Source organism: Nicotiana tomentosiformis, chromosome 7 (genome assembly GCF_000390325.3).
Source record: "Nicotiana tomentosiformis chromosome 7, ASM39032v3, whole genome shotgun sequence".
Lineage (NCBI taxonomy): Eukaryota > Viridiplantae > Streptophyta > Magnoliopsida > Solanales > Solanaceae > Nicotiana > Nicotiana tomentosiformis.
This window is the reverse complement of record NC_090818.1, coordinates 110,708,722-110,780,810: the sequence shown is the minus strand read 5'-3', so window position 1 is coordinate 110,780,810 and position 72,089 is coordinate 110,708,722. Positions and strand designations below refer to the sequence as shown.

General features: G+C 38.6%; 4 protein-coding genes and 1 long non-coding RNA gene across 7 annotated transcripts; 1 reads left to right on the top strand and 4 right to left on the bottom strand.

Annotated features, from left to right (window-relative positions):
* The first annotated feature begins 22,033 nt into the window (after positions 1-22,033).
* Positions 22,034-26,707, top strand: LOC138896563 (uncharacterized). Its single transcript, XR_011409922.1, has 2 exons — positions 22,034-22,473; positions 23,849-26,707. It is a non-coding gene; the product is annotated as an uncharacterized lncRNA (long non-coding RNA).
* A 996-nt stretch (positions 26,708-27,703) lies between these two features.
* LOC138896562 (uncharacterized) lies at positions 27,704-29,728 on the bottom strand. 2 transcript variants are annotated; one of them, XM_070181834.1, is made up of 3 exons: positions 28,387-29,728; positions 28,201-28,281; positions 27,704-28,078 (listed from the first exon to the last, which is right to left on the bottom strand). In XM_070181834.1, exons 1-3 carry the CDS (start codon positions 28,868-28,870, stop codon positions 28,044-28,046), a joined length of 600 nt encoding a protein of 199 aa, XP_070037935.1. In that variant the 5' UTR covers positions 28,871-29,728; the 3' UTR covers positions 27,704-28,043. The 2 variants fall into 2 exon arrangements, with proteins under 2 accessions (XP_070037935.1, XP_070037936.1); XM_070181835.1 differs by having other exon boundaries at positions 28,201-28,278.
* On the bottom strand, positions 28,889-29,365 carry LOC138896202 (uncharacterized). The gene has a single exon (XM_070180989.1). The coding sequence runs from the start codon at positions 29,363-29,365 to the stop codon at positions 28,889-28,891; it is 477 nt and encodes a 158-aa protein (XP_070037090.1).
* A 5,324-nt stretch (positions 29,729-35,052) lies between the features above and the next one.
* On the bottom strand, positions 35,053-50,530 carry LOC104114880 (ribonuclease II, chloroplastic/mitochondrial). The gene is made up of 14 exons (XM_009625423.4): positions 50,169-50,530; positions 49,308-49,467; positions 48,939-49,052; positions 48,742-48,819; positions 48,541-48,672; positions 46,954-47,175; positions 46,558-46,740; positions 44,875-44,937; positions 44,643-44,749; positions 44,413-44,562; positions 43,889-44,048; positions 42,936-43,331; positions 42,315-42,539; positions 35,053-35,835 (listed from the first exon to the last, which is right to left on the bottom strand). The coding sequence occupies exons 1-14, from the start codon at positions 50,429-50,431 to the stop codon at positions 35,710-35,712; spliced, it is 2,379 nt and encodes a 792-aa protein (XP_009623718.1). The 5' UTR covers positions 50,432-50,530; the 3' UTR covers positions 35,053-35,709.
* A 12,251-nt stretch (positions 50,531-62,781) lies between these two features.
* Positions 62,782-69,351, bottom strand: LOC104117468 (RHOMBOID-like protein 1). Of its 2 annotated transcripts, none has more exons than XM_009628528.4 (6): positions 68,810-69,351; positions 66,757-66,920; positions 64,405-64,568; positions 64,020-64,279; positions 63,221-63,347; positions 62,782-63,071 (listed from the first exon to the last, which is right to left on the bottom strand). In XM_009628528.4, the coding sequence occupies exons 1-6, from the start codon at positions 69,121-69,123 to the stop codon at positions 62,949-62,951; spliced, it is 1,152 nt and encodes a 383-aa protein (XP_009626823.1). In that variant the 5' UTR covers positions 69,124-69,351; the 3' UTR covers positions 62,782-62,948. The 2 variants fall into 2 exon arrangements, with proteins under 2 accessions (XP_009626823.1, XP_070037934.1); XM_070181833.1 differs by having other exon boundaries at positions 62,989-63,124; positions 68,810-69,318.
* Positions 69,352-72,089: the final 2,738 nt, after the last annotated feature.

Genomic DNA, 72,089 nt, shown 5'->3' with positions numbered 1-72,089 from the left:
CAAGATTCCCCCGACCTGAGCAGCAAAATTTTCGGGCACCCTACAATGTTCGTCCTAGGCAGTATTATGGTCGGGAGTAGAGGCCGGTGGAAAATTTTACTCCATTGGCTGAATCATACTCTAGTCTGTTCCAGAAGTTGAAGCAGATGGGCGTGATTGGACCCATCGCTCCCCACTATATGCATCCTGATTCACACGGATTTCAAGCAAATGCTAGATGTGAATACCATTCAGGTGCTCCAGGGCATAGCACTGATGACTGTTGGACCCTGAAAAGAGCCATAGAAAGACTCATTGTTGAAAAATTGATTGTAGTCACGAACGGCGAGGACCCTCCTAAAGTGACCAATAACCCGTTGCCAGTACACAATGATGTTCATTTTGTGGGAATGATTGGCTGAGATCATGAATACAAGCCGGTTGGTCGAGCAAAAATGACAGTGGTAACGATTAAAGAGGGAACCAAACTGGAAGTAAGTCCAAGCCTAGATGCACCGTTGATTGTGAAAGGCGCCCAGAGCTCAGAGAGGGCAACTTTATTTGTTCCAAAAATCTTGAGATTGGAAGTTTGCTCCAATGTACCAAACCCAAAGTTATACGTCCTTGGAGGTCACCCCATCACAAAGCAGAATCAGGGCGATACGACGGGTATAATAGAACCGATCATAATCAAGCCTGCCACACAACCCCGTGTAACAAATACGAAAACCATCCCTTGGAACTACAACAAAATTGTAGTAACCTACAAAGGCAAGGAAATCATAGAAGAAGTGGGGGAAACTGGAGGTTTGACTCGATCAGGGAGGTGTTACTCTCCAGAAGAGTTGAGGAAGGCTAAGCAAATCAGAGAAGGCCAAATGCCAATAAAGAAACCGGTCACTGAAGAAGAGGCGGAGGAGTTTTTGAAAAGGATGAAAGTTCAGGATTACTCAATCATTGACCAGCTGAGAAAGACTCCTGCCCAAATCTCTCTGTTATCTCTGCTCATACACTCAGGAGAGCATGCCCGTGTACTAATCAAAATCCTGAACGAGGAACATGTCTCAGAGAATACCACCGTGAATCAGTTAGAGAAGATGGACAATAGATTTTTTGAGGTGAACAAAATTTCCTTTACTGATGATGAACTTCCTGAGGAGGGGTCCGGTCACAATAGGGCTTTGCACTTGATTGTCAAATGCGAGGGGCATTATGTGAAGCGAGTCATGGTTGATGGAGGCTCAAGTGTAGATGTATGCCCCCTGTCTACCTTGCAAAGTATGAAAATCAATACAAATAGGATCCGACCCAGCAATGTTTGCATCCGGGCTTTTGATGGCTCAGCGAGAGATACCATTGGGGAGATCAACCTCACCATGACGATTGGGCCTGTTGATTTTGAAATTGTCTTCCAAGTAGTGGACATGGAAACTTCTTATAACTTTCTTCTTGGAAGGCCATGGATCCATACAGCCCGAGTTGTGCCATCCACCTTACATCAGATGCTCAAATTCGAGCACGACATGCAAGAAATTATTGTTCACGGAGAAGACGAGTCATCCATTTATAAAGACCCGTTAATCCCATGTATTGAGGCCAAGGAAGGATATGAGTCTATTGTCTATCAGGCTTACGAAGTGGTTGCTGTGGACCATGTTGAGGAAGGAAAACCCATTCTACATCCGCGTCTCTCCGCCACATCTGTAATGGTGGCTGCACTTATGATGAGACAAGGTTATGAGCCAGGAAAAGGTTTGGGGGCATCATTGCAAGGAATTTCAGAACCCATTTCTCTGTTCAGTAACAGGGGTACTTTTGGTTTAGGATTCAGGCCAACACAAGCAGACGAAGACAAAGCCAAGCATCGCAAAAAGCACGGTTGGGTCTTGGGTCTTGCAGCAACCTATCCCTCACATTTTCTACACTTTTGTCGAGCCACGATTAAAACATGGTCAAAATTCCTCGGCGCATGCAAACATTGATGAAATTTGCCATGGCCTCAGCCAGATATTTTCTGAAGTGAATATGATCCAGGCTGGTGAAGGCACTAGTCGTGCCGATATGCAACTAATTGGTCCAGAAACCATGCTCAATAACTGGGAAGCAACTCCTCTCCCCACAAGGAAGGAGTCTTGGTAGTTGACTTTTGCAGCTTATTTCTTTTGTACTTTGGGTCACTTTCAGGGTTGTAATCCAGATATCTTAGTATGATTGTTTTATTTTGACGTTAACCCTCCTATCCTTTCAAATTCAATGAAATGCAGTTCGCTTTCGTATTTTATACCTTTTCCTTTTTCTTTTCCTAATTCCTTCCATTTTATTTCCATTTCAGTTTTGTTAACGCCGGCTTTAATAACATGACATGCATGCGGAATTCACGCCCAGATCTCAAAAAGCTGTCTAATTTCGAAATAATGCATCAAGAGGTCGAGTATGATGAAGATAAGGTTTCTGATGAAATAAAAAGAGAGTTGGAACAATTTGAAAACAAGCCTAGGCCCAAACTCAATGAAACTGAGCCAATTAATATCGGAGGTCATGAAGAAGTCAGAGAAACAAAGATAAGCATTCACACTAAACAAAAAACCAGAGATGCCTTGATTCAGCTTTATTTGAGTATAGAGATGTGTTTGCCTGATCTTATGATGACATGCCTGGTTTAAGAGTCAATTTAGTGGTTCATAAGCTTCCCACGTATCCTGATTTTCCACCAGTCCAATAGAAGCAGCGAAAATTTAAAACGGACATGAGTGATAAAACAAAGAGGAAATAATGAAGCAATTGAGCGCCAATGTTGTTAGAGCCGTATGATATACCACCTGGGTGGAAAATGTTGTGCCCGTGCCAAAGAAAGATGGAAAAACTAGAGTCTGTGTTGACTACAGAGACCTGAACAAAGCAAGTCCGAAGGATAATTTTCCTTTGCCGAAAATCCATATTCTTGTAGATAATTGCGCAAAGCATGAGATACAATCGTTCGTGGATTGCATTCTAATGGATGAGGGCGATGCAGAAAAGACCGCTTTCACCACTCCGTGGGGTACCTATTGTTACAGCGTCATGCCATTCGGTTTAAAGAATACAGGGGCAACTTACATGAGGGCCATGACCACCATTTTCACGACATGATGCACAAAGAGATTGAAGTATATGTCGATGATGTCATCATAAAATCAAAGACACAGGCTGACCACGTGATTGATTTGAAAAAGTTCTTCGAACGGCTTCGAAGGTATGACCTTAAGCTCAATCCAGCCAAATGTGCATTTGGGCTTCCATCTGGGAAACTCCTCGGTTTTATAGTCAGTCGGAGAGGCATCGAATTGGATCCATCTAAGATAAAGTCCATTCGAGATCTGCCACCCCCGAAGAACAAAAAGGAGGTCATGAGTTTGCTCGGAAGTTTGAACTACATCAGTAGGTTCATTGCTCAGCTCACAACCACATGCGAGCCTATCTTTAAGTTGCTGAAAAAGGATACTGCAATCAAGTGGACAAACGATTGCCAAAATGCTTTTGATAGGATCAAAGATTATCTATCAAAACCCCTTGTACTGGTCCCACCTGAACCTGGTAGGCCTTTGTTTTTATATCTATCGGTGATGGATAATTCCTTTGGATGCGTTCTGGGGCAACATGATGCGACATGCAAAAAGGAACAAGCAATATATTATTTGAGCAAGAAGTTCACCAATTATGAGGTTAAGTACACCCTTTTAGAAAGGACATGTTGTGCTTTTACTTGGGTCGCTCAGAAGTTGAGACATTATCTTTTGGCCTATACTACTTACCTCATATCCAGAATGGATCCTCTGAAGTATATTTTCCAAAAGCCAAGGCCCACCGGCAGGCTCGCAAAAGCCAATATTTTCCTGTAGAAACAGTTCCAAAAGTTATAATTCAGTTCAAGGTTCCTTTTGCCTTTTCCTGTTAAGAACTTCTGATCGATCTTTGAAAATACTTGAAGTCCCCATGCCAGGGGTATTGTCCAACCTTCCGCGTGTCGTATCTTAAAAAAAAGTAAAGAAGAAATGAGAGTCTTATCGGTGAAAACTCGTATGGGCACTGTAAGGCGACAGTGATTAGAGAAATGAGAGAGGTCAGTTAGCGAAAACCCGAAAAGGGCGCTACTAGCCGAATGAGGGTCTTCGATGCTCCGGCATGAGCATAAGTAAGACAGTTTCAAGATGAACATTTGCGACGTATTTTGAGAATTAGACGGCTCAGACAGATCAGGCATCCAGTCCAAAATACATGTCATGATTCATTAAAGTCGGCACATATCCCAAGATAAGTCTCCTTATTTCTCTCCCCGAAAGGGACACCTTTTATTTCCAATTGGTCTTCTATTCTTTTCCATAATTTTTCTTAGATTCTCTTTCGGTCTAATCTTGCATCAAAAGCAAAGCAAAAATGGCTGCAAAACTGTCTACAGTTTTCCCGTAATACCGAGCACAATTTGGAGCATATACGGCATTGACGAAGGCAGGAATCCATCTGCGATCTCTTTTGATAAGGCGGACAAAGTGTCTCAAAGAAGCTGAAAAGGTCGCCTAAGCAAGACTTGCTTCATTGAAAAAGTTGATAAGTACTACATACACAAATTGGTTCTGAGTGCAAGATAACTAAGTTTGATTTTAAAGAAAAATTGTTTTGCCTTAGATATAAGGGTTAACGGTACCGTGGACATCCGGGTATAAAACAGTCAGGGGAGATGTCAGAATGACAAAGTCTCCAGAAAACGATACAAAGTATTCGATCATCTTGGTACCACTCTGATAGAATCAGTTCTTCGACAACGGGGTGTCCGTGAACTCAAACTCCTCAGTACATCAAGGTCACAAACCGACCACCACTTTAAAAACTCATAAATTTTCTTATTTTGAAGCAGGAACAAAGCAGTGCAAAATGGCGGTTCTCAAAGGACGAATGTCACCAAATGTAAGCTCCTTAAAATCTTCAGCATGCATCACTACTGTCCTCACTTCTCATTTTCGTATCTTAACCCATGTAGAACCTTTCCGCCTAGGGGGATCCAGCTCATAGTTCTGGGTAGAAGTACTTTTCGCTCAGGTTGTTTTACGTAGCTTAACCCAGGTAGATCTTTTCGCATTGGGGGATCCAGCTCATAGTTTCGGGTAGAAGTACTCTTCGCCCAGGTTGTTTTTTTGTAGCTTAACCCAGGTAGAACCTTTTCGCCTAGGGGATCCAGCTCATGGTTCCGGGTAGAACTACTCTTCGCTCAAGTTGTTTTACATAGCTTAACCCAGGTAGAACTTTTTCGCCTAGGGGGATCCAGCTCATAGGTCCGGGTAGAAGTACTCTTCGCTCAGAATGTTTTACGTAGCTTAACCCAGGTAGAACCTTTTCGCCTAGGGGGATCCAGCTCACAGTTCCGGGTAGAAGTACTCTTCGCTCAAGATGTTTTATATAGCTTAACCTAGGTAGAACCTTTTCGCCTAAGGGGATCCAGCTTATATTTCCGGGTAGAAGTACTCTTTGCCCAGGCTTGCTTTTCGTCGCTTAACCCAGGTAGAACTTTTTCGCCTAGGGGGATCCAGCACATAGTTCCGGGTAGAAGTACTCTTCGCTCAGGCTAGTTTTTGTAGCTTAACCCAGGTAGAACATTTTCGCTTAGGGGGATCCAGCTCATATTTTCGGGTAGAAGTACTCTTCGCCTAAGCTTGCTTTTCATAGCTTAACCCAGGTAGAACTTTTTTCGCCTAGGGGGATCCAGCTCATAGTTCCGAATAGAAGTACTATTCGCTCAGGTTGCTTTTCGTAGCTTAACCTAGGTAGAACCTTTTCGCCTAAGGGGATCCAGCTTATATTTCCAGGTAGAAGTACTTTTTGCCTAGGCTTGCTTTTCGTCGCTTAACCCAGGTAGAACCTTTTCGCCTAGGGGGATCCAACTCATAGTTCCGGGTAAAAGTACTATTCGCTAAGAATGTTTTACGTAGCTTAACTCAGGTAGAATTGTTTCGCCTAGGGGGATCCAGCTCATATTTCCGGGTGGAAGTACTCTTTGTCCAGTTTTGTTTTTCATAGTTTAACCCAGGTAGAACCTTTTCACCAAGGGGATTCAACATTCTTTTTCCCAGTAATACAGGGCACCAACCCCTGGTTACATTTCCTTTTCAGTAATACATGGAACCAACCCCTGGTTACTTTTCCTTTTCAGTATAGCGTACACCAATCCTCGATCTCCTTACCAGTATAGGTTACACCAATCCCTAGTTGTGTTCTCCAATATAGGATACTTCATTCCCTAGTTGATTTGAGTTTAAATGCATGGTACACCACTCCCTGATATCATTGCCAATATAGGGTATCCCATTACCTTGCCACATTTTCCCAACATAAGGTACAACAATACTTAGTTGAGACATTCTTTTGGGATCATGACCTTTTCAGGATACACCATTCCCGTTTTTTTTTTCTTTTATTGCTTTCGATAAACAAGTAGTTTAGAATTTTGTTCTTTTATTTTATTTTTCTTCATCTTTTGAGTAACGATATGGTCAAAATTTAGTCACACGGCTCACTTTATCTTTGCCTGAAAACTTTTAATATTTCCAAGCAAAGAGGGGCATGCTGTGAGCACCTAATTCTTTACCGTACTTGAATATTTCCCGCTCCCATCTTCCCAGGCGTGTCCCCACTCCACTTTCATTTGTCCCCCATGCTTGTCCCCCTCACACTTTGCTCCCTACTCCACTCTCCATTGTTCTCCACTCCTTGTCCCCCATGCTTGTCTCCTATCACAAACCCCATACCCCATTTTCAGCTATAAAACACACACATAACACACAAAAAAAGAGGAGGAGGGGATCATCTCTCCCTTTACAAAAAAAAAACTGGCTGTTGCCCCTCTTTTCTTTTCTCTCATTCATATACACTCTTTTGACCCCATTCTCACGGATACTCGTTCACAAATCCGATGCTCACACACATACAAAACTGAGAAGAAAAGTTTGAAAAAGAATATTCTAAGATTTTAACATAAAAGCTTTCCGGAAATCTACCCGGACTGCGCACAAATCGAGGAGGGTGAAAATGAGATTTTAAAGGCTTAAGAGCGCGGATTCGAGTTCTAAAATATAAGATGACCTTTTTGGGTCATCACATTCTTCACATCTAACACAATCGTTCATCCTCGAATGGACACAGAAAAGTACATGTGCTGGTGAAAAGGTGGGGATATCTACTCCGCATATCGGACTCGAACTCCCAAGTAGCTTCTTCAATAGGATGACCTCTGCACTTCACTCGAACTGAAGGGTAACTCTTTGATCTCAACTGGAGAACTTCCCGGGATAGAATTGCCACCGGCTCCTCCTCGTAAGTCAAATCCTTGTCCAACTGGACAGAGCTGAAATCTAACACATGGGACTGATCGCTGTGATACTTTCAAACCATGGACACATGGAATACCGAAAGAACAGCTGCTAAACTAGGTGGCAACGCAAGCCTGTAAGCTACCTCCCCCACTCTCTCGAGGATCTCAAATGGCCCGATATACCTAGGGCTCAACTTGCCCTTCTTCCCAAATCTCATAACACCCTTCATGGGCGATACCCAGAGTAATACCCTCTCCCCGACCATGAATGCCACATCACGAACTCTACAGTCGGCATAACTCTTTTGCCTGGACTGAGCTATATGAAGTCGATCCTGCATAATCTTGACCTTGTCCAAGGCCTCCTCAACTAAATCTGTACCCAATAGCCGAGCCTCCCCCGGCTCAAACCACTCAACTTGTGACCTGCACCGTCTACCATATAAGGCCTCATAGGGAGCCATCTGAATGCTCGACTGGTAGCTGTTATTGTAGGCGAACTCTGCGAGGGGCAAGAACTGATCCCACGATCCTCCGAAATCTATAACACAAGCGCGAAGCATATCTTCTAATATCTGAATAGTATGCTCGGACTACCCATCCGTATGAGGATGGAATGCTGTGCTCAACTCAACCCGTATACCCAACTCACATTGTACTGCCCTCCAGAAGTGCGAGGTAAACTACGTACCTCGGTCAGAAATGATAGACACGGGCACACCATGAAGATGGATGATCTCACAAATATAAATCTCTGCTAACCGCTTCGAGGAATAGGTTACTGCCACAGGAATGAAGTGCGCTGATTTAGTCAGCCTATCCACAATAACCTATATGGCGTCGAACTTCCTCTGAGTCTGTGGGAGTCCAACAACAAAGTCCATAGTGATACGCTCCCACTTCCACTCAGGAATCTCCATCTGCTGAAGCAAACCACCGGGTCTTTGATGCTCATATTTTACCTGCTGACAATTTAGGCACCGAGATACGTAAGCAACTATATCTTTCTTCATCCTCCTCCACCAATAATGTTGTCGCAGGTCCTGGTACATCTTGGCAACGCCTGAGTGACTAGAATATCGAGAATTGTGAGCCTCCTCAAGGATCAACTCACGAAGTCCATCCACATTAGGCACACAAATACGACCCTGCATCCTCAAAACTCCGTCATCTCTAACAGTAACCTGCTTGGCAACACCGTGCCGCACTGTGTCTCTAAGGACAAGTAAATGAGGATCGTCATCCTGCCGATCTCTGATGCGCTCAAACAAAGAAGACCGAGCAACTGTACAAGCTAGAACTCGGTTAGGCTCAGAAACATCTAACCTCACGAACTGGATGGCCAAGGCCTAAACATCTAATGCAAGCGGTCTCTCACCAACCGGAATATATGCAAGGCTAGCCATACTGACTGACTTTCTACTCAAAGCATCGGCCACTACATTGGCCTTCCCGGGATGATATAATATGGTGATATCATAGTCTTTCAATAGCTCCATCCACCTCCTCTGCCTCAAATTGAGTTCCTTCTGCTTGAACAAATACTGCAAGCTTCGATGATCAGTGAATACCTCACATGGAACGCCGTAAAGATAGTGCCTCCAAATCTTCAGCGCGTGAACAATGGCTGCCAGCTCTAGATCATGAACATGGTAATTCTTCTCGTGAACCTTCAGCTGTCATGAAACATATGCAATAACCTTGCCACCATTCATCAATACTGCACCAAGACCAATACGAAATGCGTCACAATATACTGTATAAGATTCTGAACTTATGGGTAACACCAATACCGGTGCCGTGGTCAAATCAGTCTTGAGCTTCTGAAAGCTCGCTTCACACTCGTTTGACCACCTGAACGGGGCACCCTTCTAGGTCAATCTGGTCAACAGGGCTACTATGGATGAAAACCCCTCCACAAATCGCCGTCAAACCCAGGAAACTACGGATCTCTGTAGTTGATGTGGGTCTAGGCCAGTTCTGGACAGCCTCAATCTTCTTAGGATCTACCTGAATACCCTCTATTGATACAACGTGACCCAAGAAAGCAATTGAACTCAACCAAAACTTGTATTTTGAGAACTTAGCATATAACTGGCTGTCTTTCAGAGTCTGAAGAACAATGTAAAGGTGCTGCTTATGCTCCTCTCGACTATGGGAGTAAATCAAGATATCATCAATAAACACAACCGCAAAGGAATTCAAGTAAGGTTTGAACACCCGGTTCATCAAATCCATGAATGCTGCTGGGGCATTTGTCAGCCCAAATGACATCATAAAAACTCATAATGCCCATACCGAGTCTGAAAAGTTGTCTTAGGAACATCGGATGCCCTAATCCTCAACTAATGGTAGCCAGATCTCAAATCAATCTTTGAAAACACCTTGGCACCCTGAAGCTGATCAAATAAATCATCAATCCTCGACAATGGAGACTTGTTAAACTGCCGATAATCTATACACTTCCTCATCGATCCATCTTATTTCTTCACAAATAACACCGGTCCACCCCAGGGCGAGACACTAGGTCTAATGAAGCCCTTATCAAGCAAATCTTGTAACTACTTCTTCAATTCTTTCAAATCTGGCGGGGCCATGCGATATGGCGGAATGGAAATAGGCTAAGTGTCCGGAGCCAAATCAATGCAGAAATCAATATCCCTATTGGGTGGCATCCCCGGCAGGTCTACAGGAAACACCTCTGGAAACTCACGAACAACCGGCATCGAATCTATGGAAGGAACCTCCGCACTAGAATCGCGGACATAAGCCAAATAAGCTAGGCACCCCTTCTCGACCATATGTCGAGCCTTCACATATGAGATAACCCAACTGGCAGAATGGCCACGATTCCCTCTCTACTCTAATTGAGGCAACCCCTGCAAGGCTAAGGTCACCGTCTTGGCGTGACAATCTAATATAGCATGATAAGGTGACAACCAATCCATACCTGTGAGCACCTAATGTTTTACCGTGATTGAATATTTTCCGCTCCCATCTTCCCAGGCGTGTCCCCACTCCACTTTCATTTGTCCCCCATGCTTGTCCCCCCACACTTTGCTCCCTACTCCACTCTCCATTGTTCCCCACTCCTTATCTCCCATGCTTGTCTCCTATCACAAATCTCATACCCCATTTTCAGCTATAAAATACACACATAACACACAAAAAGGAGGAGGAGGGGATCATCTCTCCCTTTACAAAAAAAAAAACTGGTCGCTGCCCCTCTTTTCTTTTCTCTCATTCATATACTCTTTTGACCCCACTCTCACGGATACTCGTTCACAAATCCGATGCTCACACACATACAAAACTGAGAAGAAAATTTTAAAAAAGAATATTCTGAGATCGAAGAAAAAAAAGAGCACTAAAAAGGAGAAGGATAAACAGTAAAATTCAGGGTGGATTTTACACTCAAAACAATTCAAGAGTTGTAGTTGTTTCAAAGCTACAGTTTCTCTTGCATTTCTGGATTTTCAAAGTGGGTTTAGCTTTGATTTACTGCTGTTTGTTGCGGCTTCTTCAATCCGTAGCTGTAGATGATTCTCAGCCTTTATTTTGATATTATTAAGACCTTAGCACTGCTGTCAAGGTATGAATCCGACTTTCAAGTCATGTAATCACTGTTTGGTATGCTATACTGTTATAAACTTACAGTGGTTATTTATTCATGTGTTTGAAAAATGTTCTCCAATGATTGTTTGTAGATTTACTTGGCTATGAATTACTCTTATGTGTTGAACTAATGCACAAATCTGAGTGCAAATATAAACTCGTTATGATCACTATTAAGCTCTTGTTGTGATAGAATTGGTTGCTGGATTTTTGAGCGGAAATGGCGGTGTTCTGGAGGTTGTTTGGCTACTTTTAATGGATGATTTTTGCTAGAGTTTTAGAGGCGATTCATGGCTTGAGAGGGGATGTTTAAAGGGCTGGTTTTTTATGTTAGATTTGTAGGGATTTCATGGCTGTTTTAGAGGTATTTTAATGGAGATTTTGTGATAGTATCATGGCAGAAAGCTGTTGCGTTTTGGTTTGTTTACTGCTGAATTTTTTTTTTGAAAGTTTGTTTGTAGTTAGTTCTTCTCAATTTAAATTTCAAGTTGCATATTAATTGGAACGTGAGCAGAAGTTTGAGTATTCATATCTTGTTTCCTTAAAGAAAGATGGATTGATAAAGTCTTGGTAATGGTCAAATTCTTTTGCTCTTAATGTCACTTTTCTTATTAGATTTCTTAATTCCTCATATGTGCAGTACATTAGAATTATATATTAAAAGCACAAATGGTCTGTTAGTCAAATAGCTTTAACTAAATCACATCATGTCTTCTAAAAATTCCATATCTATAATTCTCATGCCTTACGATAATCTCAAAACTAGTTTTAAAAAATAAAAAAATCTTAATAATCGCTAGTATGCTTTAGGCGCGTATTAATAAATAAATCATCGTAATTATGCACCCAATCACGTGACATAGTTACGATCCCACAAATAAATCAAGGTACGCGTTTGCGCGATATTGGCCACACAATCTTAATAAATAATTAAATGCTATTAATTAGATTCACACACGTGATTCGTTTCAAAGATAATTTTATATTTTAATAATAAAAGCGAACATAGATAAAATATGAAAACCAATAAATCACAGTTTGTCCAAATTTAATTCAAGCCAAGTTTAGTCAATAAAAGCGACTGTGCTAGAACCACGGGACTCGGGGAATGCCTTACACCTTCTCCCCGGTCAACAGAATTCCTTACCCGGACTTTATTTTTGCAGACCAACATGAAAAGAGTCCATCTTTCTTTGATTAGGGATTCAAATAAAAGGTGACTTGGAACACTCGAAAATCAATTTCAAGTGGCGACTCTGAACAATAAGATAATCCCCATTTCAAATTGTCATTTTAATTAGAAAAACTCTTTAACCCACAATAATCCATAACACATATTTATCGTTTTGGGGGGGGGCATAAGAGGGGTGTGACAATACCCATGTCAAGAAGTAGAAGATCTACACGAGTCTCAAGACTCCCAATGGTGACCACACACGAACGATAAACACGATCTACAATAATAGCATCTCTCACTGGTGTGGACACATACACAGGAGCACTCAAAGAATCACGGGGCACAACCAAATAGGAAGCAAAATAGGATGACACATAAGAGTAAGTAGATCCCGGATCAAATAGAACTGAATAATCTCTACTGCAAACTGAAACAGTACCTGTGATAACAGCATCAGATGACTCAGCCTCAGGCCTGGATGGGAAAACATAACACTAAGGCTGGGGCCCACCACCCTGAACTACGTCCCTGGGGCGGCCTCTAACTGGCTGGTCTCCACCTCTAACGGCCTGACCTCCACCTCTAACAATCTGGCCTCTACCTCTGGCTGTCTGACCCCTGCCTATGGATGGATGAGCAGGTGGTGCAGCAACTAGTGCCGGAACCATGGCACGATAACTCTGATGTTGTGAGCTACCCGTTGCCCGAGGGCAAAATCTAGCTATGTGCCTCGGATCACCATAAGTATAACATAACCTCGGTTGTTGTGACTGCTGACCCTGAAACTGACCCTGTCGACTCGAATAACCACCCTGATAACTTTGGAGTAGAGTTGCACTAATAGGAGCCGGTGGTGCACTGTAGGCTAGCTAGTCGGAATAATACATCTGTGAGCCACGACCACCTGAGGCACCGTGGGATGCCTGGAGCGCTGAATGAAACGGCCTGGGAGGATGGCCTCTACCAAAAGTACTCCTACCTCTAGATGAGGCACCACTAAACTCACCGGAATGACAGGTCTCTTGTCAGACCCCTAACCTCCCTGAGTAAGAACCATTTCGACTCGTCTGGCGACATTAGCAGCCGCCTGAAAAGAAATCTCACTCCTAGTCTCCTTAGCCATCTGCAATATGATAAGCTGAGCAAGTCCATTAATAAACCTCCTCACCCTCTCTCTCTTTCTCTCGGTGGGTAGCAGAAGAATGGTATGATGGACCAAATCCACAAAACGAGACTCATACTGAGTAATAGTCATACTGCCCTGCTAGAGACGCTCAAACTGACGGTGACACTCCTTTCTCAATGTGATAGGCAGAAACTTCTCTATGAAGAGCTGAGAGAATTGGTCCCAAGTAAGAGTAGGCGACCCAGCTGGTCTGGTCAACAAGTAATCTCTCCACCATTTCTTGGTGGAACCAATCATCTAAAATGCAACAAAATCGACCCCATTGGTCTCCACTATACCCATGTTTCGTAGAACCTCATGGCAGCTATCAAGATACTCCTGGGGATCCTCTGAAGGAGCACCATTGAAGTGAACAGGAAATATCTTGGTAAACCTGTCCAATCTCCATAAAACCTCAGAAGACATATCTGCTCCGGAGCAGGAGTGGTTGGAGTCTGGGCTCCTCCTCCAGCCTGAGAGACTGTTGGTGCCATGGCAAATGCACCAGTCTAGGCCACACTCTCCAGAAGTCCCACCTAACAGACCAAAGTGTCCTAAAGTACTAGGGTGGCAATGAACCCCTCCGGAACCTGAGCTGGTCTGGTAGGAATAGTCTGGGCTGGAACCTCCTCGTCAAGCTCTATCTGAGGCTCCACTGTTGGGGCTGCTGCTCGGGCCCTAGGCTGAGCCTTGCCCCTGCCTCGGCCTCTGGCACGGCCTTGGCCTCTACCTCTTCCCAGCGTAAGAGCTGTCACTGAAGGCTCTGGCTGCTGCTCAGCTGAGAAAGCGGTACGTGTTCTCGCCATCTGCGTGAGAATAAGAGTAGAAGAGTTCAATAAGTATTGAGAAAGCAAAATCACACGACAGAGAATAATAGAAGTGAAACTTGTTATTAAACTTCATAGCCTCTGGAAGATAAGCGCAGACGTCTCCGTACCGATCCTCCAGACTCTACTAAGCTTGCTCGTGAATCATGAGACATAGAAAACCGAGCGCTCTGACACCAACTGTCACGACTCAAAATTTCCCACCGACGGGACCGTGATGGCGCCTAACATTTCACTTGCTAGGCAAGCCAACGTTAGAGAATCATTAAAATAATTCCTTATTTCCATTCAGTAAATAATAATAATTAACTAAAATGAAATATAAGAGGTGCGGAATTTAATAAAACTGTATTAATTACTACCACCCTGATCTGGAGTCACAATTCACGTGCATTCTAGAATTTACTACAAGTAATAGTCACAAAGAAATACAACTGTCTGAATGAAAGAAATAATAGAACAGAAAAGGTAGACGGGGACTTCAAAGTCTATGAACGCCGACAGATCTACCTTGAGTCTCCGGACAGCAGACCAATAGCAAAATCTCGATCAACCCGAGACGGTATCAAAATCTTCACAGAAAGTGCAGAGTACAGTATCAGTACAACCGACCCCATGTACTGGTAAGTGTCGAGACTAACCTCGACGAAGTAAGGACGAGGCTAAGGCAAGGCACCTACAAATCAACCTGTACAATTTAACAGTGTATATGCAAATAACAGAAATGAAGAACTAAATAGGAAATGTCGAGAGGGTAAACATACTGAGGGGAATACAAGATAAAGAACTACAATATAATGATCACCGAAACAGTCAATATACCATGAATCAACATGAATAGTGAATACAGTAAGGAAAAATGCACGGCATCATCCTTCGTGCTTTTACTCTCAATCTCACCATAAAATTAATAAAAACGACACGACATCACCCTTTGTGCATTAACACTCATATCATGGCACGGCATCACCCTTCGTGAATTAACACTCTCAATATGGCATGACATCACCCTTCGTGCATTAACACTCACAATATAGCACGGTATCACCCTTCGTGCATTAACACTCACAATATGGCACAGCATCACCCTTCGTGCATTAACACTATCCCTTACCATAATGCAATGCATAAATAACAAAAGAGAGATAGAATAACAAGTACAAACCTTACTTCAACATTTGGTTCCATAATATCAATCTCAACTTTGAAATAAAAACTCAATTGTCACCAGAAAATCAGTAAAACATGATAAGAACGATGAATTGAACAACACTAGTATAACACGTAGCAATTTGGCATAAGAATGAGACAATATAAGAAAAACAGAGAAACATGGAAAATAGGTATATTGGCGGTGCATAAGTACTCGTCACCTCACATATACGCCGCTCACATGAATTTCATTTAGCAAGTGATCTAAGGTTCTTAATTCCCTCAAGTCAGGGTTACACACAACACTTACCTCGCTCTGAAGGCCACTTAATTCTCAATCACAGCTTTTCCTTTAGAATTTACCTCCAAACCACTCGTATCTATTAAAGAATGATTGAATAATATCAAACATTTCTAAAGGAATCAATTATATTGCGTAAGTGAAATTTTCCCAAATTTTTCTCCAAAAAGTCGAAAAATTGACCCCGGGCCCGCTTGGTCAAAACCCAAGGTTCGGACCAAAATCCTTTTACCCATTCACCCCCGAGCCCGAATATGTAATTAGTTTTGGAATCCGACCTCAAATTGAGGTCTAAATCCTCAAATTTTGAAATTCCTAAGTTCTACCCAAAAATCCTAATTTCACCATAAAAATTCTAGATTCTAGGTTGAAATCTTGTTATAAGATGTAAAAGATTAAAAGAAAAGAGTTAGGAATAACTTACCTATGATTTGGGGAAGATTTGGTCTTTGAAAAATCGCCTCTTAAGGTTTAGGGTTTTGAAAATATGAAGAATGAATGAAAAATCCCGTCTAAGCCCCTTTTACTCAGCTGCAGGTGTCGCAATTGCGACATGAGCTTCGCAAATGCGAAGGAACAATCGCAATTGTGATGCCCTTCACAATCCCGCTGCCTTCGCAAATGCTAGAAAAGTGTCGCATTTGCGACCACTGAACCTCGCAAATGCGAGTAGATGTTCGCATTTGCGAACCTGCCCTTCCGGGACTCCCTTCGCAATTGCGAAGGTAACCTCGCAAATGCGAGATCTGCTGTCCTAGGCTTCTGATCGAAATTGCAATGAAAGCCTCGCAATTGCGGACCCTGTTATGTTCGCATTTGCGATGCCTGATCTCGCAATTGCGAGATCAGAGGCCTGCAACATGTTCAGTTATACCAGAAAAATTTTCTAAGTTCAAAACATCTCGTGGCCTATCCGAAACTCACCTGAGCCCTCGGGGCTCCAAACCAAATATGCACACAAGTCTAAAGACATCATACGAACTTGCTCGTGCGATCAAATCGCCAAAATAACACATAGAACTACGAATTTAGCACCAAATCAAATGAAATTCTCAAGAACACTTTAAAATTCATATCTTCTCAACTGGATGTCTAAATCACGTCAAATCAACTCCGTTTCTCACCAAATTTCATAGACAAGTCTTAAATATCATAATGAACCTGTAACGGGCTGTGAAACCAAAATACGGACCTGATACTAATAATGCCAAATATCAATCAATTCTTAAAAACAAATATTTTCCAAACTTTTAATTTTCATCAATAATTCATAACTCAAGCTAGGGACCTCCGAATTCAATTCCGGGCATACGCCCAGGTCCCATAATTTGACACGGACCCACAGGGACCGTTAAAATATGGATCCGGGCCCGTTTACTACAAATATTGACCAAAATCAACTAAAATCAACTTTTAAGGGAAAAATTCTTATTTTTATCAATTTTCAACATAAAAGCTTTGCGAAAACCTGCCCGGACTGCGCACAAAAATTGAGGAGGGTGAAAATGAGATTTTTAAGGTTTAAGAGCGCGAATTCGAGTTCTAAAACATAAGATGACCATTTTGGGTCATCACAATATTATTGTTAGATTATTTGTTATTTACAATATCTACGTATATTTAACAATACACACATTTATATACACACACACACACATACAAACACATAATATTGATTGTTTTATTCTCGATCACCTTATTAGTACTTTGCTCGGATACTTCACCAGTGGATCAATTGAAAATTCAATTATATTCGATTAAAACGTATTATAACACATTTAAAAACAAAGTGTATAGCTCTATAAGATGCAGTGCTATATTAATACTTAAGTTTTAGCAACAACAATATATGTATACTTATATTAATATTGCATATGTTAATATAGCATTAATATGGGAGGAAACAATGCCATTCTTGCAAATTTTGAGTTCAAATGTCGTAAGAGACTATCTGATTCCTTCAATTCTGCTCGAAAGAAGAGCAAGAAGCCTTCATGGGTTCTACCGCACATATGGGAGGATCTGCTGAGGACTTGGAAGAAGAGAAAGAAGCCTTCATGGGTTCTACCGCACATATGGGAGGATCTGCTGAGGCATTGGACCACTGAGAAGTTCGAGAAGAAGAGTGAACAGGGAAAGAAGGCTCGAGCATCTGAGAAGGATGGTGTAACGACCTGGCCGGTCGTTTTGAGAATTTAAGTCCCGTTCGGCGGCATAAGGACCTGAGCATCTTCGTATTATGTGTATTGACTTGCGTACGTGGTTGAATTCAGTTACCGGATGATTCAGAGTGATTCGAGACACTTAGTCCCCAAAACGGAAGCTTAAGTCTTAGTATTTTTTACCGTAGTCAAAACTGTGTAAAGACGAATCCGGAATAGAGTTTCGTCGGTTCCGTTAGCTCCGTTGGGTCTGTACTGTAAATTTAAGGTCTGTAGCTGATTTAGGCTTGAAATGGCAAAAGCCAAATTTTTGGAGATTTGGACCAGTAGTGAAAATTTTGATATCGGGGTCGGATTCTGATTCTGAAAGTTAGAGTAGGTCCGAAATGTTGAATATGACTTATGTGTAAAATTTGGGGTCAATCGGCCATGGTTTGATAGATTTCGGCATCGGTTGTGGAAATTTGAAGTTTCAAGTTCATTAAGTTTGAATTGGAGGATGATTCATGATTTTAGCGTTGTTTGATATGATTTGAGACCTCGAGCGAGTTCATGTTAGGTTATGGAACTTGTTGGTATGTTTAGACGGGGTCCAGGGGGCCTCGGGTGAGTTTCGGATAGGCTACGGGTCATTTTCCTCCTAATTTGAACTGATGTTATCTGTCATCTGGTTTCCTTCATCGCATTCGCGTCCTTGCTTTCGCGTTCGCATAGTGTTATTTTGGATGGTGAAATATTTCCTCTTCGCGTTTTAGTCACCCTCTCGCGTTCGCGAAGTTCTGCCACCCCATTCCTCGCGTTCGCATTCCCTATCTTGCGTTCGCGAAGTGCAAACCAGGCCCTGGACACTGGTGTTCATTTTCCTCTTCGCGTCCGTGTGTCGCTTACACGTTCGCGTAGCTATGCTATTCCACTCTTCGCGTTCGCGTACTACTTCACGCGTTCGCGAAGAGCAGTCATTGGGCCATCAAATTGTTCCTCTCCGCATTCGCGAACGTGTTGTCACGTTCACGAAGAACAACTTGGCAGCTTTTGTTTTTCTTCTTCGCGAACGCGTTCCTTGCTCTGCGTTCGTGATGATTTCAGACCTGGGCAGAGTATAAGATTTTCAAATCGAGGGTTAGGCCATTTTTATCACATTTGGATTTGTAAAGCTCGGTTTTGAGCGATTCTTTGTGGGTTTTTCAAGAAAATCGATTGGGTAAGTATTCTTCACCTAGGATTTATTATATTTCATGATTTTATCTTTATTTTTATCATTTAATTTGTGTTTTGAGTTGGGGAAAATGGTAATTTTTGAAGAAAATTTTTAAAATGAAAAAAAACATGATTTGAGGGACGAATTGGCATCGGAAATTGATAATTTTAGTATGGTTGAACTCGTATCGGAATGGGTATTCGAGTTTTGTAAAATTTGTCGGGTTTCGAGGTGCAGGCCCGGGGGCCGACTTTTGGACCGATTTTTAGATTTTGATAAAGATTGAGACTTTATGACCCGGAATAATCTCTTATGAGTTTTATTTGTGCTTTGAAGTTATTTTGATTAGATTTGAGCTGTCCGGAGGTCATTTCACCCGAGAAGTTCATTTTTTAATATCGATCTGTCTTCTTTGAGGTAAGTATCTTGCCTAACCTTGTGGGGGAGATTTTCCCTTAGGATTTGAGTCTTCTATGTTGATTGTAGTCCATGTACACGAGGTGACGAGTGCGTACTCAGACTTATTTGTGGAACTGATTTCGGATTTAGGTTGTGTTTCATTCACTTTTCTGTGTCATTTTCATGATATTCCGCTGATACTTGTTGTTTCCTTTCTTAGTGCCATTACTGTATTGTGAGCCATATTGCATAGTCTTTATGTAGATATCATATTTCTGTTGTTCCCATACTCATACTTGTTTAGTTTATTAGACCAGTGAGTGTCTTGACTGTTACTCGTCACTACTCCACCGAGGTTAGTCTTGATACTTACTGGGCACCGCTGTGGTGTGCTCATTCTATACTTTTGCACATTTTTGTGCAGATCTAGGTATTTGTTCGTTAGTAGTTGTGTGGGTCGTTGCTGTGAAGACTCAAGGTAAACCTGTTGCTGCGTTCGCAGGCTTCGGAGTCACCTTCAAGCTTTAATATTACACTGTTTATCCTTATTTCTGGACAGTTGTATTTAGAAGTTTTCTAGCAAACACTCTGTAGAGCTTATGACTTGTACTACCGATTTTAGAATTTGTAAATTTTAAGAGATTTCTATTTCAAATTGTTATATGTTATTTAAATAATGTTGTTGTTTCAATTAATGTTGGGCTTACCTAGTCCCTAAGACTAGGTGCCATCACGATACCCAAACGGAGAGGAATTTGGGTCGTGACAGGTGGCTCCTTGCACTGTATGGGTGCAAGGAGTATGGGGACTGCGAGAAGACTACTGGTAATTTCTTAAAATATTTAATTATATTTTTATCAAACTATATTTATATATTTTAATTTAGTTAACATGTTTAATTATATTTGTAGGAAAAAAAATATGGGAGGAAGATGACTCGTGATGAGTTCTTCATGGAGACGCACATCCGGAAGAAGTAGGCACTGACAGATCCAACTAGATGGGTCGAGGACCGGGCGAAAACTACATATGTAAGTTTTATAACTACTATAACTTGAAAGTAATGTTTATAATATTATATAGTCAATAATTTTCTATCTTCTAAATAAAGGATCGCTACAAGATTAATGTGGAGGAGTACACTAAGAGCTTGCCACCGAATGAGCAAGGCGAGCGACCACCGGTTTCAGACAAAGAAGCGCAGAAGATATGGTTGGATGTTGTCGGTGGTCTTAAAAAGGGGATAGCATACGGCCTTCCAGAGAGATCATTTCGGCACTACAGGGATGGATTACAATGTATAGGGACTTCCGCCTAAGGTGAAGCAATTGATAGGTCGACTATCTCGTCTATGGAGAAGAAGATCGCAAAGTTGACAACAGAGCTTGAAGAGACAAAGGCTAGAGAACAAAAGAGAGATGGACAATTTGATACCCTTCAAGTTCAGCTAGAAAAGAGGGACCAATAATTTAATCTCCTTCAAGGTCAGCTGACCAATCTTCTTGCTAGTGGTGCTTTCCCCATTCCCTGGTCTCCTGAGCCTTTCCCAGATGCTAATCCTTCTCGTCGTGATCCTTCGAACCATGCCGACGATGAAGCTTCTAGTAGTGAAGATGGAAGTGATGCAATACAAAATACTCATTGAATGATGTTTGAACTTTTAACTTATGAAACGTTTTGTTGTTGGGTATGATGTTTTGTTAATATAGTTTAGTGAAGATGGAGATGATGTTTTGTTAATAATATAGTTTTGATAGTTTTTATTGTTGTTGTTATTGTTGTTATTATTATTGTTATCGTTGTTGTTATTGTTGTTGTTATTGGTTGAATGGCAGCAATGTAATGCTGCCATTATAGGTGATTGGTTGTTGGCAGGTGGTGCAGCTATAAAACAGCTGTATTTTTCCAAAACAATACCTAGAAAACCAACCGTCTACCGACCGACGTCGGTCGAAAATGTTCATTTGGTTTCCCGGAAATTTAAATTTACCGACCGACTTCGGTCGGAATTTTTTATTTTAAATATTAAATATTTTAATAATACCAACCGACTTCGGTCGGAATTTTAATTTTAAATTTTAAATATTTTAATAATTCCGACCGAAATTCGGTCGGAATTGAACAATTTTTTAAAAAATGAATAGTTAAAATTCCGACCGACATCGGTCTCTAATTTAAAAATTATTTTCAAAAATACCGATCGAATTCCGTCGGTAAGATTATTTTGTGTCAGATAACTTGGTCAAAGTGCGTTGACAATTACCGACGGTCGAAAATATCGAACGACTGCGGTTGCTCCCCAATCACGATCATTCTTTTTTCGACAAAATGAAAATGGTCGGAAATCGGTCGGTTTTTGTTCGATTCCGACTGATTTTGGTCGGTTATTCTGGATACTTTTTGACAGTTTTTTAGTAGTGTAAGATTATATCTTCGAGGTCGGGGTGATAATTTTTTTGGGGGGGGGGGGGGGGGGGGAGGGAGAGAGAGAAGAAGGAAACAAAATTGCATGGTGATAACAGAAATATTGAATCATGAGCATGTGAATAAACCTCCCAAAAAGGAGACAGGAAATTGCGCATAGATATGAAAATTAAATGATCCATATATCTTGTGAAGCAATTTCATTTTCACACAGTAACCATCACCTATGGCCTTTTCACATTAATTTTACAGAAATGTTGTCCATGTTTATGTGAACATAACCAACACAGAACATGAAGGTGGGGACTAGAAATAGAGATATATTGATGGAAAAATGGATAATATTATTGATATTAGATATGTTTCAATCCAGTATTTTGGTTGAATAGTCACCATCTTATTGATCCAACTTTGTATATATTTTATAAGCTATTTGAAGCAAACCATTTCTAACTAAAGATCCACACTTACATTAGAAGAAAATGAAATAGGAATTACGCGTTAATTGTAATAGATCGACTTTTATACTAGTTCTTGCTCCAGCATAAAAGTTCCATTTAAGAATGGACGGTGTACTATTATATTTTCTGTTTTATCGAGTCCTACTTTGGCGCTAACTACTGTTATCACACAAAGAACAAGAATTCAATATGTATATGATAATACTCCAATAATCCTCTTTTTGGGGATTAATGGTCTCAGTGGTGAAGATATCATTCAAGTTGAGACTGAAAGGTTAGTACAATATTGCTCCATTCTTTTATCTTTTTTGGGGTTAACGATTTATATTTGTCATTTGAGGGAAGGATAAAAATTGTCAAAAGCGAATGAAATTAGAAGCTTTCTGCATTTTTGCTAAAGTGGTCTCCTTGGAATAGGCTAACGGAGAATAAAAACTTGTGGTCGTAAATATGCATATTTAACGTGACAATTTACATAAGTTAGTGCTATTACATTGACGTAATACTTAGATTCATAAATGATTAGATAATCGTCTGAACCAAGTTTACGATCTATTTAGTTAAAGTTAGTTAGATATTATTTGTAGTTACTGTGATTTTATTATATGAGGTAAAAATATGTCATGTAGTTATATCTCACATAATTTTGCTTCATAAATAATATTTTTAGTGTATGATGTTCCCTTGTGCCGTTTCAACTACTCTTTCGTAAACGAGAACTCTTGTTGTCGAGATTGGTGTTACTCTTGAAAGCGTAATATATGGATATCCACCCAATACAACTTTATATAATTTAATTCTTTATTATGATTTTTTATTTATTATCTTTCCAATTCTTCCTTTTCGCAAATCTCACCAAATCGCAAACAAATGATAAAGCATTCTCATTAAATAAAGGCCAAATAGGTGCACGGCCCCTTAAACGTGGCTCCAGTTTTCATTTTAACACTTTAACTTAATGTTTTTCTATTGAACACTTTAATATTATATAAAGTGGATCTATTGAACACTTTACTCATAACCAGTAAAAACAATAAGGTGTGTGTAATTCACACATGAATGACTTAGCAAAAATAACAAATAAGAGGGAGACAGGTGGCATTTGGACCCAAATAGTCAAAAAAAAGTTTTGAAAACAAAAAAGATTTATTTTATACATAAATTTCCCCAACAATTCCATCGTCTTCTCCGCATTTCCCCATCGGTTCTATTGCCTCCCACCAATATCGGTCATGGACACTATCTTCTCCAGTTAAACCGAGAAGCAAAATGATCGTATTGTTAATCTCATATTCCTAAAACTTCAATCTCAAAGAAACTTCCAAGCATTCAAACATGGCGTCTAAAGAATCCAAGATCCAATCTATTGAACGAATCTCAAGAGGAAGAAGACAGCAATTAAGGTAAAATTTCTCCAAAAAAGAAGCCGCAAAGCTCGAGCCAAAAACGCCACCGTCAAGAGGCGACTGCAGCTGCCGCCATCACTGCTATCTCTCTCCGGCTTCACGGTGCAGTTTATTTTGACTGTCTCAGGCCATCTTCTCACAATTTAATTAACTAATGAATTTCACGGTGCAATTTATTTTATTTTTCATTAAAACTACTGAAGTGGGCATTTAATCTGTAGTCGTCGTTGCTGAATTTCACAGTATTTTCGTGGCGTGAAGGAGTTTTCTGGTCGGTGTGAGGAAATGATGGTGGGGATGGAGGCTCGGAAAGGAGGAGGAAGAAGAATGTAAAACTATGCTTTTCTTAAATAAAACAAAAGAAAAAAAATATGATTTTGGTATTACTTCACGCATCTAAAGAGAGGTGAGACACACTCTTTTTGTCACATCATCATACATGTTCAATAGGCATAATTTATATAACGTTGAAGTGTTTAATAGGTACAAACTTTAGTTAAGGTGTTAAAATGAAAACTGGAGTCAAGTTTAAGAGGATGTCTAGGTATTTTGGCCCTAAATAAAATTGACTAAAACTAATAGTATTTTTAAAATTATTAATTGTGAAGTAAATCTAAACACGTTTTTTTCTTTAAGGTGATGCTTAAAGAAAAGCACAATTGTAAAAAATTGGTCAAACGCAAATACTAAAAAAGGCCGTTATCAAATTCGGGCCAACCACAAATTGCTAAGTTTCTAATTAAGTACTTTTGAGAATATTTTTTTTCTTTTTAAAAATAAATAGATTTTGAAAGTTTAGCCAAACTAATCTCAAGTTAATCTAAATCTCTAATAAATTAGTATTCCTTCCCATTTAATTCTATTTTTCTTATAGGTCTGCTTTTTTTTCACTTTTTCATTATCAAACATCCTTATTTAAAAGTCTCTTTTCCCTTCTTGAACTTTGGATAACCAATATTAAGCAGGGAGTCAAATATAGTTTTTCATAAAACAAAAAACAAAAACCACAATAATAAAACAAGAATATTACTTCGAATTAAGATCACCACTTTCATTAATCCACCAACTATGGCTAAACTATCAAAGAAATTAAAACTATTTACAGAGGTTGTAAACTTGTAATAGGCTGAAGAACTTACATACGGAGAATACTATGAAATAAATCATTTACAATCTATTTGCTTAACTTCAAAGCTTATTGTTAAATCTCCATTGATCGATGAAATGAGTAATCTGATTGAGCACTCGAATGAAGAGGATGAGAGAACTATGAAGAAGAAGCTAAGATCAGAAAGCAGAGCAATTGATAGAATGATTCGTATTTGTACATATGGAGCTACAAGTCCTTTATATAGGATAGCCTAATCTATTCACACCTAAGCTAGTGACAGCTGGATAATAGTTGTGACTAACGACCTCTTAAGTTAGTTAACACTATTACAACTAACTTAAACAGTTAAACAGTAAAGTAACCATGGTTAAGTAGCCATGGTGCAGGTTGTCAATTCCTCTACACCCCCCCCCCCCCCCTCAAGCTAGGAGATATTAAAAGGTTCTTCATGCCTAGCTTGGATAGCAGATAATGATGTTGAAGCTAAGTAAGCCCTTTGGTGAGAATATCAGCATGTTGCTCTGAGGAAGCCAAGTACTGAAGATTTACCAATCCCTGCTTGACCTTCTCCCGGATGAAATGACAATCGATGTCGATGTGTTTGGTTTGCTCACGAAAAAGGGGATTAGCAGCTATTTGGATGGCCGATTTACTGTCACAGTATAAAGAGATAGGCAATTGAACATTCACATTCAATTCCTTAAACAATCTAAGAAGCCATACAAGCTCAGCAACTGTTGAGGCAAGGCTCCTATATTCTGCCTCTACAGTACTTCTAGAGATAGTTGATTGTTTCTTGGATTTCCATGACACTAGAGAATTGAAAATTTTAATAAAATAACATGTAACAAACCGGCGAGTATTTGGATACGACGCCCAATCAGCATCACAATAAGTAGTGAGAGAAGGACAATGGACAGATGACAATAGAATTCCAGCTCCAGGTGACTGCTTAACATAACGAACCAATCGTACAGCAGCCTCCATATGAGAGACCTTAGGGGAGTACATAAACTGGCTTAAACACTGTACTGCAAAACTGATATCTGGTCGTGTGTTAGTTAAGTATAACAATCAGCCAAGGAGTCTTTGATATATACCAGGGTCATCAAGAGGGGCATCATCAGTCACCCCAACATGTGCATCAAAATCTGAAGATGTAAGCTTCAAGTTAAGTTCCAAGGGAGCACCAACTGAATTAGCTCCAGCCAAACCCATTTATGAGATCAATTCAAGGGCATACTTCCGCTGATGCATAACAATGCCCTCTTTGCTTCTAGCAAATTCTATGCCAAGGAAATACCTCAACTCACCAAGATCTTTGATCTTGAAACTGGACTGTAAACATGCCTTAGTTTCGAGAATCATGGTTGAGTCATCTCATGTGATCAAGAGATCATCGACATAAACCAAAACTATGACAAACTTTCCATGAGATTGTCTAGTAAACAGAAAATAATCCAAATGACTTTGAACAAAATCATAGGACAGCAAGGCAGAAGATAATATTAGGTTCCACTTCCTGGAAGCCTGCTTAAGGCCATACAATGATTTAAGAAGCTTACAAACTTGCTGAGGACCATTGGAACTATGAAAACACTGGGGTAAAGTCATATACACTTCTTCATCCAAATCACCTTGCAAGAATACATTATAGACATCCATTTAATGGATTGTCCAATACTTGGTTGCAGCAATAGCCAGAACACACCTAACAATTATCATTTTGACTACGGGAGAAAAGGTTTCTTGGTAATCTAAGCCTTCTTGCTGGCTATAACCCTTTGCTACCAGTCTTGCCTTGAACCTCTCCGCCTATTTTGTATCTTTATACTTAATTTTATACACCCACTTACAACCAATAGCTCTTTTACTTGTAGGCAAAGGTACCACCTCCCATGTATTATTAGCCTCTAAAGTTTGTAATTCAGCTTGCATAGCCTTAAACTACCTAGGATCTTTGGTAGCATGTGTATAACTCTTAGGCTTAACATCAGCAGAGAATTTGGTGAGGAAACTTTGATACCTTAGTGTCAAAGTATCATAGCTTACAACATCAGACAATGGATAGAGACAAGTATTTGCAGCTTTGCCAGGGACAACAAAATCTTTCAACCAAATAGGTGGTTTAGACACCCTTCCGAATTTTCTCTGTGGTGGCTCAGGATCAATAACAGGTGCAGGGCTAGAAAGTGGTAAGTCTATAGTGATGAGAGATGGATCTGCAATGTCAAAGACTTCTGCATCATGCGAAGCTATTGCTGGTGGCTGGTCTGGGATAGGTGGTGGACTAGAAATAGGATCATCTAGTGTATAAGAAGGGGTAGATACAACTGGAAAAGAGAAGTCTTGATCTGTTGCCCGTGAACAAAAAGGAAATATGTTCTCAAGAAAGAGAACATCTCTGCTAATGAAAATTGTTATGTGTTCCATGTCATATAGCTTGTAACCTTTCTGAAAAATCCCATAGCCAAGCAACACAAATGGTATAGCTCTAGGACTGAATTTGTCTTGTCTAGGTAATGTTGTTGCATATCACAGACACTCTATTACTCGCAAAAGAGACAATGAAGGCACTCTGTTGTGCAATACTTCAAATGGAGACTTTTTTCCCAAGACAATAGAGGGAACTCTGTTAATTATATACACAGCAGCTTCTACACAACATCCCCAAAACCTAGGTTGCAAGTGACCTTGGAATTTAATGGCTCTAGCTATCTCAAGGATATGCCTATGCCTCCTCTCGACAACTCCATTTTGTTGAGGAGAATAAGGGCAAGAACTCTGATGAATTATCCTATGTGACTTGAACAACTGAGCACAAAGACTATTGAAAAATTCTAACCCATTATCAAACCTAAAAGCTTTAACTTTCCTTTCAAATTGGTTCAAAATCATGGCAATGAAATATTTAAGTAGAGCAGACACATCATATTTAACTCGCATTATAAAGACCCAAGTCCATCTAGAGAAATCATCCACAAGAGTAAGAAAATAGTTCATTCCATTGTAGGTGGAGACTTTGTAAGGCCCCCAAACATCCATATGAATCAATTCAAAAGGTGCGACAACTCTACTATTAGTCTATTACTATGAGGAAATGGAAGTCTAACTTGTCTAGCTAATGGACATATGCCACAGTGGTCCAATGTAAGACTACATTTATTTTTCAAAATAAAAATTCTTCTTAGAACTGCCATAGGTACATGGCCCATCCTCTTGTGCCATAACTCTGAATCTGTTATCTCTCTTTCTACCAAAGATTTCATCTGCTCCTTGACTCCAGCATTTTCCTTTGGTCTCAAGATGTAAAGTTCTTCTTCTTTCTTACCAATCCCCTTCACCCTCCCAGTGAAGAAGTCCTATAAGATAAAGAAATCAGGATAGAAACTAACAAAGAACTGCAAAGCCTTAGTCAGCTTTGAAACTGACAACAGGTTGAATTTAAATGTTGGTACACACAATACGTCTTTAATGAGATCACCTCCTGTCAAGTGGCAATTTCCTACATGAGTAATCTGAGTGGAATCTCCGGTAGGCATTTGAACATGTCCTGAGTTTTCTACTTTAGTAGCATCAACCAACAACCATTCATTACTTGTCATATGATTAGTAGCCTATGTGTCTACTATCCAAGTAGGACTAGAATCAGAATCAGACAAAGATATACCTGCCATGTGTGCACTAGGTTCACCAATAGAAGTTTTGTTCAACAAATTGAGGATTTGTGAATACTGCTCATGAGTAAATACTGGCGATGTCATAGGTGTGAGTGGATAAAGAGCAGAAGCAGCATTTCCATCTGATTGTGTCAAGTTTCCACTCAGAAAAACACCTCTTGTTTTTGGCTTAAAATCGGGAGGATACCCTATAATTTTATAGCAATTTTCCTTCAAATGACCTTTCATGTTGCAAAAGTCACATTTCATTAACTTGAAACAATTTTCCCTGGAATGACCTCGTGTGTGACAATAATCACACTCTAGATTATAATTCTTCTTCCCCTGCCTCTGACCAGAATGTTTAACAGTAAACAGGGCAGTAGGCTCCATATTTTCAGTCAATGCACAATGCCCTCCTGCAACCATTTTTTGACTTTCATCCTGAAGCAGCATTGCATATGCTTGATTAACATTAGGAACGTGTGACTTCATCAAGATCTGGTTGCGTGCCTAGCTATATCCACCATTGATACCCATAAGAAATTGTAACAAGCATTGGTATTGTAAATGATTAGCATATTCCTTGGATTTTGCGCGTTCACATAAAGAAGGCGGCATCAATAAATCATATTCATCCCATAAGTCCTTCAATTTAGAATAATACACAGAGATGGATGAAGTACCCTGTGTTAAGGTAAAAATTGCCTTATGCAGATAAAACATGCGAGAAGCAGTCACCTTATCAAAGCGCTCTCGCAGGTCCTCCCAAATAGCATAAGCACTGGAACGAAACATCACTCCACTAAGCAAATCACGACTAACATTATGCATAATCCATGATTTTACCATCGTATTACAGCGATCCCAGTGAGTAACAAAATTATGCCCATAAGTGTCTCGCGTAATAGTACCTTCAACAAAACCTAGTTTATTCCTAGTTAGCAAAGAAACTTCCATGGCATGTCGCCATAGAGTATAATTCTCCATTCCGATTAGAGGCATCCCAATCGAAAGCGAACTCGGAGCATCCGAAGCATGCAAATACAGTGGGTGATTGTGGTCAATCAAAATATTTTGCGCAGTTGCGTCATCGATCACCATGAAATTTAGGGCTCAAAACTGATAAAAGCTCAAATTCACTAGAAAGTACCTGAGGAATCTCTCGATTTTCAACTGTCGTCGGAGAAAATCCCTTGATTCACTCAATTAGGGATCTGATACCATGTTAAATCTCCATTGATCGATAAATTGAGTAATCTGATTGAGCATTCGAATGAAGAGGATGAGAGAACTATGAAGAAGAAGCTGAGATCAGAAAACAGAGCAATTATGATTTGTATCTGTACATATGGAGCTACAAGTCCTTTATATAGGATAGCCTAATCTATTCTCACCCAAGCTAATGACAGCTGGATAACAGCTGTGACTAACAACCTCTTAAGTTAGTTAACACTATTACAACTAACTTAAACAGTTAAACAGTAAAGTAACCATGGTTAAGTAACCATGGTGCAGGTTGTCAATTCCTCGATACCTATGTATTATGAAAATTAACATGATTTATTATCTACAAAAAAGATTATGTTTTAATAATTCATAAATGTTTAAACTGTCCTAGTAAAGCTCGTCTAAACCAAATATTTCATAAGGAAACTATGGATATCCCAGGTTATCCCATGAGGTGGGATATCCCATGAATGAGATTAGTTATCCCACCTTCTATATAGGATAGCTAATCCTGCCATTTTAGTGTAAAAGTTATCTTGGGAGTAGCTAATACTCCAAATTAAACATGGGATAAAGCTAATCCCAAATTTTATCCCGAATTATTATCCTTATCTCATATACCAAATGACCGCTACGTATTTGGCAAGTGCAGGGAGAAATTACTCCAATTGTCAATAGCATGGACGAATGTAGTGTTGAACCGAAGGGTTCAATTAAACCCATAACTATCGATACAGGGTAAAAATTTTAATATAAAAATTTATTAAAATTATAAAAATAATAGATATGAACCCATAACTTTAAAAATATAATAGGTACAATACTAAAATCCTTCATAGTTAAACCCATAAGATTTAAATCTTAGATCCGCCTCTAGTCAACAGTATTCATTATATTTAATTGTTATTGTTGCAAGCATGAATTAATGTTGTTTTTCCCTTAATGCAGCTATGGCTGGACTGTGGGTCAAACCATTCTAGAACTTGTACTTCGTACACCCCACTTTTTCACTGTTGCAAATTATAAAGCATTTGGGATCCACTATAGTTAGGATAAGTGAATTTCTAGTTGTAATTTTCTTGTATGAACTTTACCATCTAACAAAGGGGATCTAATATTTCTAGAGCATGGATGCTATGAGCATCTAATTTTTTACCATGTTTGAATTTTTCTCACTCATCTCACCAATACCTCACTTCTCACTCCATCTTTCCCGCTCCCATCTTCCCACGCGTGCCCCCACTTCACTTTCTTTTGCCCCCTACTCTTTATCCCCCACACTTTGTCCTCACTCCACTTTTCACTGTCCCATATGCTTGTCCCCACTCCACTTTTCACTGTCCCATATGCTTGTCCTCACTCACAACCCCCTCACATGTCCCTCCTTCAAAAGAACGGATCACCCTCCCCAAAAAAGACAGAGAAAGAACGAGTTGCCATCTTCTTCTTCTTCCTCACGATTTTCTTCCTCTAAAAAAACTCTATGAAAAGTAATGCAAATCTCCAGCTAAAAGTCATGAAATTCTCCATTAGAACTAGTAGTCTTTTAGCCATTAAAATCTCCACCACCTCCGGCCCATTTCAGCCATAAAAAGTTGTCACTTTCAGCTCTGAAAACGAGCAACCAAAAAGCTTCCAAGACAGCCTCAAAATCACCCCAAAAACCTTCCCAAAATGCAGCAAAATCTGCCATCTTCAAGCTCCAAAACTACTGCAAATAAGCTATGAAATCAGTTGAAAAACAGTCTTTGAACAGCTACCAAAAATGTCGTCAAAAGTCATCGCCATCGAAGTCGCGTTCGAGCTCCATCGTGGATTCCAGTCGGATTTACTGTACGGTCCTTCAAAGGAGGTTCTTCTTATCTAATCTAAAGAGTTTCTATTAAAAGGTCATTTCAATATTGTTACGTGCTTGGTTTTATTTTGATGTTTAAGTATTTCAAGCTAGATTCGTCGTTGTGTTCTTTATTACTCTGAATTTGTTTACTGATATTTTAGTAAGTTAGTGTTAAGATTGCTTACTAGTAAGTGCTTTTGGTTATTTTATATGTAGTGTTTGGTCTAATTATTTATTTAATCTGATAATCGTGGATCAATGATTGAAGGGCCAATGAATTGCATGTGATCTTGGCTTGATTGGGTTTGTTTTTTTGTTTTTTTTTTTCGTAAAAAGGTTTGGGCTTGCATGGGAATAGTATTTGTCCAAGTTGCCTTATGTCAGACTAAAGAAGAGAAAACTTTTAAGCTTAATCCATCTCTTTAATAAAATAACTAATTTAAGTTTAGCCAAATAGTGAAGCAATTGCCTAACTCATTCTCATAACAATCGAAGTTGACCCATTTCTTTTTCATAAACTCTATGCCAAAATAAGCTCAATTCTAATAGGAAAATATTTAAACTCATGAACATCGTAGCTTGCTTTAGGCGCGATTAATAAATCATCGTGACTATGGGTACAATTCCCGTGGCATAATCATGATACGTAAATCCCAACTCAAGTGCGCGTTCACGTGACTTGACCAATCAATTTCGAATGATAATAAATGTGTTATTGATTATGTACACGTACGCGTGACATGATTCTTGACGTCAAACAAAAATGAGTACACGTACGCGTGACTTATTTCAAGATAATTTTTATTAATCTAATCAAGCAATAAAAGCGGACATAGGTAAAATATGAGAACCAATAAAACACAGGTTATCCAAAAATAATATAAACCAAATGTAATCAATAAAGCGACCGTACTAGAACCACGAGACTCGGGAAATGCCTTACACCTTCTTCCCGGTCAACAGAATTCCTTACCCGAATTTTGTTTTCGCAGACCAATAATAAAAGAGTCAAATCTTCCTTTGAATGGGTATTCAAATAAAAGGTGACTTGGAACACCCAAATATCAAATTTCAAGTGGCAACTCTGAATAATAAAATAATCCTACTTCAAAAATGTTACTTTAATTGAAAAAACTCTTTAACCCACAACAATCCATAACACATATTATCTTTTTGGGGTAAAAAAAACAGGAGTGTGACGGATGCACAACTAAAAAAAGAGAAAAAGGAAGTATTTAGCGGGAATTAATCCCTCTTTCCTTAGGCAAATAACACAACGTTCTACTAAGTGCCATTATTTTGCCACCCCTACCCTCGTCGGTTAGAAGGAGGAAAAGAAAAATGCACCACTCATTTTTTTTAGAACACGAGGACTAGCAAATAATATTAAATTAGAAAATATATACATAAAATATTTAGTTTGACAAAAAATTATAGATTCACGTGCACCATTATTTGGCCTAAATCTGCCCCCTGCCATTTGATTGACATGGTGTTTCATAAAATAATTAGGTTTCCATATGAAGAGCTACTTAATTAGACTTATGCGACAGCTAGTGGAAAGAGACCCTATAAGTTTGAATATTAAGTCATGTAATATGATGATTCTGAGACATGCATAAGAACCCTAGCTAACATTTTCACTCATGCAACGTACTCGTCTTGCGGTAGATAATAATTACTTTAAATTTAGCGAGTTTTACATCGTAGGACTTTTTTAAAAAGCTAATAATATAAATAACACTATTTTTAAAATATTTTAAAAGTAACAATTTAAATAACAATTCTGGCAAGTTTAATAAATGCTTAAATTTAATAGCAAGTAATTTAAAATTTAGAATCCTAATAATTTAGGAACCAATATCCCCCTTTTTTCTCTCCTTGAACCTATTTCCTATTTCTGTACTTTCAACCTAGCCAGTCTATTCTACATTTTTTTGGTTTGATTTCATGATCACCTTCATTGCTGCTAAAGAAAACTAGGGATGATTCTTTTCTTCTAAAATGTTCAAGGCCATTACTAAGGATCTTCCTCCTCCATTTACACACACATATTCATTTTCATCGCACTTTACTTTGCATTAAATCAATTACTATTCATCCTTTTTCTTTGCACAACTTTATTTGGGTTCAAGAAATTATCAAGAGTACCATTCAAATTTATATACTATTAAATCCCATCATTATATCGTGTATAATATTTATATATAATTATACACCACTATAGCATCGTGTATATATTTATTCCATTTATATATCTAATTATCCACTTTTATTAACATTAATACATAATTTACGTATACAATGGTTGAAGAACTCATTATACTATGTATATTAATATACTAGAGTACTATTGTAAACTATATATATATATATATATATATATATATATATATATATATATATATATATATATATATATATATATATATATATATATATATACACACACACACACTATTATAATGTCGTGTATATATTTATTTCACGTATCAGTATATATAAATTGTTACCCAATTTGTTAAAAATGTGTTTTCTGGAGAAAAAAGTGAATGAGAGGGAATGAATTGGATTAAAATCTAAAAATGTGTTATGGGGAGATGAAACATCGAGATTATTGGAAGTGATTAAATAGTGCTAACTCATTTATTCTGGTTAGCAATTAATATGTTTTCATATTATTTTAGTGCTACATTTGTTAACTAACTATTGCTGCTAAGATATTGTAAATTTTCTCTATTTACGTTGCTAGTTATGAAGAAAGCCCATATTTTGTTGTTTCTTCAAAGATTGGATAACAATTAACTTTCGATACTCCTTAATCTTGAGAAATATATGATTTGCTGGAGTATGGCTGGTTGGAGGTGAGCATGAGTAAGGTCTGATGGTATTGGGCTTGGTTTAACTGGATTTCTTGGAGGGGCCATTTAGGAATAGAAGAGAGAGTACATGTTTTTCTTTATTTGAAATTTTGTGATTTAGTAGCAAACCATTAAAATGCGATTTTATTCTGCAGTTATTTGCAAATCCAAGAGGACTAAGCTTCTAACCAGCACACCAGGGAATACTCTTTATTAGGTTGGCCGTTGCCCGTTGATGTGAATTCTAAAGTTTTAAAAAGTGGAGGTTCATATTCAAACCTCGTCCCTTAAGAGTAAAACTTGACTCTTTACCACTAGCAGTCTAGCACCTTGCACAATAGTAGGTGCAATTTTTTCCTTTTTTTTTTGTTTTTGTTTTTGTTTTGACAACCACACAGTGGCAGAAATTGTAAATTGTAATGTATGTATCAGCTAGTGCATACACCTTTACTTTTCCACTAGGTACCAACTACTCCCACCAACATAGAATCCGCCACCAAAGCTTAATCAGATGAGAAAGAAACATGATCTCAACTCTTATAAGCCAACGTAAATGAGTGCAAGCAAGAAAGACGTCTAAACAAATCTAAAATAGTGAAGAGGAACAAAATGAACAGTTTATAGGATTAAACTTACAAAATGCATGCATTCTTTACTTGAATAGGAAAGGATGATGCAAAGAATGGGAAATACGTCTTCCATTTTCTAGCTCCATGAGCGCAATGAGGTTCATAACAATCAAAGAATAGTGCACGGAATGAAGATATATTGGGTATCATATGTAGGAGAAAATTTAACCTTTATGCATTTACAATTTTACATTCATGTAAGTTGTATCCTTTCCCTCTCTTCCTTCTGGCATCACTATGCATATAGTTATATTCATATAACAAAGTAACAACTGGTACATTCAATTCAATCTATCTCCACGTTGCTTGTAGGCAGAGACCAAACTAAATTGAAACCTATCCTTGATGAAAATCAGACCATCACTGAACTTCCTGATGATGTGAGAAGAAAAGACTGACTGAAAACTTGTACTTATTGACCAAAATCTGTACAGCTCAGTCAAAACTCAATAACATAGATGGACGATACTCAAATTCCGCTGTCCATATATGATCAGAACTTCAAAGCTCAAACAAAAACGCGAGAAACGTCATTGGCCTTGTGTGGTTGCATCTCCACCATGTATATAAACTGTAACTTGTCATTCTAAGAGCTTCCTGAGTCCCTCGACACTGGTTATACTGATATATCAACCCCAAGGTATGAACTCTTTGAAAGTCCAGATTAGAGAGACATCATGTAAGCATATACACAAGGAACTATTCCGTTAACTGTTGCAACTAAATGCTAGGAATGCTCGTCTCCGTCATAAGCTCTCTGGTCTGCGCAAGCAAATCCTATACCGCCTCAACCTCCTTAAGAGAGAGAACATCATCACGCGGATGAGCTTCTTCAACTTGCACATCTACTTCATCACCAATTTGTACACCAAGAGACACCCAAGAAGAAGCTTGAACTCCAATCTGCAAAAGGTTTGCATTAGATTACAGTAAAAACCAGCAAGAGTGCAATAGAGAAACCACCAGAGACAATTAAACCCGAGGAAAATCATGGGAATATCTTTTGCTCCTAATATACTGTTATCTATGCTTGTCGTGTCTGAGAGAAAGGGAGGGGACAAATCGATATTCCCTGTTCATGTCCAGGGGGGAAGTTATAAAGCTTGCGCTAAAAGTTTCCAAGTGTTGTACATTTTCAAGCACCAAATCTGGCACATATTAAGTCAAAAAAAAAGATCAATAGAGGTCAAGAAAAACATGACTTGGTGAAAATAAGCAGCAGTTAATCATAACCCCTCTGTTGATTTGCCTTCATAAAGAGGCACTACAACAACAAACCCAGTTTAATCCCATAAATAGGGTCTGGGGAAGATAGTGTGTACGCAGACCTTACCCCTATCTTATAGAGATAGAAAGGTTGTTTCCGATAGACCATCGGCTCAAGGAACAGTGGAGATAAAGCAACCAAGTAGCAAACAATAGTAACAACAATGTAATATTGGAACGGGCGCGAATGCCACATCATGTAATAATAAAGAACCAACAACAACAATAAAGAACCATGAATAAGAAATTACAAAAATAGTCCTAGTACTACTGGTAAGCCTAGGAGGAACACACTACTATCTGTCAACCTACAACCCTAATCCTCGACCTCCATACCTTCCTATCGTGGGTAGGGGTGGTAAGTGGGCTTCGCGGGCCCGGTCCTAAGTGGGCTTCGCGGGCCCGGTCCTAAGTGGGCCGGTCCTAGGCGGACCGGTCCTAAGCGGTCCCGGGCTTCGCGGGCTTCTCGTTGGAACCGGTCCGGGACCGGGACCACAAACTAGCGGTCCCGTGTTAAGTGAGCCCAAACGGTCCTAAGCGGACCCAAGTGGGCCCAACGGAAACTTTCTATTTTTTAAATTATTTTTATACAAGTTAGAGAAAAAAATGGTAATAAAAATATCTAAGGCAATTCCTAGTAAATTATATTATAGAATTGTCACCTAAATTTTTTAATTCAAATTTAAAGACAAAAATATTGTAAAGAGATATTCAAAGCAATGCGTTATAATATATATATACTATACTATACTATACTATGCTATATATACAACAGTAACTATTTTTGCCAATTCTTCCCGATCTTTTTTTGGATCATAATATAAAATACCACCGGTAACAGTGTTAATTCCCGGTTGAAATTGATTTGACCCGGTACTAAGGTCAGCCATACTAGGTGCACTTGTCCCCTCGGCCAAAGCTTTCGTACGAAAATATCTAGCTTTATCTTGAGGGTGTAGCAATATGTGTCTAGTCAAACCTCCTCCCCCGACTAGACTATATGTGTCTAGTCTATACTATATATATATATATATATATATATATATATCTTAAGATGTATATATAATATTATAGTATATATATCTATAGATATATATAGATATACTATATATACCAAGTCCGTGCACCTGACTTAAGCACACTCTCAGCTTTGTACATTATTTATCAATCCCACAAGAACCCATGTCAAGGAGCAATGTACAAACCCTTGACATTGGTTCCATCCGTCATCCGTCATGTCTCAACATTAGGGGCTAACAAACCACCCCCACTGGTTGAACTCGACGTCCTCGTCGAGGCTGACTTCAAGTAGTCCTCTACTTGTTGTTCATATTGCCATAATGAAGCACCCTTTTCCCAAGTCGCATCTGCCTCGGGCCTTCCTTTCCACTGAATCAGGAATTCCGTTCGCCTATTTTTCTAATATATTGCGAGAGCGGGTTGCACGCTGCAATAGAACCGAATGTGAATATATTACGAGAGCGGGTTGCACGCTGCAACATAACCGAATGTGAATATATTGCGAGAGCGGGTTGCACGTTGCAACGGAACCGAATGAGAATATTTTGTGAGAGCGGGTTGCACGCTGCAACAGAATTGAATGTGAATATATTGGGAGAGCGGGTTGCACACTGTAACAGAATTGATGGAAATGATAATTGGTAATAACTGCTGAGTTGGCTTCAATTATTATAAATGAGTTACCTGATTTATTTCTATTATTGTTATTGTTACTAATATTGCGTACAAGTAATGTAAGTGACCGCCTTAGCCTCGTTACTACTTCGTCGAGATTAGGCTCGGCCACTTACCAGTACATGGGGTCGGTTGTACTGATACTACACTCTGCACTTCTTGTGCAGATTTTGGAGTTGGTCCCAGCGGCGTACCATAGACTTGCTCGGATTTCAGCTACCATAGGAAACTTGAGGTATAACTGCATGGCGTCCGCAGTTCTGAAGTCCCCGTCTATTTTACTTTAGCTGTGTGTTTATTTCTAGACAGCTTTATTTTATTCAGACCTTTATTTGTATTTATTCTAGAAGCTCGTGCACTTGTAACACTAATTCTGGTATGATATTTAGACACCGTTGTTTTTATGGATTATTCACTATATTTCAAACTTTGCTTCCGCATTTGTTTCTTTGATTATTAATAATTTAAAAATTATTTAAAAATTGGATAATATTATTCTAACGTTGGCTTGCCTAGCAAGTGAAATGTTAGGCGCCATCACGGTCCGAAGGTGGGAATTTCGAGTCGTGACAGTTGGTATCAGATCACTAGGTTACATAGGTCTCATGAGTCACGAGCAAGCTTAGTAGAGTCTGAAGGATCGGTACGGAGACGTCTGTACTTATCTCTCAGAGGCTATGAAGTTTAGGAAAATTACCACATCTTTCATTCCTTATCATGCAACATTGATTTTGCTTGAAACCTATATCTCATATTCCTTTGTATCTACTCGTGTATTACATTGCGCACTCGGTATCAGTTGTGCGTCGACGGTTCGTGATGTCGCAGATGAACTACGAGGGAGCCAGAGATGCTCAAATATTGCCTCAAAGTGTGATTCCGATTGAAGATGTGGACGTATAAAGAGATCACCTAGTGAATAATGTGAGGGGGGGTGGGGAGGTGCAACATACCTTGGCATCTGGTTGATTTATACGAGTTGTGAAGGTTAATATTATAGACCATCAGACGTGGTGAACTATGACTTCGCGCCGAGTGGGGGAGTTAATTTTGTGTCTGCCCGGATCTTCAGGATCTTCAATATAAGGCTTCAGAAAACTCACATGGAAAGTCGGATGTGTTTTCATTCTTTCCGGCAATGTCAGTCGGTAAGCAACTTCCCCGACTTTTGCAGCAACTTCAAAAGGACCATCATACCTTGCAACCAAGGCTCGATGCCTGACACGGCTGTCAATTTTTTTCCACATCTGTGGAGTAAGTTTTAACAACACCTTATCGCCCACTTTGAACTCCAAAGGGCGCCTGTTTTTGTCGGCATATTTCTTCATTCTTCGCTGAGCCTTCGACAAGCTATCTGTCGCTTCTTTGATCATAGCTTGTCTATCCAAACCATAGCGGTAAGCGGCTGGACATTTTCCCCCAATCTTTTGTTGTACAATCGTCGCTGGTAGTACAGGCTGCTTCCCCAATACTATCTCAAACGGACTCATCTCCGTTGAAGAAGACTTGTGCAAATTATAAGAGAACTGTGCACAATCTAACAATTTTGTCCAGTTGCGTTGACTCGCAGTCACAAAATGCCTCAAATATTCTTCCAACAGATGGTTAATTCTTTCAGTTTGACCATCAGTTTGGGGATGATTCGCCGTTGAAAACTTCAAGTTTGTTCCCATCAAATTGAATAGATGAGTCCAGAAACGGCATGTGAATCGAGTATCCTTGTCACTAATAATATCCTTTGGCATTCCAAAGTATTTAACCATGTTCTTGAAGAATAATTCCGCAGCAACTTTTGAAGGACATTCCGTAGGGGCAGCAATAAATACAGCGTATTTAGAAAACCTGTCAACCACGACCATGATCGACGACAACCCATTGACCTTAGGGAATCCACTGATAAAGTCCATCGAAACAGATTGCCATGGTTCTTCTAGAATAGGCAGAGGTTGTAGCAAACCCGCCTCCTTCTTCTGCTCAGTTATATCTAGTTGACACACAAGGCAACTTTTCACATAAGCTTCCACATCTAGCTCCATCTTGGGCCAAAAGTAGTATCGGGACAGTAGGGCCATCGTCCTTTCAATTCCTGGATGACCAGCCCATAGGGTATCATGCGTCTCTTTCAACAACTCACGACGTACCCTATCACCAAGTGGTACTACGATTCTCCCCCCTTTATAATAGAGAAGATCGTCCTCGATCCAGTACCACCTAACCATCCCTTCTTTCACATGATTCATTGTTTTGATATACAATGGATCATTAGCAGCACACGACTTGATTTTATCAAGAAAATCTGACTCAAGTCGTATAATAGAATAAACAGCTGAAGGGCAGTAGTATATCTATATATATATATTAAGATGTATATATAGTAAATCGAATATATATATATATATATATATATATATATATATCGAATATAGCTTATATATATACTATACTATACTATATATACATCTTAAGATATATATATATATATCTATATAGGTGACAATTCTATAATATAATTTACAAATTGCCTTAGATATTTTTATTACCATTTTTTTTCTCTAACTTGTATAAAAAAAATTAAAAAATAGAAAGTATCTGTTAGGCCCACTTAGGCTCTCTTGGGCCCGCTTAGGCCCGGAACCGGCCCATTTTACCCGGGACCGTTAGTTCGTGATCCCGGGCCAGTTCCAACAAGAAGCCCGCGAAGTCCGGGACCGCTTAGGACCGACCCGCCTAGGACCGGCCCATTTAGGACCGGTCCACTTACGACCGAGCCCGCGAAGCCCACTTAGGACCGGGCCCGGCCCACATGCCACCCCTAACACCAACAAAGAAACTAAGAATATATACTAACACTACAACTACTGCAAATGCAGACAAGCGGGAAAGCTTCAATATAGACTAAAAATTTTCTTAAGCACACAAGAGATACAATGACTCAACTAATGGCGGAGAAAGGTAAGCACGACGAAGTAAATGCAATACTCAAGGGTAAAAAACAGGCAACAAATCTATAAACAAGCAAGATAACAAATACTAAGCAGGAATGATAGAACCTAGAATGTAGACAGATGCCAAAAGGATGTTGACCAACATCAGCTACAGTCTGGAAAGTCCTACGCGTCACCCGCCTCCAGTTTCCCGCGTGTGGGTCTCACGCGCCTCTCAAGACTCACCGGAAAGTTGCCTCTTCACAGAATCCTCTGTCGCCGTTGTTAAAACAAGCAGCGAGTAAGGAAAGGAGAGAAGAAGACCACGAAAACCAAATCGACCAAGAAGTGCGCCGTTGAGTGATACCCGGCGACAGAAAGAACAAAATGGAGAAAAGAAAACTGGGGGTAGAGGAGAAGCGGGATCAGGGAGGAGGAAGAAAGACGAAGCAGAAACAAGGGGAAGATAAAGAGACGGGAGTACGGGGGTAAGTCCGACGAGCAGAGACGAGGATAGAAGAAAGAAGAGGGGAGGACAGAAGAGAGAAGAAAAGGAGAAAAGATACATAAAAAGGGAGGAGGACTTACCTGATTCCGGTGGAGGTCACCGGATTTACACAGGCATTATCAGGGGTGTTAAGAAGAAAGAGTGAAAGACATTAGAGAGACAGAGACGTTCCTCCTGGTTTACAGGAAACTTAAGTTGTGAATTTGTCCCAGCTATTTATAAAGAAGCACTAGCGTTACTTAAATCTGTGGCTTATGATCCAATACAATACAAGACAATTTATTAATAACCAAGAAAGCCCCGAGTACTAGCGGCGCACGGGCCAAAACATGGCAGATAATGGGCCCGCCCCTCTACCCTTCTCCACGTAAATACCAGGCTTGTCTCCAGAGGATTTGAACCGGTGACGCGCGCCTAACCCACACATCGCCCTTTGTATTCTTACCACTAGACGAAAGCCCTGCGGCTACAAAATACAATACACTTTGACTCATATATTGCCTCTGCTGCAATCCTTTGAAAAATTCTCAAGCTGGGGTAATCTCATACAAATCCTAAACGACATAATATGATTCTTTGAGAGGCTTAGCAATAAATTCATCAAATTCAAATGCATACAGAATGGAAGACGCTATCATGCCCCAATTCCTCATATAGGGATGTGATGAAGATCCTTGGTCCCACTTCATTTTCTATAGGGGTCCAAATCTGCGCTTCTTTCAATATCACATAAATCTAGATAGAATAGGGACCTCTAAGATTGACTTAAAAGCGACTTGACTTTGAGAAAGAAAAGGGACGCCCCAGCAGCAATGTAGAAACAACGATAAAAAGCAAGAAAGGGCCAACAGCGATTCGTGTTAAACATTGGTCCTCTAGCAAACAATTATAGGCCATATCTCAAACACTTGGCACATGCTGAAGGAATGACACACCAATAATTTCAGTGTTGTTATTCAGCATAGTTTGAAGCAATTATTATCTCTTACCTCCGTCAACAGTATTGCAGCTATTCGGTCTTTGATGAATCTAAGGACTAGAGAGCGAAACCGTTTCCCTTTCGGTTGCCTTCTCAAGTACTCCAGTATCCAATAACGAAGACTGCTGCTGGAAAGCCTTCTTACAACTCTGGTTGTCATGTTTACCGTAGAGGCAATGCCTTCCAGCTCCCCAGCTGAGAAGGGAAGAGAATCACCTCTAAGAAAGGCTTTTACCTATACACAACAAAATGAGCATGAGAACCTCACAAAATTTTGTTGCCATTTTAGTCATGCATACATTGCTTAGGCTCTGCATGTTGCAAATCATTTCATTAACGTGGTAGACCAAGGAGAAAACAACTGCATGCATAATAATTTACTTGATATTGAAACCGAAAGCATCAATCATTGAGAAAGCAAGTACTTCTACACTTGCATGAACACAAAAAAACTCTACATAGGGTTTCTATTTAGGTTTGATTAAGTGTAAAAGACAAAGTATATCTCATAGGCAATGCCAAGTTGCAAATTCAAGAATGCCCTATGCCTAATAGATACCACAGACAATTTCATTTATATAAACTGCAGAAGTATTAGCAGCAATAGTAGTTTAAAGTTTGAAGAGCTTGCCTGGTAATGGGCTGCGAGATCCATATATCTTCGGATAGGGGAGGTAAACTGAACATAGCCTGGAAGTCCCAACACCCCATGGCGTACAGGATTCCTGAAATCCATTTCAGCTGCACGCATAATTCGAACAATAGCAGAACTCCTGACAGGTCCCTCAGGAAGGTGTTCAAATGCAGATGTGTCGATATTAGATTGAGGCTGTCCTCTGTATGGTAAAGGAATGTTGTTATGAGAACCATAAGTGGCTATAACTTCCCCACAGAGTATCATCATCTCAGAAACAAGCCTCATAGCTGCATCAGCCTGATTTTCAACATACAACTTGATTGATGGCTCTGGATGATCTGGACTGGTCACCTTAATACGTGTTTCTAAGGTGCCTGTGTCTATAGCACCCTGCAGAAACATTCTTTGTCAATCTTTGGATCTTAAAAATCAGAATACGCTGCAGCATGATAGTAGACAATCTTCTTAAAACACTACAGCCAGCATGGATAGTACCATGCAGAAGTAGTAAATACTAAATTGTACTACAAGAATGCTGGTTGTAAAGTTTTTAAATACCTCATACAACATTTTTTATTTGAAGCTCCAGAAGAGCAGCTTAAAACAAAAGAAGCATGCCTGATAGGTGCAAACAAAGAAGTCAAAAAATTCAAACAACATCAATATTGCAAAATTTTGAATACAATCATGGGCCAGATATAACTCATGATTTATTGAAGTAATGCGCAAGCATCTGACTGCAGCAAATGCAAAATCAAACATGCTCAGATAATATACAAGCACTTGTGCAAAACACAGCCAACAATATACATGTAGCTTTGTGAGAGTAGCTCCTCTCAGCCAGAGTTCGGTGGGGAAAGGTGAAACTTGTTCTTAATTTCCATCAATGGCCAATAGCTACCCATAGGAAAGAAAATTTAAAGTCTGGAAAATTACGATGCAACTACCTGTTCTCGACGCCATCTTAACCGGAGTGCAGCTGCTTCAGAAAGAATTTTCAGTTCAATCTCTTCTTCAAGATTCAAATGAAGGAGCTCTGTTGCACTCTCATAGGTTAACATATATGTTGGCTTGATGATTGAGTTTTCCACCGAATATTCTGCAATGCTGCCAAATCCATTAGGTTAATGATTTTCTCCAAAATGTTCATCTCTTAATCTTTTTAAAATCCAAAGCATGACCTCATTTAGAAACAAGTCTTCTTTGAAACAATAAGTTCCTCATATCATAACAATCTTCAAGATCCAGAAAATGAGACAAACAATTGAGAATTCGTGACAAATTCATTTTTTTACAGAAGATTAAACCGAGAAGCAACCCCAAAATGAATATTTAAGAAACTTCTCAATAATACACCCAATAGATATACAGTAATCAGGAACCAATATTAAAAGCAGCAAATTCCTAGACTCCAGGATTGATGGGATCTCAGACAACACAATTCTTGGTACAATTGTCATTGATAGCTAACCTGCCATCAGAACGCAGCACAACAGACACAGTGACAGCATTACACAGCTTTCCTTGCTTCAGACTCATGCCTTCCATGGCCAACCTTTCAGGAAACATCGGATATGTTGCAGTAGGCAAGAATATAGAAGTTCCTCTTCTTCTGGCATCTCTGCAAAGAAAGCACCGTATTAAAATAACACCTCAGAAAGTTACCACCAAAACCAACATTTTAGGCATATGATTATGTACTTGTCTATTATACTTCCTGGCTGAAGTAAACTAGTTGGATCTGCAACATGTATCCAAACTTTAATCCGGCCATCCTGCAGCCTTGCTGCACTCAATGCGTCATCAAGCTGCAATGGCTCGTGCTTTAGGAACTTTGAGAATTATATTTTAGAAAATTGCATCTTAGAACTCCAACACACAGTCAAAGCACAAAGGACATAATTCTCCCATGAAACCACAATGTATACCACACCTCATCAGCCTCATCAACATCAATCGCGTAAACCTTCAGGTGAGTCAGGTCTACTCTATCAGCCTAAACACCAAAACAACAGTAAATCAATGATTGATAAGATAAATAAGAAATAGACATGAATTGAGTTTAGAAATAATAAATGCTTCAAATTATTTAGACAATTAACGTCTCCATTATGGTCCTAGACAAACCAAAAGGTTCTCACTGAATCCAAAAAAATTTGCACAAATAGAGATATTAAAAAAAGAGGGGACAAAGACATTGAGTTCCACTTAAACTACTTTCCCTCAATCCTGATATAGAACTTGTGCAATTGTGAGCTCACCGTGGCTTATCTGGCATGAAAGCCAGAATATGTAGCTCATGCCACCAATTCCTCCTCTACAGCTGCTGGAGCGGTTTCTCAGACGCATTAACAAAGCTAATGGTCCGTCTCTCCCTCCCTCCCTCCCTCTTTGTGTGTGTGTGTGTGTGCGCGCGCGCATGCAAACTTTTTGATAAGTATGTATAATTGGGTTGTTGACAGATAGGCGTAGGGACAAATGAAAAAAAGAATTGCTTTCTAACAAAATAAACTTCATCTGCATCACGTACAACTGCTCCTTTGAAGGGTAGTCTTCAAACTCATCAAGAACTTGATAAGATTGCAAGAAAAACTTGGATGTTATATAAACTGAAATTATGTCATTGATTGCACACCAAGATGGTGTTGGGAAAATAGCATTGTTCAGTGGCTCAGCTACCTTACTTAACATATTTGTCACAATCATCTATAGAAACAGGAATTTTCTCTTCCAACAAAAAGAATATGAAATAAGAAGAATTTGAAAATATACAAAATGCTTTTGGGAAGAAACGCCAGAGAAAGCTAGATTCAGAGGAATCTGCACTCAATACTGCATGTTTATAACAGCAAGTCAGTACGCATAACTAAACTTATTGACATATTCTACCTATCCCAGCAGCAGCAGCTTTCCCTCCCCGTCCTTTGGTGGTTCAGATCCGGACATGTTTACAAGTCATTCATAAAGACAAATGGTAGCCCTTAGAGGATATCACACAAGGCTGACTCTTTCCCCAAATTCATGGTAGAAAGAGGTAGTGGCTAGTTATCTGCCGCTCATGTCTTAGATATTTTACAAACCACTTCTAGGGAAACCTGATAGAAGACTTCTAAGGAACACAAAGGAAAGTTGGCAGAGTGTCATAACTCCATCTATTTGTTTGATGTCATTGAAGTCAAGAAGGAGCAGTATTTTTGTCTTCTTAAGTCAATGAAGTCAAAAGTTGAGTTCCAAACTAGAACTTCAATCCCGAAAAGAACTGCGCATTAAAAAGTGCTTCCTTCCCTTTAACTCCTTGTATTTCCATATAAGTACTTAACAAGAAGTCCTGATCTAACAATGATTTGAAAATACCCAAGATTTAAAATTTCTCTGAGCCAATCTGTAACACCCAAGTGAACAACAAACCCAGTGTAATCCCACAAGTGGGTCTGGGGAGGGTAGTGTGTACGCAGCCTTACCCCTACCTTGAGAAGGTAGAGAGGTTGTTTCCGATAGACCCTCGGCTCAAGTAACCGTAATACTTACGTCCATGGACAAAAAAGTATAGTCAGACAGGCAGAAACATAGATGCATATGTTGATGTCATAAGCAGAAAGCTCAAAGCCAACATTACCTCATCAAGGTCTGTTGATGAAGACAAAATACTCTCTGCGACCGACATAATCTCGTCTCGATGATCAGTAGGGATGTTTAACTTTAACAAATCAAGATTTACATGTACAGGAAAATACCCTATATCTATGAGGAGATTCACTGCTGCAGATGAGGTCTTTGCCAGTCCCATGGCCTTCAAAATCTAAAAAGAGAGAAAGACAAACAGCATGATACAGTTTTCTCTTTTAGTTTTCCATCTTTTTGGATAGAGAAAAAATGTGCATAACCTAGCAACTCAACAGGAAAGACCTTCAGATGGCAGTAAAGAGGTGTCTAATGTAACCAAGATAACAATTGTTACTCAACTAAACTCAGGAGACTTTTCATCCAATAACCAAAGGTTAAGATTGATTACCATCCCAGCTGTTCTCTTTTGATCATCGTTTTTGCAAGCATCAATGGCAAAAGCTTCAAGAGACTCAATCTTGTGCCAGATTTTCTCTTCAGTCTTCCAGGAAGATCTTGGCGGTTTGTCCTGAGGAGGCATTTGTTTAGCAGATCGCAGTAACTGTATAAGTTCCTCAAACTCCTTCTCTGCAGCCTCGTTAGCAAGCTTCCTTCGTGAAAGTTCGCCCACCTAATTTTTTTTTTTAGGCCAAGCAGTTACTTAAGCAAAATGAGGCATTTATATAACAAAGTGAGAGAAAATAAAATAAGGAGAAAAAAGGCCACGAAGCAACCATGAAAGATGGGAAGTTTTGAAGGCAAGTCTTCATGCAACTTTCTACAAGATTATGAGAATTGATGGAACAAGTAAACATGCAAGTCAATGCATGTGTGTTGCAAATGGTAGTAGCAAGGCGAAACACAAAAATACTTCATCGATCTTACCCAAACATTTAATACACACACATAAATCATATCAAAAGACATTAATGTTGAAACATCAGGGAAAAAGGAAAATACTTGATGAACTTACTATCATAGAGGTTGCATTCTTTACTTACTATTAATACTACGTTATAATATTGATATCAAAAAGATACAAACAACAACCCAATGTAATCCCATAGGTGGGATCTGGGTGATATTGAAGAGGTGTTACAATTATTTAGGCTCTCTTGATTTAAACACTAATATCCACAATATGCTCCTTTTATACAATAATAATTTAAAACTTATCTAAAAAATATAGTATTAAATTAAAATAGATATGTCGGCAAAAAAATTAAATAGATATAATAGGACTATAAAAGAGAGCAAATTTCTAAATGTAATTCTTTGTGATTTTATTAGTTTCTTACCTAATATCGGGTTGGACTATGCTTCCTGTCTAGAGAGTTTGTACAAGGGTGGCAGTTCATGTGTAAGCATACCTCCTTATAACTCTACTATTGAACTTCGTACTCTAAAGAATCATTAGAGTGTTTACCTAATTAAAATAATTTGATAGGCCATCATGCTATTCTAGTTTGTAAAAGGATAAAGGGATTTATATGTTCACTTACAAAATTAACTTGAAAATTTCATTATCTGTGACCAATTGAATTATGACCTTTATTTGACAAATGCTTTTTTTCAAATATAAAAATACTTTCTTGCTTCCGCATATAGTTAAAACAGATGAGAAGATAATATTATATTCATTAATAATAATAAATTAGACATCTTCTTTTCCTTTCTTTTAGATTAAGATTAGTCTTAACCTTTTTTTTCCTTTTGATAAGGTAAAGTGTAAGGTTAGTATTAACTATTACCTTATATATTAAGATTAGTCACACGCTCCTAAAATTTCAAACTGGGAACCTCATTTCACAGAGTAAATAGAACAACTGCGCACATCTAACAGATGTAGATGAAAATGCCACCTTATCCTCATTCTTGTGCCAACTAACATGTCGGCAGATAGGCTGAATGGATTTTATCAGGTTTCAAAGACCAAACGAAAGCAGATGATGCATTCTTAGTAAACAAAAATAACTGATGGAGGACTATATTACACCTGGGCAGCAGTCCGAGGTCCATATACAGGAGAAAGACCTTTTGACTCCAGAACTGTGAAATGCACCTCATCTCTCGATAACAGTAGGTGCGCACAATAGCTCTCAAGAGGCTCCGCACTACCAAAAATCATCTGGTTGAATGAGCAAAGGTCATTAAAAGAACAATGAATGTCGACATCATAAAACTCCAGATCGATTACCTCAGCCAGTTCCTGAACTGTTACGGATTTGTTTTTTTCAACAAGCTCATTCCATGCAAATTCAAGTAGTGCTGTGTCCTATCAGTGGCACTCAAAAAGTCAATCATTATCCTAAAACGGGTAGAAAACTCTATATTTTGTCTCTTTATCAAGTAGCAACTGAAAAGTTCCTTTAAAAACAGCAAGAAAGAACCGACCAAGTTATCCTGAGCTTTCTGAACAAAATCTGATATTTCTGTGGGCTCAAAGTTTTCAACACCAGGAACAATAAAAGTTACTTGTTGTGGCTTAATGGAGGTCGTAATCCCATTCTGCATCATTAAAAACCAAATGATGTGCATCAGTGCCTAAGCAGCAAATAAGCCTAATAAACTAGTAAACGAACTCATTAATTGTTTTTGAGTTTAAGGTCTATACATTGACAGTGTAAAACAATATTTACATCAAGTCACTTAAAAGATAATTGTAAATAATCCAATTTAATAAGCATTGATTGATAACCTAGAATAAATGATAAGTAACATATTATAACAAATTAAATTATACCGACGATGTATTAAATTCACCTGATCAGAGACCATCCAATTCTTTTTGCCATCAGGTTTAAGAGCAACTGCTAGCAGCACCCTTTCAGAATCCTTCTTGAACTCCAGCAGTAGTCCTTTCTGTAGTGTTCCTTTTCTCAACTTGTCCTCAAGAAGCTCTCCTGTGCTTGCTAATTCCAGCCTATAAAAGATTCCGCATTAACCATTTTACACCTGAAAGCAACAACTCTATCTATCTTCTATACTATTATAAAAGCATGAAACTCCAACAAGAGATGTTGATTGACTTTCTTATCCTTCGTAAGTGCATTCTTTGTTGGACAAAATTGTAATTATAACTAATTTTAAAAACTTCATTATTTCCTGTTTTAATTGTTTGGCCTTTATATTTTTAATTAATTCAAAGAACCTCATTGGTTTCCTGTATGGTTCTCCCTAGTTTGCATTAGAAACGAAAACCCTTCCAAAATACACACTTTCTTGTTTCTCTAAGTCTTAAATTAATTCTTATATAATATGAACATTCAATTAAAGAACTTAAGTTATATGCACTATCAGTGTAAGGAATTTTCAACCATCAAGTCACTTTTACTTCTTGTAGCAGGTAACTTATCTTAGTTTCAAAATTACAAATCTCACATTTTAAGGAGACACATATGTAGATATTCTTTTGAGTGATTTGATAGCGTAAAACATTCCTTATATCGGTGTATATAACCTAAACTTCTAAATATTATTGCTTTGGGATACAAATTTTGCGCTAATTATTATGAGACATACGTGCAGTGCACGTAAATAGAGACTATTGTATTATAAAAAGAAAAAGCAATGAGAAAATTAAAGTAGAAATAACAATAGTACTACAAAATGAGCAGAAGGTACTTGCTAGTAGCACGAACTCTGCCACGTTTGCGAATGGATGCGAGCTCTTCCATGACCATTTCAACGAGGTTGTGAACTGAATAGCTCCGAACAGTGACGTGGCTAAGAGGATAAGGCGTACAACGGAGAAATGAATGTAAATTCAAATGCTTTCTATTTCGGGAGGTGGTGAATTGACGGACACAGCATCTGCGTGAGGCGGCGAGCGGTGGCGTTGCGGCGGAACGGAAAATTACGCAGCTGTTCATGGCGCGAACCGCCATTGGGGTTTGGTTGAAAGCTAGAAATTGGTGGTTGTGATAGTTGGAGATGTCATGTAGCAATTGGGGATTTCGTTTGTTTTGGTTTTAGAAGAGGCTTTGGCCACTTCCCGTTACTTGTTGTAAGAGTTATCGGAATTCTGGTTTTACTAGAATGCCCCTGTTATTAGGGAAATTTTATTAGTATCCAAATATACTTACTCACATTCCCTGTTTATACCAAATATATTTATGTCATATATTAAAGTAAAGTGCATTAATCGTCTATAGTTATTAAATGATAAAAGTCTATTTAAAATACATATGTCAAGCAATTATTGATTTTGGTATAAACAGTGGGTGTGAGTAAATTTTTTCATATTATTACAGTTAAGTGATTGTAAAAGCTTATCAGCGCTAATGTTTATACTGAATAAATAAATATAATATAATGTACGTAAATTTCTCACTTAATAGCTATGGTCTAATGGTACATATTCTTACTTTAGTTTTTAACTACTAAAATTTAATTATTTAAATTTGGTATAAACACGAATACAAATAAGTAAGGGATACTATGATTAAGTGAGAATCAAATAGTCAAATTATTACTACTGTTAAAATTATGTATGTTGTGAGTACTTCGTAACAATATGCAGCATGTAGGGGTGTACATGTACCGGATTGATTCGTTTTTGTAACGACCCGACCGATCGTTTTGAGAATTTAAATCTCGTCTGGCGGCATACGGCTCTGATCAACTTCGTATTATGTGCCTTGACTTGCTTGCGTGGTTGAATTCAATTACCGGGTGATTCGAAGTGATTTGGGACACTTAGTCCCTAAAACGGAAGCTTAAATCTTAAAATTTTGACCGTAGTCGGAACTGTGTGAAGACGACTCCGGAATGGAATTCGGTCGGTTCTGTTAGCTCCATTGGATGATTTTGGACTTAAGGGCATGTCTGAATTGTACTTTGGAGGTGTGTAGCTCATTTAGGCTTAAAATGGTGGAAGTCAAATTTTTGGATATTTTGACCTGTAGTGGACTTTTTGATATCGGGGTCAAAATGTGATTCCGAAAGTTGGATAGGTCCGAAATGTTGAATATGATTTGTGTACAAAATTTTAGATCATTCGGACGTAGTTTGATAGGTTTCGACATCGGTCGTAGCAATTTGAAGTTTCAAGTTCTTTAAGTTTGAATTAGAGGGTGATTCATGATTTTTAGCGTTAGTTGATGTGATTTGAGGGCTCGACTAAGTTCGTATGGTGTTTTAGGATTGGTTGGTATGTTTGGTTGAAGTCCCAGGGGCCTCGTGCGAGTTTCGAGTGCTTAACGGATCAAAAGTTGGATTTGAGTTGTTGCTAAAGTCTTCAAGCATCTGTCATTTTCGCACCTGCGGTGGAGAGATCGCAGGTGCGTGATCGCACATGCGCGGAGGCAAGCGCAGAAGCGGAAAAATGGAGGAGTGTCAGGGGTCACAGATGCGAGGTGAATTCCGCATCTGCGATGCCCGCATATGCGTTAGGGTCATCGTAGGTGCGCAAGGTCCGCAGAAGTGGAAGGGATTTCCGCAGGCGCGCAGGTGCGGCCCTTTCATCGCATGTGCGAAGGCAGAGGGGTAAGTGATTTGCACAGATGCGCACCTTTTGGCCGCACAAGCGCACCCGCACGTGCGAGCCCAGGCTCCGCAGGTGCGGGAAATACCTAGGCAGTGGTTAAAACCGAAGGGCTTCGCGATTTTTGTCATTTTTTGGACTTTGTAACTCGTTTTAGGGCTATATTTGAGAGAATTTTCGAGAGATTTCTTTAGATAAGTCCCTTGTGCTTATTTTTTATCAATAATCATGCTTCCACATGTATTTTCCCACCTAGTTAGTGTATATTTAAGGTGAAAATTGGAAGTTGGAGGCTAGGGATTTGGGGAGTTGGATTATGGATTTGGAGGACCATTTGGTGTCGGATTTTAGTAAATTTGATATGGTTAGACCCGTGAGTGAATAAAATTTTGTATTTTGTGACTTTTACCCGATTTCGAGACATGGGCCAGTGTCGACTTTTTAAGGTGATTTCCGGAATTTTTGTTAAAGTATTGATTTAATTAATTAGATGAGTCTATTATGATTGTAATTATGATATGTAATTGCTTTTGGCTAGATTTAGGCCATTCAGAGCCGGATATTAGTGGAAAGGGCATTCTTACGGATTGATTGAGATTGACTCGAGGTAAGTATCTTGCCAAACCTTGTGTGGGAAAACTACCCCTTAGGATTTGAATCACTTATGTTGATTCTAGTCTGTGTACGCGAGGTGACGAGTGCGTGCTCGAACTTATTTGTGGAAAGTTGGCCTTTTAGGGTTCTTATGTCCTTATATTCACCGTGTATGGTATTTTTTTTGATACGTTTGAATTCCTATTTGCTAGTTTCACCTCTATTTGACCCTTATTCGACTTAACCAAAGATTTTACCATTTCTATCGTCGTGCTATATTTTTCATAATTGCTTATCTTTAATTGAAATCATTACTTTCTCATCCTATAGTTGTTTAGTCTTAATTGGAGTTATGATTATCTTTCGCTGCTTATCTTTACTTGAATTGTTGAATATTTCTCATAATTGCTCAACCTCAAAAGGAGTTTAGATAACCTATATCTTAGTTGACTTGCCGTTATTTGGAACTATTTGACTCGTGTTGGCTTCTTATTGTTGACTTGAATATTGTGAAATCGTTGCTATATTTTTGTTTTGTTTTTCCTTGTTAAGCGGTTCTCCTTGTGCCTAACATTCTTTACTGTGGTTATTCCTTGTGAATGAGTTCTACCGTTCTTGTGATTTAAATTCTTGAGTTGATTTGCTCGACGTACTTTGCATTTCTTTCATTGTTGCTTTTGTACTCGTTGTGGTGATGTACGAGGTTTTTGTCGTGTTATAGTTGTTATCTCTGTTGTTTGCGCTGCATATTTAAATTGGGATTACGAACGTATTCCGGAAGATCCCCCAGCATTGCATATTTATTTGGGGACTACGGGCATATTCCAGTAGATCCCCTAACACTGTATATTTAAATTAGGACTACGGACGTATTCCGAGAGATCCCCATATATTGCATATTTACTTTGGAACTACGGACGTATTCCCGGAGATCCCCCAGCACTGCATATTTATTTTGGGACTACGGACGTATTCTGGGAGATCCCTCCCCCCTCCTCCCCCGTACTGCATAATTAATTCGTGACTACGAGATGGTATCCCGGTAGATTCCCCATGTGGTTATATCTGTGTTCGGAGCTGCTAATCTTCCATGCTTGGGTGTCACAGGGTGACTTATATCTTGAAGGATATTACTTGAAAAGTTTATATTTGAAAAGTATTTATCTTGAAGGAATTATGTTTGAAGATATTTATTTGAAAGGGTTATACTTGAAAAGTGTTTATCTTGAAAGAACTATGTTTGAAGGCTAATTATTTGAAAAGTTTATATTTGAAAGGTTTTATCTTGAAAGAACTATGTTTGAAAGATATTTATTTGAAGGAAGTATATTTCAAAAATAATTTCTTATTGGAAAGGATTATATTCTAAAGACCTCAATTTAAAAACTTACGGGTGAAAGTTTACACTTGAAGGATTTGACTAATTTATTGGGGTTGTTGGTTGAGACCTCATGTGAAAACTATTGCAGCTGTTGAGTTACAACTTGCCTTTACTGTATTGTGATTTTTGGATTTGGGTTGTGTTTTTCGTTCATTCTTCTGTGTCTTATTCTGGTGTTCCGTTGTTACTTGTTATTTTTCCTTCCTTATTGCAGTTGCTATGTCGTTAGCCATATCGCAGGGTCCTTAGATAGATATCATGTTCTGCCATCCCTATACTTATGCTTGTTCAGTTTATTAGACCAGTGGGTGTCTTGACTAGTCCTCGTCATTGCTTCACCGAGGTTAGTCTTGATACTTACTGGGCACCGCTGTGGTGTGCTCATGCTACTCTTCTGCATAATTTTTTTTTGTGCAGACCCAGGTATTTGTTCGTCAGCTAGCTGTGTGGACTGTCGCTGCAGAGACTCAAGGTAAATTTGCCGCTACGTTCGCAGGTTTCGGAGTCACCTTCAAGTTTTCATTTTGCACTGTTTATTCTTATTTCTGGACAGTTGTATTTAGAAGTTTTTTAGCAAACACTTTGTAGAGCTTATGACTTGTACTACCGGTTTTGGGAATTATAAGAGATTCTATTTAAATAATGTTGTTGTTATAATTATTGTTAGGCTTACCTAGTCCTCAAGACTATGTGCTATCACGATACCCAAACGGAGGGGAAATTGGGTCGTGACAAGTTGGTATCAGAGCCCTAGGTTCATATGTGCTACGAAGAGTCTTGCGAATGGGTACAGAGACGTCTGTACTTATCTTCGAAAGGTTATGGAACTATTAAGACAATTTCACTTCCTTCATTCCTATCGTGCGAGTTCATTGATCTTGAAGTTTAAAATTTACCATTCCATTCTCTCACAAAATGGTGAGGACACGAGTTGCGGTTCCTGAAGATGTTACCCCCAAAATAGATGTCGCTATGGTCAGAGGCAGAGGCCGACGAGGAGCACGTGCAGCAGCTAGGGCACCTACCAGAGCAGCAGTTGGGGAGCCGCCAGTAGTTCCAGTTGGGGGCAAGTATCGGAGGCGCTTGCTATTACCCCCAGACTTCCGGAGACTTTAGCACAGTTCCTGAGCATATTTGGTATATTGGCTCGGGCGGGGATATTCCGGTTGCACCAGTTACTTCACAGACCGGGGGAGGAGCCCAGACTCCCGTCGCCCACACTCCAGAGCAGCAAGTTCACGTTGGTCAGGTGTCATGGTAACATAGGCCGTGGTTCCAGTTTAGCTTATGGTCAGATCAGCAGTATCCGAGGAAGGGCAACTTATATTTGCAAGGTTCAAGAGGTATAACCCTCTTACATTCAGCGGTTTGGCTTCAGATAGTGCACAAGGTTTTATGGAGGAGTGCCATAACATCCTCCGCACTATGGATATTGTTGAGACGAGTGGGGTTGCTTTTACTACGTTCCAGCTTAAGGGAGCGGCTTATTAGTGGTGGCGGGCATATGAGATGGGTAGCCCAACCGAGTTAGCTTCACTTACATGGGTTCAGTTTTCAGAGATGTTCCTGAGAGAGTTTGTACCTCAGTCCCATCGAGATGCATGGCGCGCGGAGTTTGAGCAGCTGCACTAGGGCACTATATCAGTGTCAAAGTATGAGATTCAGTGATTTGGTTAGGCATGCACCTGCTTTGGTCGCCACATTTAGAGAACGTGTCCGTAGATTCATTGAGGGACTTAGGCATGATATTTGGTTCAGTATGTCTCGGGAGTTAGAGTCAGATGTTTTATTTCAGCAGGTGGTAGGGATCGCTCGCTGTGTAGAGGATATGCGAGGCCATAAGAGAGAGTACATACGAGATCAAGAGAGAGAGGACATGGAGGTGAGGAGGCCTCGTAGATCGGAGAGATCTACTGGTCCTTATTTTGGAGGCAGGGTACGACATGGTAGAGGTTTTGTGGGTCAGCCAGTTCGGTTTGCACTTCAGGCTTTGCACAGTGTGTCAGGTGCTCATGGGCCTCAAAGTACCCGTACCGCACAGTTCCCATAACCATGTCAGTAGAGAGGTTGCTTCGAGTGTGGAGATACCAGCCACAGGGTGAGAGATTGTCCTAGACTCCGGACAGGTGTGTCCCAACGGAGTATTCAGGCGAGTAGAGGGCGCCCAAGAGGGGAAGGCCCGGCCCGTTGATGTGTTTCATATAATAGGCTTGAGGCCACTGCGCCAGATGATGTCATACAAGTATGCTTTGATTTGTTACAGAGGGGCATCATTCGTATTTTGATTCGGTTCTGCTTATCGGGGTGAGTTCCCCTATTTGTTGTCCCACCTATGAGTGAGTTCATGACTTAGTATTATGTTTAGGTGTTTACCCATGTTGGGAGACTCTATGAGTGGTAGCCTGTTTCTATCGTTTGTTTCTATTCATTATCAAAAGAAGTGAATTCATGTTGTCCATTATGGCAGGTTTGATGTGATTCCTAAGTAAATTGGTTACGATTTGTGATTTGATACTCTACTGGGGCAAGGGTTTAGTAAGTGTTGTGATTTTATTGGCACAACTGAATTAGTGGAAGATTTTCGTTGGTATGATGTGTATTCGACTTGTGATTCAGAGTTGAGGGTGAGACCCTCGTGATTCCATGTGATTTGATATGTTTGAATCGGGCTGAGTACCGCGGTGGAAGTTATATTAGGACGGGACCCTTGTGATTGTTCATATGCTTTAATTCTTTCCTTGTTCTATTGTTTTGTATATTAGTATTGATAGAGAGTTGTGCCTGTCAGGCTTGTTTGGTAGTTTCCTTATGTGTTTCTTTTTCCATATTCAATCAATTTCGTTCTGTGCTTCTTGAGTTTTAGCTTGCGGGGTGTATGCCCGGTGGTGTTAGTTGTGACTTGTTGATTCAGGTGTATAGTTAAGAGGTCTTCATGTTTCTTGCATCGTTGTCAGTGTTGTGGAGGTTTGAACAGGGTTCTAACGGATATGAGGCTAATGTCGGTGGTGGTTTTAATTACGGGAAACTATTGTGATCAGAAATATTATTATGGGCCTATGTGTGGTGTGTCTTATTGTATGGTCGTACCTTGTGGGTGTAGGCATGAGTCGTTAAAGCTGGTTGAGACTGATATCGGTTATGGATTTAGAATCGGGTTTTTTGAAGATAAATGGAAGGTGAGAATTTTGACTCTAAGGCTTATCAGTGTTGATAGAAAGGATAAATTATAGTTGGGATGGTGTCATTAGGCTTATGTGGATTGGGGTGACGTGGGGTCCCCCGTGGGTGTATGTTGAATATGTGCTTTTAGTGATTGAAGACTTCGAGGTGATTCTTAGCACGTTCGAGGACGAACGTTTGTTTAAGAGGGGAAATATGTAACGACCTGGCTGGCCGTTTTGAGAATGTAAATCTCGTCCGGCGGCATAAGGCCCTGAGCAGCTTCGTATTATGTGCCTTGACATGCTTGCGTGGTTGAATTCAAGTACCGGGTGATTCGAAGTGATTTGGACACTTAATCCCTAAAAAGAAAACTTAAGTCTTAGGATTTTGACTGTAGTTGGAACTGTGTGAAGACGACTCCGGAATGGAATCTCGTCGCTTATGTTAGCTCCGTTGGGTGAGTTTGGACTTAGGGGAATATCTAGATTGTATTTTGGAGGTTTGTAGCTTATTTAGCTTGAAATGGTGGAAGTCGAATTTTTGGAAATTTTGACCGGTAGTGGACTATTTGATATCGGGGTCGGAATGCGATTCTCGAATTTAGAATAGGTCCGAAATATTGAATATGACTTGTGTGCAAAATTTGAGATCATTCGGATATGGTTTGATAGGTTTCGACATCAGTTATAGGAATTTGAAGTTTTAAGTTCTTTAAGTTTAAATTGGAGGGTGATTCATGATTTTTAGCATTAGTTGATGTGATTTGAGGGCTCAACTAAGTTCGTATGGTGTTTTAGGATTGGTTGGTATGTTTGGTTGAGGTCCCGGGGGCCTCGGGTGAGTTTCGAGTGCTTAACGGATCAAAAGTTGGATTTGAGTTGCTCAGGCATCTGTCATTTTCGCACCTCCGGTGGAGAGATCCCAGGTGCGTGATCGCACATGCGGGGAGGCAAGCGCAGAAGCGGAAAAATGGAGGAGTGCCAGGGGTCGCAGGTGCGAGGTGAATTCCGCATCTGCGATGCCCGCATATGCGTTAGGGTCATCGTAGGTGCGCAGGATCCGCAGAAGTGGAAGGGATTTCCGCAGGCGCGCACGCGCAGGTGCGGCCCTTTCATCGCAGGTGCGAAGGCAGAGGGGGTAAGTGATTTGCGCCGATGCACACCTTTTGGCCGCACAAGCGCACCCGCAGGTGCGAGCCCAGGCTCCGCAGGTGCGGAAATACCTGGGCAGTGGTTAAAACCGAAGGGCTTCGCGATTTTTGTCATTTTTTGGACTTTGCAACTCGGTTTAGGGCGATTTTTGAGAGTATTTTCGAGAGATTTCTTGAGGTAAGTCCCTTGTGCTTATTTTTGATCAATAATCATGATTCCCCATGTATATTTCCACCTAGTTAGTGTGTATTTAAGGTGGAAATTAGAAGTTGGAGGCTATGGATTTGGGGAGTTGGATTGTGGATTTGGAGGACCATTTGGTGTCGGATTTTAGTAAATTTGATATGGTTAGACCCGTGAGTGAATAGGCTTTTGGATTTTGTGACTTTTACCCGATTCCGAGACGTGGGCCTGTGTCAATCTTTTAGGGCGAATTTCAGAATTTTTGTTAAAGTATTGATTTAATTAACTAGATGAGTCTATTATGATTGTAATTACGATATGTAATTGCTTTTGGCTAGATTTGGGCCATTCAGAGCCAGATATTCATGGAAAGGGCATTCTTACGGATTGATTGAGCTTGAATCGAGGTAAGTATCTTGCCAAACCTTGGGGGGAGGGGGACTACCCCTTAGGATTTGAGTCATCTATGTTAATTGTAGTCTGTATACGCGAGGTGACGAGAGCGTGCTCGGAATTATTTGTGGAAAGTTGGCCTTTTAGGCTGCTTGTGTCCTTATATTTACTGTGTATGATGTTGTTTATGATACGTTTGAATTCATATTTGCTAGTTTCACCTCTATTTGACCATTATTCGACTTAACTAAAGATTTTACCCTTTCTATCGTCGTGCTATATTTTTCATAACTGCTTATCTTTAATTGAAATCATTATTTTCTCATCCTATAATTGTTTAGTCTTAATTGGAGTTATGATTATCTTTCGCTGCTTATCCTTATTTGAATTGTTGAATATTTCTCATAATTGCTCAACCTCAAAAGGAGTTTAGATAACATATATCTTAGTTGATTTGCCATTATTTGGAACTATTTGACTCGTGTTGGCTTCTTATTGTTGACTTGAATATTGTGAAATCGTTGCTACATTTTTTGTTTTGTTTTCCCTTGTTAAGATGTTCTCCTTGTGCCTAACATTCTTTACGGTGGTTATTCCTTGCAAATGAGTTCTACCGTTCTTGTGATTTAAATTCTTGAGTAGATTTGCTCGACGTACTTTGCATTTCTTTCATTGTTGCTTTTGTACTCGTTGCGGTGATGTACGAGGTTTCTGTCGTGTTATAGTTGTTATCTCTGTTGTTTGCGCTGCATATTTAAATTGGGACTACGGATATATTTCAGGAGATCCCCCAGCACTGCATATTTAAATTGGGATTACGGACGTATTCTGGGAGATCCCCTTATCTTGCATATTTACTTTGGGACTACGGACGTATTCTGGGAGACCCCCCAGTACTGCATATTTATTTTGTGACTACGGACGTATTTCGGGAGATTCCTCCTCCCCCGTACTGCATAATTAATTCGGTACTACGGGACGGTATCCCGATAGATTTCTCCTGTGGTTATATTTGTGTTCGGAGCTGCTAATCTTCTATGCTTGGGTGTCACAGGGTGACTTATACTCGAAGAATGTTATTTGAAAAGTATTTGTTTGCGCTGCATATTTAAATTGGGACTACGGATGTATTTCAGGAGATCCCCCAGCACTGCATATTTAAATTGGGATTACGGACGTATTCTAGGAGATCCCCTTATCTTGCATATTTACTTTGGGACTACGGACGTATTCTGGGAGACCCCCCAGTACTGCATATTTATTTTGTGACTACGGACGTATTCCGGGAGATTCCTCCTCCCCCGTACTGCATAATTAATTCGTGACTACGAGATGGTATCCCGGTAGATTCCCCATGTGGTTATATCTGTGTTCGGAGCTGCTAATCTTCCATGCTTGGGTATCACAGGGTGACTTATATCTTGAAGGATATTACTTGAAAAGTTTATATTTGAAAAGTATTTATCTTGAAGGAATTATGTTTGAAGATATTTATTTGAAAGGGTTATACTTGAAAAGTGTTTATCTTGAAAGAACTATGTTTGAAGGCTAATTATTTGAAAAGTTTATATTTGAAAGGTTTTATCTTGAAAGAACTATGTTTGAAAGATATTTATTTGAAGGAAGTATATTTCAAAAATAATTTCTTATTGGAAAGGATTATATTCTAAAGACCTCAATTTAAAAACTTACGGGTGAAAGTTTACACTTGAAGGATTTGACTAATTTATTGGGGTTGTTGGTTGAGACCTCATGTGAAAACTATTGCAGCTGTTGAGTTACTACTTGCCTTTACTGTATTGTGATTTTTGGATTTGGGTTGTGTTTTTCGTTCATTCTTCTGTGTCTTATTCTGGTGTTCCGTTGTTACTTGCTGTTTTTCCTTCCTTATTGCAGTTGCTATGTCGTTAGCCATATCGCAGGGTCCTTAGATAGATATCATGTTCTGCCATCCCTATACTTATGCTTGTTCAATTTATTAGACCAGTGGGTGTCTTGACTAGTCCTCGTCACTACTTCACCGAGGTTAGTCTTGATACTTACTGGGCACCGCTGTGGTGTGCTCATGCTACTCTTCTGCATAATTTTTTTTGTGCAGACCCGGGTATTTATTCGTCAGCTAGCTGTGTGGACTGTCGCTGCAGAGACTCAAGGTAAATTTGCCGCTACGTTCGCAGGTTTCGGAGTCACCTTCAAGTTTTTATTTTGCACTGTTTATTCTTATTTCTGGACAGTTATATTTAGAAATTTTCTAGCAAACACTCTGTAGAGCTTATGACTTGTATTACCGATTTTGGGAATTGTAAGAGATTTTATTTAAATAATGTTGTTGTTTTAATTATTGTTAGGCTTACCTTGTCCTTAAGACTATGTGCCATCACGATACCCAAACAGAGGAAAAATTGGGCCGTGACAGTTTTTTATTAAAACCGAATCAAACCAATTATATCGGTTTGGATTAGTTCGATTTTGTCGGATTTTTGTTATTTAAATATTATTTCAATCTTAATTTGTTAATTTTTTGATAAGTAAATATATGTTTAGTAAAAATTTAAAAAATTGACAAATATATTATCTATTAAAATATTCTTATGGGAGAATTTACTTAGTAACACATGATAGTTATTTTTTTAGTCGTCTCACAATAATTATTTTGTTGATGTACACTTTTAAGGTTAATTGAATTTAGTAATTAAACATAAAAATCAATACGTTACCTAAATAATAATAATCACTTCAAATTCGAAAAAGATATAAAAATTTAATAGATGTAACATATGAATATGAAAGAATAAAGAGATTGACGCATTTTAGTAACACTTGATAAGAAAGTGATCATACAACCCATTATTTAAGGTTAATAAATGTGGAGCACTTCATATTCTATTAAATATTATATCACGTAAGAGAATCCCAAATATTTCTAGACATTTTTAAAGAAAATTCTATATAAAATCTCAAATATATATATATAAATTACTCTTATATATTTATATGTCGGTTTGGTTTGGATTTTTTTTACTCAATACCAAACCAAATCAAACCAAACCTAGTCAGGTTTTTAAATCGGTTTGGTTTGACTTTTCGGTTTGGTGCGGTTTACCGGTTCGGTTTGTATACCCCTAGCATGTGTTATTACTAGAACCAATCATATATATTTATTTGTCATTAGAGGAAATGATTTCTTGTAGTCACTTGCAATTTGAATAGAAGAAAATAACCTTGTCAGATCTGCTATGTGGTATTTACACTCATAATAATTTGACTAGAAGACCATTATCACTCATATTAATTGTTTAATAAGGTGAGATTAAAACGTAGTATCGTTTCTCCAAAAAAACAAAAGCTAGATGTTCTATGGTTCCTCAGCAAATCCATTCTCTTCGTTTTGTAACAACCTCAATCCCTGGTTAAATCGGTAATGATGTTGCAATTTTGTTATTCTTTTAAAAAAAAATCCCGTGGTAAATACTTATTGTAATAACAACCGAAGTTAAAATTAATAGTACATATTATATTAAAAGAATTAAATAAATTGTCAAAAAGAGAATTCAATTCAGAATTAGAAGTTTATGTTTCTAAGACGCATAACAAACGAAAAACGACTCTTTTTCTCAAGCTATACAAGATTTTGCTTGCCGAAATTCAAACGGCAAAGATCACTTTTAGGTGCAACCGATAGTTGCCAAAGTATATATATATATATATTTTTCAGCTATTATTTTGAAAGCGGCTATACCATGTCATTTCCCCATATTGAAACCAAAGATTGTTCCTAATAGGACATCCCAGTAGTTGAGAAGGCTCACCTGAAATTTTAAACACGAGTTCAAATTCCAATGAGCCTTCCGAACGTTAAATAGGGCGACTTGGAAAAATTCAGCAACCTTTCAAATATCAAATGTGTATATTTACTATATATAAGAATGTACTTCAATACAAAAACAGTTGATCAAATGTGATGTGTAGTTTCTAAGACATGTATATGCTGAAGCAATAACTATGCCACAATGACAATGGCATCAATTTACAAACAAATTGTAAGTGATGGCTAATCAACGACAGAGCTGACTGCACAGCCCCTGGATCTGAGACGTACTTAGATTCGACAAAGAATATGATCTGGTCTTGTTGCTGTTGGAGCATGTCAATGTTAGCTGGTTATCTGTTTGCTCAGACTGCAAGAACGAATCGGAAAATGAAGTTCAAATTTACATCCCTAACCTAAGTTCTGTAACCATGAATTCGGAAAATGAATAGTTTCATGTCACGACAGTGAAGGAGCTTTATTGAGATTTGTGGAATGAGAAATTCAGTAACTACTTACCATACAGGAAACAGGCTCTGTGTTGCAACTCCACCTTGAAGTGGGTACGCAACTCATATAGTGGCACCAAGAACAATGATCGTTTAAATCTACTCCACGGAGAAGCATGACCAAGCCGCCAGTGAATCTGCACCAAGGAGAATCAACTACTAAGATAAATAAGTTCATCAAATTCAGAATCCTCTTTATCCTAAATTTATAGTTTAAAGGCTATAATTATCAAAATCACGGAGATGAAACCATGAACTGATAGATAACAGAAGACTAGAGTAATGGGACCTACATCATACAAATAACATGTCACTTAGATTTTCAAGCTAGGCATATTACGGTGACTGCAGTTGCTTGGTAACAAATAAGTGCTTCACTATGTCGGGATCCATTGATCAAAAGGTAATTAAGAAGGGAATGAAAACAACTTAGTTTCATCCGATCACTACTACATGTTACTTTGTCACTCGACTTAGCACCCATTAGGTTCATAACAAATAGCATATATGACAGCACCAACAGCAGAAACTTGTCTAGGAATGAGATTTTCATATTTTCTTCTTTTTTACTTTTAGTTTCTCAAACTGGAGTAGAATCCAAATAAAAGAGATGATAAAATGTCAAAAAGAAAAAAGGACTGGTGAGATAGATAGTTAAAAAAAGCAAAATGTGTGAATATTAAAAACACTGTAGTTTAATTTAACACCCCACCACCAAAGAAAGAACAGGTCCTTTTGGCACTTCTTCTGCAGCCCAATTAAAACAGGACAGCACAGGAAAAACAAGGTACAACTCTAAAGAAACTTACCCAATTATCAGAAGAATAAGAGAAATAACCCATAGGACCATCTGATACAGCTTGAATTTAGGTTTAGCTGATGTTGAAGAATATGCACTGGATGCATATCTCTGGCTCACCCAACCAAATTGGGGCCGAATCAGAAAGACGAAACCAAGAAGAAAACCAGACATAAATCCTCCAATATGAGCGAAGTTGTCAACATGCGGGAGAATTCCGACCGCCAGATTTATAACAATGATGACCACAAGAGTCACTAAAACTGTGAGCTGTAGAGAAGGGGAAAACAAGGAGCCAAATGGCTTTATAAGATGATTGGTTCTCAATCAAGTGATCAGTAAGCATACCATTAACGGCAGGTGAGAACTGTGATAAGGAGTTGTTCGATAAATACCTTATTGGCATATATAGTCCAATTGATTATCAGCTCAGAAAGCATGCTCCCCAGCAACCCAAAAAGTGCACCAGAAGCACCGACAGATATATTTGACTTAATAAATAGAGCTGAGAACAAGCTGCCACCAAGTCCCGCAATGATATAGAGCAGGCCAATGCGTACTACGAAACATAATAAAGAAAAATAAGCCACTGCATTCAGCTCAAACCATATAAACATGTATAAGGAAAAAACAAATAAAATGGACATATATAATATACTGCAATCCACCTCTATTGAGAACTGCAAAGCAGATGCAGACCATCACACAAACCTTTTAAGCAAAAAGGAAAAAAAGAACAAGATATGACTACCGGAGACTTGAGCATCTAACCGGACAAGGCCAGACAACTGATTTAGGGAATACTTAATTCCATAAATCTCAAATGTGATAATTGAACTGAATCCTCTTGTACAAATGGACATCAAGGGATCAAATGTTATGCATGTAATGCAAATGATAAAATAGCACTGGTTTGACAATTTTATATCAGCACATTCAGACAAGAGCACCTCTCCACTCAATTGGATCCATTGAATAGTTCAGCAGCACCTTTTACAGCCAAAATTTTTACAGGAGAAGATAATATTTAGAAAAAGGGGGAAAGGAAGTGTTAATTAAGAGTATCAATCAGAGTATTCCCATATATTTCATATCCTTGTCCCATGCTCCAGCCAGTAGTCAGTACTCAGTACTACAAGAAAGTTGAAAAAAACTTCAGAGAGATTTCCTATGGCATGCTTCAAATGGGGACAGGACATTTCACTTGGTAAATAGGGAGACGGTCACAACATGAAAGTGTTGGGGTGGATGGGATTAACAATTTAAGGGTTTTTAACAAGGTGTTATCGGATAAGTGGCTATGTAAATTCAGGATAGAGGCGAATGCCTTTTGGAGGGGGGTGATCGCGGAGAAATATGGGATCTTGAAAGAGGGATGGAGGAGTAAAGATATCAAACTTCCTTATAGGTGCGAGTATGGAGGAATATCTTGAATGTGTGCAAAGAGTTTAATGGGAATGTATCATTCAAGGTGGGTGATAGGAGCAGGGTAAGTTTCTGGGGACATAAGTTGTGCAGGAATAGCACCTTGAGAACCACATTTCCAAACATGTATAGAAATTCATGTCAAAAGAAGATATTAGTCCAACAGATACAGAGTCTACAAGGGGAAGAAGTGCATTGCAATTTGAGGTTCAGGAAAACCTTGCAAGACTATGAGGTTGCAGAATTCCATAGTTTGATTGAATTGCTTCACAAACAAAGTGCTTCACAGGTTAGCCACGATGAATGGAGATGAGGGGCAGGAAATAATGGTGTCTTCTCTGATAAGTCCTATTATGAGAAGCTTCTGAGTAGGGAGGATTCAACTTGCCCTCATCTCTCGATATGGACCTCAAGGGTACGGAGAAAGGTGTGTTTTTTAATTCGCTAGCTGCACAAGGGATGATCTTGATAGCTGAGGATTTGAGGAAGAGAAAGATAACTTATTTCAATTAGTGCTGCATGTGTAAAAACTCAAGAGAAGACTTGAATCATTATTTGAAAGATTATGCATTTCAATTGGTGCTTATTTTGTTGCTGAAAATACTGAGATGATTTGGACTTTAGTTGACGATGCCAGTCACTGTTAAAGAACAATTTTTAGCTGGATTCTTAGAAGATGGAAGAGAAGACGCAGAGCATGGGATGTTGCACTTTTAGCACTAATGTAGATCACATGGAGAAAGAGAGAAAGAAAGAATAGGCGATCTTTTAATAGAGTAGAGAATGATTTTGTACACTTGAGGAGTAGCATCTTATCCTTTATTTCTTTTTTGTGCACCCACGAGGTCCCTATATGTATAGAAGATTATCATTTGTAGAAATACATTTGACAAGGTTTTCTATCTTTTGGTATACTTCTAGAATACGGGTTCTTTTTGCCCTTCTTTTAGTGAAATTTGATAACCTTTATTCAAATAAATTTGAGATGCAATGTTATCAAGTCAACAACACGGTAAATCCAAGTGATCATTTCAATCTTTTTTACTGATAAGTAGGTCTTAGATTCTGCTTTCTCCAACTTTAATATCAGCTAAGAGAAGCATGAGCATATAAATCTCGTAAATAACAAATGAATGAAAGTTGTAGCAAATAAGTCTTAGCTTCTGGAGTCTTAGTACTTTTTCAGAAATGCAACATAACATCAATTATGAATATGCAACAAGATAAAAGTTAAAGGAACTTTGATAGGAGCAATGTGGAGCAAAACCCAAATGTAAATGCAGGTAAGAGCTCTGAAGATTTATAGGAGTGTAACACATTACCAAATCCAAACTCTCGCTCCAGCCGAATGCCAATGACTATCAGACTCAGCATGTTGGCCAGTAAATGAAAAACTCCACCGTGCAACCACATGCAAGTAATAAGGCGCCACCCTTCATGTTCGTGGACCACCTTATTCACGTCTAAAGCACCCATCTTCTCTAGTCTAAACAAAAAGGAAAAGATAAAAAACTTTTTACATGTGATGTTGATATTTATATGTTCCAATGTAGCTTACGTTTAAGCAAAGAGAATTGATTTACTAGCCTAGAAAAGCAACAAAAAAAGAATGCCGCAAACTCATTCATCAACCTCAATAGAGTAAAAGATCAACAAGTTTCAGTAATTCACTAATTTGATCATCAAATATTGAAGTGTATGACTAGTCAAATGTACCGGCTCATAGGTGGCGTGATGATGATTAGATGTACTAAAATAGGATAAGTTAGACCTATAATCACATGAAGGGAAGTTTTACAAAAGACCTAAAATCTCTTGAATCCATGCAAATTTAAACACACTGGAAGCGAAATACCTGCATAGTCAATACCGATTAGGCTGGCTTAAGGTTTAATTGCTATTAACACACAATAATTACGGTGTTTGACATGAGTTTTTTTAGTTTGGTTAGAGATTGCATGATAGTGCAGGGATAGGTATGAAATTTAAAGAACATCTCGTTTTAGGAGAACCCTTAATATTGTCCAAAAAGATAAATTTTCTCTCATCATCCCATTGTGATAGCCAAAATTTTCTGTCATCATCTGCGATCTAGGAATTCCTCATTTGATGCAGTCCAAAAAGGGGTCGTCATTTTACCTGGCCTGGTGCTCACAAGGTTATCTTCACACAAGGAAAAAAAACCTCCCTATGAGGTGAAAAATTTGCCAAAAGATGTTGCATGTCTAACAAAGAGGAAGCGCCAGCTTGGGTCGGCATTTTCTTTTTAATTTTTACTCTTTCTTGGTACAATATGAACCTAGAAAATTAAGTGCAAACTATGGAAAAACACTAGGTACAAGATGAAGTTAAGTAAACTAAAGCACAAACTATGAGAAAAAAAAGCTCCTAGTAACGTGGTCTAGATCCTTGCAAAAAGCAGGACAAAAGAATGCCAAAGAGATACCAAATACAGCATTGGAGGCAACACTGAAGAGCATGTGCAATTTTCTCTTTTGATTAGGCTTAATTTCTACACCTCCTGTGTTCCTAATTCAATCTGTACCAATAAAATCCTCCTTTCCAGTACCCAAGACAGAAGATTTCGTAGTCAACCCTCAAAGGTTAGAGTGATGATAACCACCCGGCCGCTCTCCCCTTCTCTACATAAACTCATCTAAATAAAGCCTATCATAATGCCCTCTTGACTACTTGATCAAAAAAGGCACACCTATAATCATATTGAGTATTGCCTCATCTTATTCAAGCTAATTCAAACAAACTTAAGCTCGATCGCACCTATAAGTGAATACAAAAAACTTCAACTTGTGACAAAGGGGATTCAATTGAACCCCCTTGACTTTACATAGCTCCGCTCCTGCCTTCCACAAGCTTCACAGCCCATCCCTCCCTTAGGCCGTCGTGCTGTCCCTCCACTAATTAACCGGGTAACCTGCTACAGCTCACAACTATAGGTGCTGGTAAACCTACACATCAACTCAAACTTGGAATCTAAAGGTTTTCTTTTGTTGTTGTTGACAACATAGTTTCGGTCGTTCTCTAGCCGAGGGTACATCTTACACACGCCAAACCCCACTCGTGGGAAACTAATGGGTTTGTTGTTGTTGTTGACAACAGAGAAATCCCTGAGGGCCAGTGGCACAGGGTTCTAAATTCTCCACTTAAATACCAGGCTTTTATCTGCGCGGTCCGAACCTGGACACATCACGAGATGTGCTCTTACCACAAGACAAAAAACCTTGGGGCAACGCCAATGCTTCCTTCAAAGACAGGAGCATAGAGTACACCATAAAACAGAGAGATTCGACACACAAATACTCCATTGAATATCAACTTACAATACCAAAAAAAGGGATAAGAAAGAGATATACATACGTGTTAGAAGAAGGCCCAAGAAGAGGATTTTCACTGAAAGGCTGAAAGGAAAACCTACCCAAGAATCCAGCAACACAAGAAACAGAGTTGTGGGGGCAGTTATTAACATACATGGTTACTAAAAAAGTCACCACATTGGCTATAACAAAAGATGGTATTAACCATGGAAACCATTTCTTGAAATGCTTAATTTCTCTATAAACAACAGGTGGTCCTCCTCCTGCTGATGTTCTCGCTGGCTCTACTGGGTGTATTGAGTTACCCCCTTTCTTTGAATTGACCTGGATTTGGATCTCCGGTACACTTCCGGCCATCTCGCCGGAAAATCAAGAATGCTGGCCGGGAAATCAAGAATGATGAGTTTTTGAAGAAAACTAAAGGAGTGAGGTGGGTGGGTGGAGTTAACGTGGATTGGGAGAGAGGATAAAGTCAAGTCTAAGGATTAAAAACTGATTGATTGATTCATACGAAGATGTTTTTGCTTTCTTCTTTGCCGACGAACTGTAGTTTCCCACACTCTTCCTTTCCTTTTGTAGTTTTTGTACATTTCTTTTTCTCTTTTCTTTTATTTCTTTCTTTTAGGTTTTTTCTATTCTTCCTTTTTTGGATTTGTCCCTATTACCAACTTATTTTATTGATGGATAAGTTATATAAATGGGCAAATAATTTTTTTACATTATTAAATCACTAAATAATATTTACGAGTAAGTATTTTTAAAATAAATTTAATAATTTTATAAATAAGACAGGTTATTTGTATATGTACACGTGACCTCATGACCATTGACCGGTATTGTAAAAATTTCTTACACTTCTCGTTTTCTTTTTTCTTTTCCTTTAGTTCTAATTCTGAATGTGTGAGAACTATTTAAGTAAATTCTTTTGGTGTAAATTAATAATGTAATCTGATTTCCTAATTTGATTTTTGAATTATTAACTTTCTGAATAACTGTTATAAAAAAGTGGGGGTGGGGTGGGGAGGAATTAGTTTGTGGCTGACGTTGAAATCTAAGACTTTAATAGTCCGAAAGATTTGATAAATCGGAACTCCTAAAAGTGAAGACTAGAGTTTTAGATGTACATTTTGTGTTTAGATTTAATTTTCGAAAAGTGGATGTGTCTGGAAAAAAATATCTATAAGTATAACTTCAAACATATATGCACCTTCATTTGAATAAAAGGTAATACATTCAAACGGACTAAAAGTAGCTTTGTTGTATTATTTTTCTTGTTTGATCTAAGTATTAAAACAATATTGTGTTTCTTCATGTAATTCAAATAATATGCCGAAATTCAAATCCATAATTCTCCAATTAAATCAAATTAATTTGAATACTTTCATATCTCTGACTTTATAGTCATTCACTTTTTTTTGTCAAACAATAAAAATTTTATTTAACCAAGTATGAATATGTACATCCACTAGTTCATTTTTGACTGTAGAACTCAGATTTGTAACAGTCATTCATTTTATTAGTTTATTATTTGCCTCTATAGAGAGAAAGTGTTTTCTGCATACTCATTTCATTTCGTGATTGTTTGAGTGATAAACATAGAAAGAACAACTAGAAAAAAAAAGTGTTAAATGAGAAAAAGCTATCAAACTCAATTTAATTTTAATTATATCAACTCAATAATAAGCAATAAATACTTTTAAATTAAGTTTTATTATTTAATATTATTGATTAATTAAAATATATCTTCAATTTACTTATAACTCTTAAAATCAAATTGATTTTTTTGATTGAAGATGATCACATCGAGGACGAATGCGAGTGAGAGAGAATGAATGGACCAAAATATTGGAACATGTCGATGTTTCATGAAGTAAGAGCAGGATAGACTCCATAACAGAAAATATGTCTGTTATTTTCGATTTTTATTATTTGGAAGTATTTCTCACAATAAAAGAAAGCATAATCATATATGATTTTAACATATATTTAGATGATTTAGAGAATATATAATATGAATCTCCCTCTATGTGTTTAAAATACTGAAGAAGAAATCGGGGCTCTAAAGCGAATGAAAAATATCATATATATGAAAAACTTAAATAAAAAACATAGAAACAAAGAGCGAAAGCAAAAAGAACTGGATGGTCATTCCGCCTCTCTTGTTTTTCTTTCCGTGAAAACTAATAGGACTAATAAGTATTTGTGGTTGTGAGGAGCACAAAGCTTATAAATAAATAAATAATACATAGAGTGCAACAATTGACTTGTTCTTGGTAGGGGCGGAGATAGCCTTTCGGCTACGAGTTTATTTGCATACATAGATTTCGACACGGAATATAAATATAAAATATGCACATAAAAATTTATTAAAATCTTAATAAATATTAGATTTGAATTCATAATTTTAACGGTATATTTAATTCTGTGCAAAATTGAACCGATTAATTTCAATCCTAAATTCGTCTCTGAAATTCTTGGAGTTTTGACTCAAGTAAATATTTGACATATTTGTTGTTATGCCTATGAGATTGTATTCATGCAGACACGTTTATAGCCCCCATGACTTGCTCCTTAGGGATGCCTAATCCATAAATTTAATGCCTCAATTAGTTTCGACCTTTGCCCTATAGCTGATCACGTGATGAAATCAAGGTCGTATTAGTATAATTTATCTATCTACTAACAAATAGGTATTTACATGTTTAGTAAAATTTGATTAATTCCCACATATTATTTATTCCCTTTTTTAGTTATCAACCATATTACTAACTTATTGTAATTTGATCATATAAGAACTTTTTGATACTCTCAACTTAAACTTTGTTTACCCTTAAAATGAGTAACAATTAAATTTGTACGCGGTTTAAAGGATAAATGGTTTAATTTAACACGAACGGTCAAAGAACAACAAGTAATTGAATTAAAGAAAACCAAAACGATCAAACCAAATGTGACGAAGTAATTAAGCCTAGCGTTAGACTTGAGTGCTAAAGATCGGTTTCAATCGAGCCCTCGTAACGGAGTTTGGTTGTAACTGAATGGATGAACGACTTGAAGAATACTTGAACAATTGCTAAAAGACAAAAGTAAATTTTATTGCTTTGATATGCATGCCAATAATGGCCCAAAAAATGAAAAGGTTCCACTCTATATATAGTAGAGGAGTTTTAACCCTAATACAAGTCTAAGTAAGGTAAAAAAACCTTTCTTTCCTTTCTTCCCAAGAAAACATGATCCGCAGTTAGTATCGGGCGTGATTCGTGTCGTGATACCCGACTGATGGCAGATATTTCGGCTTCTCGTTTGTTTTCTTTAACTGTTTC

Excerpts from the sequence above, each read along its gene's own strand:
- LOC138896562 (XM_070181834.1), bottom strand. The coding sequence starts at position 28,870 with ATGAAGTCACACGTTCCTAATGTTAATCAAGCATATGCAATGCTGCTT. Across the intron at positions 28,282-28,386 it reads ACCTAGTGCACACATGGCAG|TAGAAAACTCAGGACATGTT; the intron begins GTATATCTTTGT and ends ATGCTACTAAAG. Across the intron at positions 28,079-28,200 it reads AAATTGCCACTTGACAGGAG|GACTTCTTCACTGGGAGGGT; the intron begins GTGATCTCATTA and ends TTTATCTTATAG.
- LOC138896202 (XM_070180989.1), bottom strand. The coding sequence starts at position 29,365 with ATGGAGAATTATACTCTATGGCGACATGCCATGGAAGTTTCTTTGCTA.
- LOC104114880 (XM_009625423.4), bottom strand. The coding sequence starts at position 50,431 with ATGGCGGTTCGCGCCATGAACAGCTGCGTAATTTTCCGTTCCGCCGCA. Across the intron at positions 44,049-44,412 it reads GTGCTGCGTTCTGATGGCAG|CATTGCAGAATATTCGGTGG; the intron begins GTTAGCTATCAA and ends TGGATTTGGCAG. Across the intron at positions 42,540-42,935 it reads ATCTCGCAGCCCATTACCAG|GTAAAAGCCTTTCTTAGAGG; the intron begins GCAAGCTCTTCA and ends TGTTGTGTATAG.
- LOC104117468 (XM_009628528.4), bottom strand. The coding sequence starts at position 69,123 with ATGGCCGGAAGTGTACCGGAGATCCAAATCCAGGTCAATTCAAAGAAA. Across the intron at positions 66,921-68,809 it reads CTTGGGCCTTCTTCTAACAC|ACTAGAGAAGATGGGTGCTT; the intron begins GTATGTATATCT and ends CTTTTTGTTTAG. Across the intron at positions 63,072-63,220 it reads CAGAGCCTGTTTCCTGTATG|TCTGAGCAAACAGATAACCA; the intron begins GTAAGTAGTTAC and ends TCGTTCTTGCAG.